The following is a 70,586-nucleotide window of genomic DNA, read 5'->3' as shown; positions in this document are numbered from 1 at the left end:
AAGTAGAGATTATTTTAAAATAGAGTTTAGTGAAACAAGAAATTCAATGGCGTCAAGAGGACCTGCCGTTCTGATTGCAATACAAATGGGTGCAATAGGCGATCGTATGACTAGTGTTGACCCACTACCTACTTTTCGGGGATTTTTGGGTGTAGTTCCCGATCAACATTTATCTTAGTTTCTTATAGCATGTATAGCTAATAATGGCAAAACTAAAGATATTTGGTTGCAATGGCTGCCAGTGACCTTAAAAGATACGACGTTTGAATGGTACAACCGCCAACCTGTGGATCAATTTCTGAATTGGGAAGCATTGAAGAATGCATTTTTATCTCATTTTCGGCCAATTGGTTTTGAGGACCGCCTTTGAGAGAGGTTAATGAACAACAAAATGATCCTAGGAGAGGCGGTGGAATTGTACTATGGCTAAGTGGCTGATATACTCAGTAAGTGGCCGAATCACCAAATGTCGGAGGTATTTATCTTATCCATATTAATCAATGGTTTGCACCCACCAAAGCTAAAAATGTTTGTAAAAGAAGCTCCAATCGTTACGATGGCTGCGTCCCTTAATAGAGCCAAGGTTTGAAAGGAATGCCATTATGATCAATTTTTAACTACGGGAGCCACCATGATTCCACTTCAAGGTAGATATCAAAATTCGACTTAGAACGAATCAGTGGATAGTTATCCAAGGATGTTAGAAACAGGGGCCAATTCCAATACCAATATTCAGGGGCCAGTTAATGTTACCCCATTGCAAACTATACCACCAAACCTGACAACAGCATATACTCTATATTTTTTGTATCAACAACAAGCGTTAACTATGGGCGAGATACCAATAATGTCAGCCCTAAAAGATTCTAATGAAACCTTGTTATTGAATTTGATGAAGATAATAGAAGAAATGGCCGTCAATATGGCCAAAGATAAAGAGAAGAGGCAAAAGCCTACCAATACTAGAACCAATGTATGGTGAAGTAATTGTAAGGGCCATGGTAATTCTGTAATAGAATGCCCCTCACCCTCACAAATGATGGATCAATATACATTTTGCGGAGGAAAGCACCTAACAGCAAATTGTTGGAATTAACAAAGACAACAACAACAATTTAGTAATCAGATCATGATCCCACCAACCCAGTGGGATGTCAATCAAGTACAAATGGGAAATATGTTTGGATGGAATAGAAATCGATTTAATCGACAAAGTCGAGCATTCAATAACTTTCAAAGTTCCAATTTCAATTAGGGGTCTGCATCGAATCCCCAGAACTACGATAAGGAGCAGCAGAGGTATCAGCAATATGCTCCACTGACATCATCAAACCAAGTTCCCTCAGTACCAATGGGACAACCAAGATCATTTTCTAATCCTACATGGAACAAGCCTAGTAGGTATATATTGGTGGAGATACCTAATATGCCTGATGGGGGTGGAAGAAGACCACTTCGTTGTTTCCGTTGCAAACAGATTGGTCATTATGCCAATGAATGTCCCAATTCTAGAGCAAGTGACGATTATGCACCAATTTGTGGGAATTGCAAGCAGTTGGAGCATACGTATTAGCAATGTAATGCTCCGTTCAATATCAATAATTGGGATCAACAGATCTAAAGTCAAGAAAAATTTGAGGAGATAAATCGAGGTCCTCAAGATTCTCTGGTAAATCGGATCGAATGTATCCAAGTCGTTCTTACGCAGAGTCAGCAAAAGAGAAAAGGACCAATTCAATATTTGGATAATTCCGATGCGAAAGACCAATTTAATCCAATTAAGGGACCATCCAATCCAGGTCTTGTTACAAGCTTCATATTCAGTATGAGACCTGACTCGATAGCACAACCCAATGAGGTCTCAATTACGGAGGTTTCGGTTTTGTTCCAAGCAATTCTGATTTCTACACAGTTTTGAGAAACGTCCTATCTATTGAAAGATCCTCTTGGGGGCGGGATTTCCAAGGAAGCCCTGGCTACTGTTTCAATTCCGAGTCCAGGGCGGAAGAATATCTTACCTCACAGAGTTAAACTCAAACCAATGAAAAGAAAGAGGGCATTGGAAATTATCCTAAATATGGAACCCTATGACATTCTGAAGGATTTGGATATTATTCAGCCTTTAATTACAATGAAGCAACTTTTGGCTGTAGCACCGGAATGTCGATCTGCATTGAATTCAGTGCTAATATGACGAAGATCTCGCACTAAAGAAATACATGAAGTTAGCTTAAATCCAGATCCGGGAGCACCAACAATCGATGTATCAATTGATGGCGTTTTAATTCCAGGGGTACAAGTCGATGGTGGCTCTAGTGTGAATTTAATGAACGCGGATACAATGGAGGACTTGGATCTAAAGTAATTGCTACCTACGACATTGGTCTTGCGAATGGCAGATCATAGTCGGGTAAAGCCAATGGAAATCTTACAAAATATTGCCACTGTAATCGTCGAATTGACATACAAAATTGATTATATTGTATTTCGATTACAGAGTTCTACATTATCGTATCCCATTTTATTGGGCAGACCTTGGCTTTATCAAGCCAAAGCTAAGAACAATTGGGGTACATTGACAATTGGAAAAGGCCATGACCAGATTATTTTACAGATATACCCGGTACAATATCATGGAGAATTTCAATTGCCAGAATCAGAATTTACATCGGATAACGAGAGTCAATCGATTGAGGCAGATGACGATGCTATAGGTTCACCGTAATTTGGGGTAGGACAAAACACTTCAACAGCAAAAGCAAGAGTTTATCAATGTAGAAGTCTTAGTGAATATTTACTACATTAAGAGGATGCGACTAATTTGGATCATGCTATTACCGAATGGATGAACAATCCCGCAGTCAATAGAGTCAGCACAATGGAACCAGATTTGGGTGGTTCCCATATGTCGAATAATACAAGATATTCAGATTAGGAGAAGACAATTAAATCAGAGGTTGTTGAAGACCCTGTGTGTCAATATATTAACTTAGGCACCAACGAAACACCACAACTAATTAAAATATATGCCGGTATTATCGGTACAGAATTGGATGCTTGGAAACAGTTTTTTGTCTGTCACAAATCTGCCTTTGCGTGATCGTATGCGGATTTGAAAGAGATTCCAGTTGACGTGTATGAGCATCAGATTAGTTTAGAGGAGGGTGTTATGCCAGTTCATCAAAGACAACACCAGCTTAACCCAAAATATTCTCTTTTAGTAAAAGAGAAATTGGATAAACTTCTTGATGTGGGTTTTATTTATCCTGTTCCACATAGTGCATAGGTATCGCCAATCCTGATGGTACCGAAGAAGAATGGAAAAATTAAGATATGTCAAGATTTTCGAAAGTTAAATGCAGCCACCAAGAAAGATTACTTCTCATTACCTTTCACAGACAGTATGGATAATAAGTTGTCATTATCACCAAGTAGTAAAAGAATAGGAGTGAGGCACCAATTAAAGTCATTCTGTGGTGTTGTTTTGAGTTGGGTGGAGTACCATTTTCTTGTATTTCTTGTATTTTCGGGAGTAGTAGTTTCAGTTAAGAGTTAACAGTGAGGAGCCGGTCTTAAGTATCGATTGAAGATATTCCAGAATGGATGAGTCAGCAGCAACAACAATTAGAACTTTGGGATGTCCAGATCTTGAAACTGGATGCTCAAGTCCGTGTACTGGGTAAGTATAATGAAGATCTATCAAACCAGTTGAGGCAAGAGCTGATTGAAGGATTGGAGGAGGAAGAAGATTTGCAATTGGAACCGGAATCGATGGAACTAATAACAAAGACTGCGGCAATTGATTAATTAGATAGGCCAGAGGGATCGCAATATTTGTGGAGATTTGTGAGATAATTTTTAGATAGGTATCAATTGAGTGTTTAAGAGGACGTTGCACAGATAGGAGTGGGGCTATGTAGAATAAATATTAATTTGTTTTTGAAAGATATTGATAAAATATATTAATAGTCCATATAATAAGAAATTCAAGAGGACGGATGAGTGATTTAGTTCTTAAGAGCGATTAATTATAGAATTATGATTAGAATCTGGAGAATCAGGAAAAAGTATATAGGAGTTGTAGAAGTTAATTAAGGTGCTAGACTGTGATAGTCATGAGCCGATGGCCATCGCTGTGATAGTTGTGAGCCGGGGTAAGCTTGGTGCTACCTCTTTTCTTTTGTTTGTTATTTTCTTTGAGTAGGAGGATCGAGAGTTTCTGAATATTGTGAAGTGAATTATGGAATGGAAATATGATTGGTATTATTTGAAAAGAAGAAAGATTGAATGGTGAAATCTGATTGTAGTTCAGTAGAGAGAATGAGTCTGTGTTTGTGTGAAACACCATAATGTGAATGGCAGTTGTGTGTGAAGAATTCTAGTGATTGGAATGAGGGTAATTGTGTACTGAAAGCTATGAGAGTGTAGTATTATAGTTGGAGATTATGAGGGTGAATATATTGGTGGAAATAGCAGTTATTGGTATGACTGAATTGCTGTAAGGAAGAGACCGATAAGGTGAAGGAAGAGATTATAGTTTCTTTGTGTGTTCAGATATTGGAAATAGAGATGATACATTCAGGAGATAATTGATTGTGTGACCCTAACGTGAATGCTTAAGCAACTAGTCATTTCCCGTGTTCAAATCCTCCTATACGGGTTTATTCTCATTAGATTAATTTGGAATAAGTAAAACAAGCAATCACACTTTGCTATAATAACACTTAGAAAAATATCTAATACTGCTCAAGATAAGTAATAGAAAGGACTTAAATACAGAAAAAATACTAAGAATAATATCAATTTAGAAGAGGGTAATCTACAACTTCTAATATACTTATGTCTTATCATGAGAAAGGAGTACTCCATTCTTAATCAAGACAAGACAAAGCTCTGATATTATAAGTGTACTCTTATCAATCTATGAAGAATATGAACTAAAAGATGATGCATAAATCAAAGAAAAAAGTGACAAAATAGAGATGAAAAAGTACGTACATTAAAAAGAAATTGGAATGGCTTATTGCCAAAAGACAAGAAAACTAGACACTCTTAAAACTAGAGTAGAAGCAAGAAAGAAATTCACAAGAGTGAAGAGGGCTTTATTCTTACTTCTATATATATTTTCTAATTAGGAGCTATGTGGCAAAGTTCTATAAGACTTCTAATATGTATTGACTTTACAAGTTACATACTTTAGCTTATAAGACAAGTTTTTTACGTGTAGGCCTCATAGTTAATTTGTTCTTCAAGCTATCAACATGTGTGGTACATGGCCAACTTGTTGACTATGTTTTAAACCTAAAAAATCAATTATAGATATCTATAAAGCCAAAACAGCATCTATGAAGCTTCTAGGAAGCTTATGTAGAAGATATTATGGAATTAACCTACTTTTACTTACTATTATCTAAATCATATAAATAATTTTTGGTTTACATGTGTATGTTCATGACATTTGCTAAATTTTTTTTTGTAGGATTATTAACTTTTGAAAAGTCAAAAGTATCAAATTATAGATAATAACTATAATTGGCAAAAAAAAATATTTATTGAATAGAAAATTGTATCAAATTATTATATGCAAACTCTGCTAATGGCAAAAGAGTTGTGCAATTATTTTGATGATAGTTGATGGTACACCTCAAATACTACTCTAAAACTTGATTTATTTGTTCTGTTTGCCTATCTATTTGAGAATGAAAAGCTCAAGACAGCTTTATATCCAACTTTTGAATCTTGAATAGGATTTTTTAAAATCTTGTTACAAATTTAGCCCTCTTATCTAATATAATATCTTTTGGCAATCCATGATAGCAATAGATATTATCAATGAAAAGCTTAGCCATTTCTTCACCTAAAATAGATTTTATATGTAATACAAAATATTCTATTTTGATGAACTGATCTATGATTATAAATATAGAATCATATTAACTTGAACTTATAAGATCCATAATAAAATCCATAGAAATAGAAGACCATCGTTGTTAAGGTATGAACAATGGTTAGAGAAGTCCATAGGATCAATGTCAAAGAGTTTTTAATCTTGAAAAAACATCACATAACTATATAAAGTCTTTTACTGCCTTTTACATTTGTAGCCACCAAAAATCTTTGGATATAAGTTCTAAAGTCTTGTTATATCCAAAATATCCTACAGTTTGAAAGTCATGATGTACTTAAAGAACAAATCATTGTGCTTCTTCTTCTATAACATATAGGCATCCTTCGAAGTAAAGTAGGTTGTTCTTGAACTCAAACTTTGAAACATCATGAGACTTAAAAGAAAGATTCTTAATATCATGAACAAGAAGATCACAAGACATACTTCATTGAATTTGTTTGACAAAGGTCAAATCAATAATCAATGTTGATTTCATTGTTTGAAGATGAAAATACTTTAGCTTCAAGAAGATTGTTCTTTGTTAATCAAAAGATACGATTGCTTCTTTTAGTATAAGATAAGAGCATTTAAAGAAAACATCTAATAAACCTTGTTGTTTTCTAGGTCGATATGTGATTTTAAATCAAATCTTGATAATGACATGCTCCAACAAGCTTGACAACAATTTAAAATACATATTGATATGAAATATTTGAGCTTCTTGTGATGTGTATATATTGTGATTAGACTTGAAGGGCCTTTTAGATAATGGTGGTATTTTTAAAATGAATTCAAAATTATAAGAAGTTCTTTGTCTTAGATTTCATAGTTAATCTTGACCAATTTCATAGAAAATTCTTGGAATAGAATGCTACTAGATGGAATTTATCATATGTTCTGATTTATAACATTAATGCACCTAAGACAAAGTTTAATGCATCTATTTCCTTAAAGAATGCTTTAAAAAAGTCAATACGATATAAAGTTGGTGCAAAGTAAATTCCTTCTTTAAAACAAAAAATGATGCTTCGACTTCTTTATTCCACTCAAGTTTGTCTTTACAAGTTAAATGTGTAAGTAGAGCTACAACTTGAAAAAAGTTCTTACTAAAGATTTGATAATATTTGATAAAATTCAAAAAGCATTGTACAACTTTTATTGTTCTTAGAATCTTTTAATCTATGATAGTTTGGACTGTCTTTAGATCAATCATAAGGCCTTCATTGAAAATGATGTATCCCAAAAAGTCAACTTAAGTAGTATAGAATACACACTTTTCTATCTTCTCATATAATCTTACATCTCTTAATTTTTGTAACACATGACAAACATGAATTTTATGCTCTTCTAAGTTCTTAGAATAGATTAAAATGTCATCTAAATAACAAATAAAAAAACCATCAAGAAACTCACAAAAGACATCATTCATTAGATATTAGAAAACAGCTAGTATATTCGTATATCCAAATGGTATGACATTATATTCAAGATGTCTATACCTAATTCAAAAAGTAGTCTTCTATTCATCTCTTTGTTTGATGCGGACCAACAAACAAGGAGATGAATGTTATATACTCCTCGTAGATCTATTTTGTATAGATCTTTACTTAATTTAGTTGATTAAGAAGTCTTGAAATTAAACATAGATGATACCTATTCTTGATGGTGATCTTATTAAGTCCTCAATAATCCACACACATCTACAGAGATCTATCTTTTTTCTTTACAAATAAAATAGGAGCACCGACTGGAGATTTAAAATGGCATATAAAATTTTTAGCCAAATTCTCATCAATACACTTTTTGAGTGTAGCAAATTCATTTTATGATAGATATAGATTGGTTCAAATGATGGTTGAGTTCTTTCTTGAAGATCAATGGTATAATCATAAGGATGATGCTATAGAAGAATATCTATATTTTTTTTTTCAAAAACATCCTAGAAATCATGATATTGGCTAGAAATACCACTTGATATCTTCTCACCATCAACAATAGTCATAGTATATATAGCAAAAGATGACACTTAATTTGTAGCATGCATAAAAGCTTTTACACCTATCAATAAGTGTTTGGATATACTACACTTATAGATTTCTACATGCCTAACAAGACCTTGAGCTAAACTATAGAAAAAATATATATTACAAGAAATCTAATCTATATAAGGATTATATCTTTCTAACCATGATAATCCTTAAATGATTAAATTAGAAGGAGACTTAATCGGATTAAATATTACTAAACTATTATAACTACTAGTTGTTATTTCTACAAAAATAGTTTCATTTGTAACATCTCCAAAAGATAATAAACGTCCATCTATTATTTCTACATGCATAGATTTAATTTTCTTAATTAAGGATATATCATATTTTTTGACAAAAACTTCATCTATAAAACAAGCAAAAGCTCCTGAATCCAACAAGGCTAAGACTTTGTAATTTTTTGGTACTAAATAGACTTCAATTGTAAAATAAGATGAGAGATAAGAAGAAAAAATAGGACCTTTACTAGATGCCACACAGTTCCTATTGTAGTTAGAATAATTTTTTTTTTCCAACAAATTATCTTTTTTGGCAATTGTACTTCTCATTTTATAATTATGTTGTTTTTTTGGACAATATTGAGCAGTGTATTTAGCTTCTTTATAATATAAGTATAAGCCCTCTTAATATCATTGACTCTTTTCTTGCTTTGTGAGGGATTTAGTACATATTGTATTAATTTGCATTGATTCTAGCTTTGATATATAAGTTTGTGAAAACTTAGAAGCTGCCGTCTTTATTTAATTTATTCTTCTTCAAGCATATCTTTTTAAGAATGGTGTCACTTGTAGAAAGGTGCTATACATTGTCTGATTATATATACAAATCACAAAAATTTAAAATATTTTATTTGAGCTCTGATTTTGAATTGTAACCAAACTCATTGAAATTTCATTATCTTTTTTTTTTTTTATTAATTAAAAATTAATAAAAAAATAATAAAGACTATTAGATGTCTTATCAAAAAGATCATATCTTACTCTAAAGGTTGGAAAAGAAAAAATTGGTAAGTAATATACCAATCTCTTGAAGCAAAAATAATTTTGTCTTTATGGTAATTCTATGATTATATCTATTAATTTAAGTTTTCATGAGAAAATTTGTGTAGCATCAACTAAAGACTCATTAGGTTGTGATATCAAATAGTGTCCTAATAACAATAAATTTTAGTTCATGAAAGATCTTTTGTATTTTAAAGATCATTTATATATTCTAAAAGAACTAAGAAGATTTTGTATTCTTTAATCTTGTCATGGTTTTTTAGTTATAAGACATTTTGGATTTAACAAAACATTGGAGTTTATCTCTCAAAATTTCTAGTTACCTCAAATGTAAAAGATCGTGAAGGACTTGTCTTCTCATATAACATCTCTTCAAGATCTAAGAATTCTTGACATCATCTATATGGACTTTTATAGCTACTATCAATTTTGTAGTGACCGTGGTCTTCAATATTAATCGATTTTATTATTGATATGCCACCATCAATTACATTTGATGATATCTACAATGTTGAAGATGGACTTATAAAGATGGCATATTTTGTCTTATGGAAAAAAATAATTTCCAAAGAAGAAATGATAAGGTTCTTTTTAGATAATATATATTAATATTATAGCCTACCTGATGATATCATTTTTGATCAAAGACCTTAATTTATATCAAAGTTTTGAATTTTTTTTTTTTGAGATATTAAAGGTGGATATCAAATCTTCTTCTATCATTTACCATCAAACCAATGGTCAAACAAAATAAGTCAATGAAGTCTTGGAGAAATATTTATAATGTATTATCAAGTATCAATAAGATGATTAGATCTCATATTTACCTTTGGTAGAGTTTGCTTATAATAATATTTTTCATGCTTTGACTTAGCAAAAACCATTTTATATCAATTATGGTTACTAACTGAAGCTTGATTTGTTAAATTGATCTAAGGATGAAAATCTAAGAGCTAAAGATCTTGCAAAAAAATTATCATAGCTCAAAACAACTTTGAAGCTCTATTTATAAGCAGTCCAAGATTCTTACAACTTATCTTCAAATGAATTTAAAAAAGAATCTTCTAATTTTTAAGTTGAAGATAAAGCATGTTTTCTTTGAAAAAATATCAAGAATAATTATAAAGAATAAGAATCTCAAAAAATAAAATATAAAATATAAAATATAAAAAATAAATCTCAATACATTCTTATGTTATTCAAAAAGACTAAAAAATCACTCAAATATGGTAATATATTGAAATAAATTGACTATTGTCAAAGACAAGAAGACTAAAAAGTCTTGAAATAAGATGAAGGACTAAAAAAATATTGATAACAGTGAAGAAGGCTTCATTCTTGCCTCCATATTTACTTTCTAATTAAGAGCTATATGACAATATTCTATAGGATCTCCAATACATTTTAACTTTGATAGACACATGACTTAAATTGCAAGATAAGTTATCTATATGTGTACCTTATAATAACCTTATTGCACAAGCTACTAATACATGTGTTACATGGTTAATTTGTTCACTAAGTTTTTAGTCTATTAATTAATTATAAATACATGTAAAGTCAAAGCAAAGTTTTAAAAACTTTTTTAGAAGATTTTATGAAATTAATTTAATTTTACTTACTTCTACCTAATCATATAGGTAATTATTGGAATAAATATGTATATATGTTGTCAAGAGGACAAATCTCCTCAAGAAAACATAGGGTCCTTGATCACAAGTAGGTTACAAGAAGGCACAATGTTGATCCAAATGAAATCAAATATAAAAGGTAGTTCAAAGGCTAGGTACAATCTATAGATTAATTTCTTTCTTGTACTAGGATACATCCAATTCCTAACTCTAATATCAAATCCAAATTCCATTTCATTAAAATATCTATAATTCACGTATTATTAATTTAATTTAAACAAATTTTATTTTATTGAGAATAATGATTAAAAAAATAGTTTAAAAAATAAAAATAAAATCTAATAAATAGCATAAAAATTTTCAAATTAGTCTTGAAATTTGATGTCAAAAAACTCTAGCAACCACCTCCTACAAATTTGTTTGGATCTTCTTCTTTAAAACTCTATTTTTTTCATGCTATAGCTTGTTAGAAAGCTTACAACTAGATTTAGCCTTCTTTAAAATATCAACACAATAAAATAAAAATACAAGAAGTGGCATAAAAAAATCCAAACCAATATTGAATCTCTCCTTCCAAAAACTCTAACAATTCTCTTCCTACAAATTTACTTGGATCTCCCTCTTCACAACTCTATTTCTTGCATACCTTAGTATGTTAAAAGCTCACAACAAGATCTAATTTTTCCTTAAAGATCAGCACAAAAAGATAAAAACACAAGAAGTGGAGTAGAAAAATCCAAACCAGTATTGAATCTCTCCTCCCAAAATTTCTAGGAAGAAAACATATATATATATATATATATATTTGATTTCAAAACCTCTACCCTAACTTTCTTCCAATACACTCCTTGAACTACTACATAATTGGATGTCTATCCTAAAAGAAAATATCTTCAAGCTCAAATAATCTATTCAAGCTAACAACTTCTCATTCTAAATTCCATTCAAATTTATAAATATATTAGCATTATGTTCTTCCTCTCCCACCAATAAAATTTATTACCCTCCAAATAAATTTTGATGCACACTTACATTAAGTGCATCATGACACCATGATATTATCTTCCTTTTAAAGGACAAGTTCGATAATAAATTGTTATTATATATTAAAAAAATCTAAATGTGGTAAATTATGTTTGTCATATATCATGATCTTTATTTACGTAATAGCTCTTACGTTGAATCTGTTAGTTGTTGTTACTCCATCTCCTAAGTCCCAAAAATACACAAAAGCTACAAACAAAGATAAAAAGATAGAATGCTACTTTTGTTGTATCTTATTTCTTTTAAAGCAATGATTTACTATTCTTCAACTTTTTTTTGATCGGTGTCATTGATCAAAAATTTCAACCTTCTTTGTTGCATTTGTAAGATTCTTTATTGGCTTCTATGTGTATTTACTAATATTATATTTGCACCAATGAAAAAATATATTTTAATCTATTTCAACATCACCTTAAATCTAATACTTCTTCTATCTCAAATTCTTGATTATTATCTACTTCTATAGAAAGAGGTGGTATTTGTCTTCTTCTCAAAATATTCATTGTCTTATATGGCTCAAGAAGAGATATGTGGAATATGGAATGGATCTTCAAAGATTTCAATAGATGTAATTGATAAGCAACAAGATTAATTTATTCACAAAATAAATTTAAAAAAAAAAAAAAAAAAAAAAAAATCTAAGCCTATGATAGTCCAACTTGTCAAAAGAACAAGTAGTCTTAATATTGTAACAAAATAATCATATCTTGTCATCCACATTGAATTGTAATTATTCCTTACGATAGACATTCACATTGATCTTTTGTTGTTTTTGAGCTTCATTTAATTGCATCTTGTCATGTGACATGGCATTGGGTGCCAAATCCCATTAGATGTATGTAATTTAGCTTAGTTAGTGGTTTTTCATCCATTGATAGTTTTTTTGTTAGTTGACTTATTCATGTCTATTAGGATTTGAGTACTTAAGTGGAAAAAAACCCTTGACTTGACATCCTTGTCAAATCAAGTCTTGTGAGTGATTTTGATAGTCAAAGCACTTATTATAAGGGTTTGCTTTGCTATGGTGTTTTTAGCCATTTTAGTAAAGCTTTAGGATTTCTCTTATTTTGATACTTACACTTTTGGATTCCTCTTTTGTTGTATGAGAGATAGTTTGACTTAATTTTGTGTAGATTTCTAATCTTTCACTTGACAAGAATCTCTCTTTTTCTTCAATTTGTGGTATAAGTTAGAATGAAGAAATAAATAAATAAATAAATAATTGCAATTTGGGTTTGTTTTGTTTCTGGGCACTTACTGTGCTAGGCGCCGGAACCCAGCTGGGTTGTACTGCCGCATTGCTGTGTACAACCATATTAGTTGTGACGGATACTGGGCAGTACGGAGCACAGGAGTATTGGATGCTGCAAGAGGGAGGGACCGCAGCGGGTGAGGCTCGAGAGGGTTTGGCGGTGAGCTCGGCAGTGAGCTCGGCGGCGAGGCGAAGCTGCAAGGAGGGCTTAGGCGCGCAGCTCTTTGTTGCTGCTGCTACGACGGAGCTGGGCCAGCTGGAGCTCATCGGGGCAGGTTACGGTGCGGGAGCTTGTCGGCGCAAAAGAGGCGCGGTTGCTAAAGCTTGTTGAGGGTTGCGGCAGGAGAACGGGCTGCAGCGGTGTGGAGTGGGGCACCAGGCTGCGGTTATTTCTTTTTATTGTTTTGAGTGTTGTACAAGGTGCGGTGCGGCACAAGGCATTGTTCACATGACGTCCAATTTTTTTTGTGCGCTACGATTGCATTGCGATGCAGATCAGCCTCTGATTGAGTGCACGATTGAGATCAGTTACAACTGCGTGCACAATTGCGTGAGACAAACCAAAGTGGATCCGTGACGATGAGCAGCAACTAGCGACGACGGATGGTGGTGCGCGGCGTCCCCCTCTGCGGTTGTCCGTCAATCCACAGTAATAGATTCCACGACTATAGGAGGTTATGAAATCCATGGTGATAAGGCCTCAAGGGTGAAGGGACCATCACGTTCATACGCACTTGTACAATAATAATACCACGGTTATAGGTTCGAGGTCATATAACTCATTGCACGGCTATAGGCATAAATAAAAAACGAATCAAATTATAAAAAAAAAAAAAACACATTATCTAGAACTCTTGAGTCAAGATTGGAAGGCCACTCTAAGTGCATATGGAGTCCAAATTTGATTATTTTTGAGTCAATTTTATGTGGGAGAGGTCCATGGAGTTCATTGGCATGCTCACTTTTTGGAGCAGAGGTCATTTGAGCATTGAAGTGGCATTACTAAATAATAAAAATTATAATTATAATAATACATGAATTTTAAATGAATTAAGATTCAAAACTTAAGTATTTGGTGGTGTCTTGGATGTTTTTTGAAATTCTAAATTTTTTGCAATTAATAAAATTACTTTTATCTACAAAGAGAATCATCAGAAAATCTAAGTAATATAAAATATAGAATTTACATACAATATACTTTTTTGGTGCACTATATATTGACAAGTTCTAAAAGCATCTCTACTTCATCATAACAAATGGTCAAATCCTAAACTACAATGTGGTCAAATAACAAATGAACTCACATCTATAGCTTTCTATTATTATATTAAATATAAAGGCTATCAAAATTTATTTTAATTATTTTAAAATTTTAAATATCAAAAAATATATTTAAAATTGATATTTTTAATTTTTTAATATTTATAAAATTATTAAAAATTAATTACTTTTAATATATCGATAAAAAAAATTAAAAATTTAAGATTGTCGAAATAGCACAACTAATAATTGATAAAAAAATTAAAAAAATTAAAAAAATTAAAGTTTAAGATTGTCGAAATATATAAAATCAATAAAAAAAACTATTTAAATAAAATTGATAGATAATTGTAATTCTAACATATTATTTTAAAATTTACATAAAATATTTTTTTTATTAGTTAATGAAAAATAATTCATTATGTATATTGAACATACATCAGTATATATATTACTAATAAATTTAAGATTTAAAAAGTAATAAAATCAATTTATTTAAGCCAAATATATTTCTAATATTAAAATTATATATAACTAATAAAAATTATAGATATTTGTTTCTACTAGCTACCTTATACCTATCATTTATAATACTTTCTTATTAATAATAAATAATTTGTACTTAGATTTTTAAAAATATTTTAATGATATTTTTTAATTTTTTAATTTTAAATATAAATTATTTTATTAGTATTTATATTAATATTATATATATGGATAGTTAAAGAATTATAAAATATAATAAAAACTAAAATACATAATAAAAATAGAAAAAGTAAACAATAAAAAAATAATAATAATGTTGTGGTGGGTTTTTTTTTAAAAGGTCAAAAATAGATTCTCTATCATTAAAAAGTGGATGTTGTCTATTGTTGAAAGTCATCTTAGATTTGGGGCTTGAGGTGGCCCACTACCTCCAATTGGTAATTTTAGGTGTCCAACTTGCAACTTACAATTAGAGGTTAGCTTTCTAGATTTGCTGCCTATTACTACAAAGCTCAGAATTAGAAAGCTTAGAATTAGATTGCAGATCCCTTCTTTTGACAACCATACACTTTCAAAAATATTTCATGATGTACAAGTAAACTTTGTTGCTTGCCATGCCCTACCAAATATACTAGATTTTATCAATAATGTGCTCAAGGAATAATATAGTAGGTTCTTGCCATGAACAAACCATAAATATAAAAAAATCTTTTTTTTGTCAAATCACTCCAAAATCTTGCTAAGACTTCTTAAAATATATATATGCACACACACACACATATATATATATATATATGTATATATATACATGAAAATTTTAGTGACTAATGTGAATATCTATCCTTCAACATCCCAATATTTTCATAACATAACACTGCATATAACCTCAAGATTTGATCATTTGAGTGCGTGAACCCACATTATGAGCCTGCCCCAAATGATTCAAGCCACAGGTCAGCCATAGAGACCTTGTTTTCATGCTGGCTGTTGAATCTCGTTAGATACAAGTACCTTGGGCCAAAGGATAATTTAGAGTGGTTCAGGAATTTGACAAAAAAGTATACAAAGGATTATCATCTACAGCCGCCGTCTCAACTCCTACAATGCGGTACTGACGACAATTCTCATTGCCCACTTTCGTCCGAAACTGATTCCTTCCAAAATTCCACATGCAGATTGCAGAGCTGTACTAGAGCAATCTGGTTGCGCAGCCTGCCACCTTCTCCTCCCCCGAAGCCAATTCTACGTTTCTGTTGGAATTTGAGAGGACTTCACAATGCATACTCAAGGCTGTGCTCTACATGAAAAGGTTTCAACTTCGGGCTGCATCTGAGGAAACACGATATAGAACTTTATTTTGACGGTTATAGTTTCCTTCAATGGGATCGTTACACATGAGTCTGTGGTAACCAACAAAACCTCCTCTATGGCCGAATTAGGAGCCCTGTCTCTCACGCTTCAGGATGAATTAACGACTGTTGAAGGTTAATGTAGCTAAGGAAACAAATGTGAAAGTCTGAGTGTGAAACGGATTCACAGCGATGTAACACGAGATTACTGTTCTGTAACTTACATGCATGTAGAAGAACCACATTGTTTGCATTTTTCAAGTAGCTTTTAATCTGGATGAGTACAGACCATCGTACTGGAATTCCACGAGTCTATTAAAAAAACAAAAATTAGCACTTGAGAGTGAGGTACATCTTTGAAATGAATATGAATCCACATTTATGAATGTCCTGGTCATCGAGGCGCAACCCTTCCTGGATTTCAAGGATGAAAAGAAATCCACGTTAGCACGTAAAGATCCCCCAGTGTGCCAAATCTATGCACCAAATGTCGATCCACGGCTGCGGTCCTTCCACATCCAGATGTTGCTGTAACCTTCCATTTCCCATGTACCCGCTTCCAGCTCGAAACGCATGATTTTTCAGAAAATCATTGCATAATGCTCGTGCCCCAGTTGGATTCCACCATATCCAGGCAGCTTGCTTGTCAGTATGAGAGGGAATTTGTCTAGACTACTGCTGGTGACGCCACCTTTGTCACAACCTCTTCACCAAATGATAGCTACCGGCAAATAGAGTTTCACTCTCAAGCACAAAGCTCGGTGCTGTGTCAAGCAACAAAGACCCTGGTTTACTGGCGTACAAACTGATCCATAGTGATTAATGTGTTTCATTATGGCCAAAACGACTGGCGCATGAATCTGATGATCGGAGCTGTACCTGAAATGCAGGTACTCGATGAATGCTGGCCCACTTTTTGGGTGGCACTAGGGAAGTATAATGGAGTCCACTGTATCCAAGTCATCCACTGGGCTGCATTCCCTCAACTTTTCATGCTCTACAAGGTGATAAGGAGCCTGACCAACTGGTTGTTAGATTAGCAGCCATGCTCTCAGAATTGAGGCTTGGATAGTTCAGTAGTATCAGCCGAGCTCCAATGGCTGGATACTGGACCTCCTTCTTGGTGTATTATCTCGGAGTCTTGGTGAGAACCGAACTTTTTATGTTGTGTTCGAAGCTCTGATGATCCCTTTCTTGAATTCGGTGACCTGAAATTTTAGCACATCTACGTTGACCACGCATTACAATTGTAGAACGTATAGTCATTGTCATTGCAATATCTCATCGAAAGCTATAACCATGGGTCATTGGAATCACTTGAAACAAGTCCTGACTGTGTTTTGTATTTGCTCTTGGCAGGTTTTAACTGAGGCTGCAATCAAAGCTTCAAACCCTCCTGCTTTCAGACACTGGGAAGAGAATTCGCCTACGGTTAACATACCAAATCATTTTCGTGGTTCTGTATCTCCACTTCGCCGAAGCGTTGAAGAGAAACGCTTCATCTCAACTGTTACTCGCGGTGCGATATTTCCACCTAGCACAGCATCTTTCTGTAGAGCCGCAGGATTCATTTGTGTGGAGGACGTAAACATTACACCCTACAATAGTGAACCAGTTGGCACTCTAAATGTTGTACCCTTGGCACGAGGAAGTCCAGGTCGCACCATGGGCATTAAAACTATCAACGACTTTCAGTTTGATTTCTTTTTGGAAGAGAACCTTGCGAAGGGAGCGTCAATGAACCTCGCCGAAAATCTTCATGATCCTATTCCAAAAAGATCGTTTCTTCCGAAGGCGGTGGCAGACACACTTACCCCTGTTACCACATCCAACTTGCCGAAGCTAAGGCAGACTTTCAATATTGGTGAGAACACCAAGATGGCTACCATCATGGGCACAGCCGCATACCTCTGCGAGAATCCTCCTCTTCCGGGTGAAGAAAGAGCGTGCCCAGCCTCAGTAGAGAGCATGGCCAAGTTCGTTTCTTCTCAGTTGGGAAGGAATGCGACGATGCTTAAAACTAGGGGAGCTCCAGGGAATGCACCGGCGCAGAAGAAACCACTAATAGTGAAAGACTTCACGAAGCACTCAGTTGAAGAGGGAAAGAAAATAGTCGTGTGCCACAATTTGATGTTCCCTTCTCAATTGTACTACTGCCACCACGTCACAGGTACGAAAGTAGTGGAAGCATCTCTAGCAGCTGCTGATGGTTACATCATTCGTGGTGTAGCTGTGTGCCATTTGAATACAACCATGTGGGGCTCGGAGCATCCTGCGTTTGCAGCTCTCAAAATACCCCGTGGCGCTGAAGCTTGTCATTGGACTTCCCAGAACGACTTAATTTGGGTACCCGTTCAGCAGTAAAGTTGTTGCCAAGCTTTCAAGGATCAAGGTATCAGGGCTTTTCCGGTTTTCATATGGCGGCTAACAAACAATATCTAGGCATAGCTCATCAGTTTGTTAGAGTCACAGGATCTCTAGTATCTTGACTTAGCTTTCTTTTAGTCACAGGATTTCAGTGTTTTGACAACCCAGTTTTTCTACCATGCTTGTCGTAGTCTCAGTAATGCTTCGAGTCAGGGTTGATACTGTTCACGATATTTTTCCAGCACCCCATGCGGATTTGCTTCAGACGCACTGTACGTGAGCCAGTGCATTACAAAGACATAAATGTAGTTTACACGAGGTTTTCAAGGATCCTCACCAACAACTCTTGAGATGGCTTTGTTGTAACACACATTGTGTATGTGCTACTTCCCTTTCAAAGATGTGAAATGCGCTCTTGAATGCAGCTGAGAACTGCCCCACCTGAATCTGCAAGCAAATGGAAGTGGGCCAACCTATGGGCCTCCCACGTAGTGAGCTGATGTAAGTGTATTTGCTCTCTAATTTTAACTATAGGGGCTCTTACATTCCATACAAAGAACGAGTCTCTCTTGTCGATATTTCAACTGTACCCAATATTCATATCATCTCTTCATGTTGCTGGGAAAGTACTTTGAAATGAGAGGATTTCCCCACACCTTCCAAAAAGATGACTTTTTAGAATCCAAAAGAGATATTCGAGAGATACAAAAGAGACATACAAACAATGATTCTCTGAAATAATAACTGGATAGGTATACCCTACAGCTAGAATACTGAACCAATCAATGCTAAAGCATGTAAGTACCAAGAGAATGAATCTTGCATGGCTAACTACTGCATGCTGCTCGAGGGAAGAGCTTCGGTGATGTGCACGAGGAAGAGAAAAACCACGCGGAAAAAATATTAAAGAAATCAGAGGCACGCGTAGTAGAAAGTAGTTAGTAAGCACTGGATATCTATGAAGCACAAATAGGATACCAACCTCAACATCACCCTTTAAGACATTCTCTAAGGAAAGCACTGTGCATCACAATTCGAAGACGGATATAAACTAGTCAGGTTTCGTTTCAATATATGGTTGCACGTGTTAAATTCTGAACACCTGGCTCTAGTATATGAGGTGGTACTACAGCATGTACTACACTTCGTCGCAAGTACATAATGGAATTTCATCTGAAATGTAAATCATCTTCGTACCCCCGGTTCTAGTGGTAGAATATGTGTCTGTTCATACACATTTCTGCTTGTTATAAATGACCAACACAACGTAATGTTGAAAACTGGGACAGCTGCTCAAGAGATCCATCTTTGAAAATGCTATCAGACAATGCAATTTACAGAGGAAAGTCCACAATTCAGGCGAATTGACAGTCAGTAACAGCTACCGCTTAGCTTTAGTAGCGGAGTAACACTGCCAGAGCCAATTTTAAGTTGTCACCACACAAACAACTTAATAGCAAAAGGTGAACGACCTCCAGCAAGTATACACGACTGACCTGCTGAACGACACACTAGAAGTACAAAAAAAATCTCTACATTACATGCATCTTACAACGGAAGTCTCTCAATACAAATGAGAGAACCACTGTATTCATCATTAACAGCAACAAGATCAAGATGAATTGTGACTAAGAAATCTTACAGCCCATTTAGAGCACACACGTAAAACTCTGAAAAACTTAGTTCTGTCCAAAAAAAACTTCTTTTCTTCAAAGCACTTAAACTGTTTCCACCCTTATTGACAACAAACGTAAATTCTTTTGGCTAGAATTTTTTCCGACTCATCAGCTTGCTTCACCTGAATTCATGAGCATACATACAAATTTCCGTAAGAAAGCACTTCAAATTAAAAAATTGCAAAAAGCTCAACGGTGGAATCAGAAATAGGAAAAACAAATGGCTTCATTTTCTCAAAACGTTCACACGAAAACAGTAATCATTCATGGAACGTTCAGTGCAGATCTCAGAAACCTTCATACTAATGCATAAGGAGTTCATAGATCATTTTATCACGCACTTTTCCAACTCATTTCGAACCTGCCGCGAGGCAAGAATCCTCTGTCACATGTTTCAGATTAATTAAACAAAACAATGAACTGAAATAAAAATTAAGAAGAGAGAAGGGTCAAACAACATCACCAACTCACCTGAATTCAACTTCAGGATTTTATGTCATTCCACTCCATAACAAGGAAAGTTCTGCACATGAAAGACATCACTACAAAAGCTTAGAAACAGTACAACCTACAGCACTAACCTCGGCTCGAACGACAGACTGAAAATCCAAGTTTGAATATAAATCTTCATATCCATTTCGTCATCCTACCAGCTACAACAACCGAAGTAATAATTTGACAAACGGATATGCCCTGCCTGCAATTATCCACTTTATGACTCACCACAAATGACAATCTGATTTACCTGCACTACAGCTAACAAATCGAATAGCAATGAGTGATTCTGGCTTCGATGACCAGTCAGGAACCTACCGCAACTAGTGATCGGATTCGGTTTACCAGAAACATCTGACGTTTTCCAAAGCAGGCCAGGGGGATGGAATTATGCTAAAAGAACAGAGTGAACATGCAATATCAATGATGCGTAAAGCAATGTGGAGATTCGCGCACACATTTGCAGCGACGGAGGTGCAATATCACAGCATATCGGAGTCTTAAACAAACAAGAACCTCATGGGACTCGTTGTTCGAAATCAAGCCTAAACGCAATAACAGTATAATTTTAACAGATGTAAGAGAAGCGCTAACCAAATTTCACATCCAATAGCTCATTCGATTCCACATTTCGTTTCCCTCGTGCCCAAGGGGGCTCCAGACTCGTGATCAGGTCTTCAACAATCCATGAACAGGTTCAAACCCTGACGCATCGGCATTGAATTCAGTGAAAGTGATGGAAGCTTGTGATCGGAGAGCGAATGCACGGAAACCCTAAATTGCTGTTGTGCTTGCTGCATTCCAAGCAAGTCCAAGCAAGTTCTGGAAAACTCCGAAGGACATGGAAATTGTAATTTGAATATGACGGCAGATTCTAGGGTGGAACATGCATTTATTAGATACTTTAATTTTAAAAATGATGACTTTTAATTTTTTAAATATCTCTTTTTTACAAAAAAAAAATAAAAATTATGTGCATTTATTTATTAATAAATTAGAAAGTGGTTAGATAATTATACTCAAGTAAATAATAATAATAATCTATTCAATCTTTAAACGTGCCAGTTCATTTTAATTACTATTTTTTTAAAGTTCATTATTTGTATTATCTTGAAGACTATTTTAAATTTTGTTTTGTTATATTTTTATCTTTTGGAATATGCTAAATATTTTTGGTATGAAACACAAAAAGTTATTTATTTTTTGCAAGAATATTACATTAAGAAAATTTAATATTCTGGAAGTATTCTGCACTTTAAAAGGATATTAAAACTAAGATATAGCATCTGGATAATGTAAAAGGTTTTAAAACTTTAACATTTTTGGTTTTGACATAGATTTGATAATATTGAAACTTTAATTGATGTAACTTACACCTACCATACTATAAAAAATATGGTTGAGTTTTTAGAATGGATACAAGTTCTTGGTCTTAATTTTTAGGATTTTAGACTTACATATTTATATCTTTCTTGTATAAATTTAATTATGTATTGCATTTAGTGACTTGTTTGGCTTTCATAGCTTATTGTACATTAGTTATTTAATTAAGTCTTATTTGTATATATATATATATATATATATATGACCCCAATTAATATGATATCTTTTAAAGATGTGGATGGCAATCCTTTGATTTCATAAGCCATTTCATTTTCTAGCAAAAATTAGCAAGGAAAGCCATTCATCAAAGTACCTTTGTATGATGAAAGCATAATTAAAAATATGCTTAAGAAGAATTGTAGCTCTTCAAAGCTTATCCTTCTATTACCTTTGTCCAACATATAATATAATAAGAAGGTAATATTTATTTAGTGAGTTATTTATTTATTTTTGAATTTCAAATTCTTTACTTTCATCAACGTTACTAATTTTGATGTTATAGTGTAATATGTTTTTCTTTAAGAAAAGTAAACAGCAGTGAGTTAAATTTTCTTTTTTACAAGCAGAATTACTTTTTTTAAACCTCAAAATTTACAAAGGACCACATTGTCAACTGTATGCACAGTTGGGTTTTATTTTCATTTTAATATAATTTATGTTTTCTAAACATTAAATGAAAATGATCAATCCTCAATTTGAAGCAATTACCTATGACCACAATTGTTTCTTGTTGCAATCCCTTTGCTAAAGAAAGGCCATGTCAGTTTTTACTATTTTTTTGTTTCAAAATAACTTGCATAAAAATGTCAAATTTTGCCACATCTATAGCACCAATCACTTTGTTTACCACATCTGCTATTTCTTGTCACAACTTAAATCCAACCATGTTTATTTTTATTAATTTTTATCAAATTTTCTATTTTACATCAGGAGTTGAAAAAAAAAAATTAAATAAGAAACTCGACCTTTCTGCAAATCACTTTGAGATAATATTTGTTTGAATCCATGTTTTAATAGGAGGTGTTTTATTTACTTTTTGATCAAAATATCAATCATTATTAATTTTTTTACCTCCTCTACTTTCAAAGTGCTCCACAATACTAATAAGTATCTTTCACAACTACACAAATGTCAAAATGCTTCAATCACTCAAACTTGAAAGCAATTAAATTTATCAATATATGTATGCTTATATATATAGAGAGAGAGAGAGAGAGAGAGAGAGAGAGAAATTCATGCTTATGCAAGGGACTGAATAAGGAATAGAATCTTTAATGCCGTGCGTCCGATGGAGTGGGATCTGTGGACGAAAATGATGGGGACGAGAACACGAAGGCGAACTGAAGCAAGGGCAAGAGAAGGCAAAAGGCAAACAAAGGAAAAGGAAAAGGGAGCAGTGGTCCAACTGGAGCGAGAGGGAGCGAGAGGGAGGGGGAGGGGCTTTATTGAAATAAGGAGCGAGGCTCCACTGACATTTTTTTTTCTGGTTCTTAGGGGAAGTGCGCACTCTGCCGCGGGGCTTGACGTTCAACCCAACTCACGCTTGTGCCAATACCATGGCCCAAGGGCTTTGAACAGCCCGCTGGCGCTGTTGGCCCTCACCGCTTCTCCTTTACTTGGCCTGTGCGGGACCTGCTGCCGATTGTTTCGTTTCTTCGGAGTGTTTTTTTTCTTCTGTCTTCTTTTTATTACGTGAATATATTTTTTTCGATAGGTTTGTGAGTTTTTGCGAGGATTAGGGTTTTGGGGGTTTGTGGCATTGGTTGTAGCTATGGCGGAGCGAAACGGGGACGGGAAGGGCGGTAGGGTGCAAATCAACTTGGAGCTCTATGGCAAGAGGTTGAAGCTGCTGAACAACAAATGGAAGGAGCACAAGAAAGAGATGTGGGGAGGTGCGGACGCCATCGCCGTGGTCACCCCGCCCGCGTCTGAGGACTTGCGCTACCTCAAGTCCACCGCATTGCATATCTGGTTGTTAGGGTACGAGTTCCCCGAGACTGTGATGGTGTTCATGCCTGGCGCGTTGCACTTCGTGTGCAGCTCCAAGAAAGCCGCACATCTTGAGGAATTGCAGAAATCGTCGAAGATGCTAACAGGTGTGGATATTCATATTCATATGAAGGAGCGCAAACAGGACGGCAGTGTGCAGATGAATAGCGTTTTGGACGCGGTGAAAGGTTTTAGCAAGGGGAAGACACCCACCGTTGGGGTTCTTTCGCGTGAGGCCACGGAGGGCTCGGTCATGGAGAAGTGGGCCGAGTGTCTGGAAGCCTCAGGTGCTGCCACTGTAGACGTTTCTGGTGGATTTTCGGAGATTTTTGCTGTTAAGGATGAGGTACGGGAGGTTGCTCTAGGACGCTATTACATTTAGGTTAAGGTTTTACGGGATTCTGAGCAGATAGAAAAGAAAAAGAAAAAAATATATAAGCAGGTTTTAGGTTCGTGGTGTTGACAGTGCTATGCACGCCTTTTTCATCACGGGTGCTGTCTGCATGTGGAGCTGAGACAAGCCATGCTTGTTTGTCACGATCTTGTCTTTTCGAATGTTTGAAACTTTCATTGTTTTTTCTATGTTAGGAAGAATTAAGTGATTTCTAAGGCATTTGGAATGAATTTGTTAACTGCAACGGAACACCCGGGTCTCTCTTTGGGTGAATTGCCTCTAGCATTGATTTGAGGTGGATGTGTCGCAGGAAGAGATTTCCAACATCAAAAATGCATCTCATTTGAGTGCGGCTATCTTAAAAAGCTTCGTGGTGCCGAAACTGGAAGTGATCATCGACGAAGAGAAAAAAGTGACTCACTTTGAGCTGATGGAGCAAACTGAAAACGTGATTACGAATCCTGGTAAATACGTTAAATTGAAGGCAGAGGATGTGGACATCTGCTATCCTCCTGTTTTTCAAAGTGGCGGAGTGTTCGATCTGAAGCCGAGTGCAGTGAGCAACGAGGAACCTCTGTATTATGATACGCTTGGTGTGATATTGTGTGCGATTGGTGCACGGTTCAGGTCGTACTGTTCGAACGTTGCAAGGTCGATCATGATAGATGCAGACAAAACGCAGGAGAAAGCGTACAAGATTCTTTTGAAAGCTCATGAAGCAGCCATAGCTGCACTTAGACCAGGGAACGCCATGTCAGTTGCGTACAAGGCTGCTTACGCTGTGGTGGAGTCTGGAGGGCCAGAGTTTTTACCCTACTTTACGAAGAACGCAGGAACTGGAATAGGCATCGAGTTTCGGGAGTCGGGTTTGACCCTGAACGCCAAGAACGAGCGTGTGATTCGCCCTGGGATGGCGTTCAATGTGTCGCTTGGCTTTCACAATCTGACTACAGAGTCGAGCAATCCAAAATCCAAAACGTTTTCCCTTCTTCTGGCGGACACAGCGATCGTTGTGGAGAAAGGCCCACCTGAGGTGCCAACACTGAAATGTTCCAAGACGTATACTGACATAGCGTACTCGTTTAAAGACGACGAGGAAGACGAAGAGGTGAAAGTGGAGGCGAAACCTAAAGTGAAATCAGAGAGTAATGGGTCCAATGAACCTGCCGTTCGAATGGCGACTCTGCGATCCGACAATCAGGAGATGACCAAAGAGGAGGTGTTTTTCTTGCTCTGATCTTCTCTCAGCGGTGGATGAGTCATGATTGGTGAATGCCCTTATTTGCGTGTTAATCTGTTAACTGTCGATGTGTTTATAAGTGTGAACGGTATTCGTTTATCATGTTTAATTCATATCTTTAAAACTGTGTTTGTCTTGCTTACTTTATCTTCTACCAGACTGCGTGCTTTTTTATTTTCTATTTAACTATGGTCATTCAATCCTTTGAGTTTGTGTGTATGTAATTGGGTGTTTTTATTTTTTGGTTTGGTGTTCTCTTGTTTTCTTGCTATAATTTGACGTAATACCCATCAAGCTGTTTACTGGACGTTATTAATGTGCAACAGCAACGACGGCAGCACCAAGCTGAATTAGCAAGACAGAAGAACGAAGAGACAGCCAGGAGGTTAGCGTCTGGAGGCTTGGGATCTGGAGATGGTCAGGGGCCAAACAAGACGACAGGAGACATCATAGCATACAGAAATGTGGATGACATTCCTGCTCGAGAGTTGAAGATTCACGTAAGTAGTATTGGCTTAAATAGGACCATTTTATTCATGTACGGTTTATGTTTCTCGATGATTAGACGGCAACAGAGTTGGAATCCGATTCAGCAGATATATCTGCGGAGCTCGATGCGAAACTTCTTGTGCGTGGTGAAGAGGTAGGACAATGTGGTAGACTGTCAAGAAATATCTTTCGGTTTTCCTATCCGAGATTGAATTATGGCATGGGTGCTTTTCTTCTGCAGGTGGATCAAAAAAATGAAGCGGTATTGTTACCTGTCTATGGTTTGCTGGTACCTTTCCACATAGCCACGGTTAAGAGTGTTTCAAGTCAACAGGATGGCGGGCATTCGTACATCAGAATCATATTTAATGTCCCAGGAGCAGGTTTTGGGCCGAATGATGTACCCACTCAAAAATTCCCCAGGTCGATATATGTGAAAGAGGTTTCATTCAGGTCAAACGATACACGGCATTCGTACCAAGTTGTGCAGCTGATAAAGACTCTTCGGCGACAAGTGGCTCAACGGGAGTCGGAACGTGCGGAAAGAGCCACATTGGTGACTCAAGAGAGGTTGCAGATCGGGAAAGGTAGACCCATCAGGTATTTTGGACATGGGACCCTTGTCAATGTCATTATTTCTCTGAGCTAATGATTTTTGTCACTTAGCGCAGATGACTTCAAAGCTGAAGGTGGAGTCATCTGTGCTGACTCGAAGTTCTCCTTTGAACTTTCTTCCCTTGGTGCGGAAGTTTCTTACCGTGGAAGTCCTAGTTCTCTGCTGGGCTCTTGTATAGGCGAAATGCATGTCCATGTGCTGTTGGCTGTCTATGGAAGCAAGTTTTGTAATCCACTTGCTGTCCTTTCTAAGCAGTGCGGTTTGTCAAATTATGGAAGGGGCTGTATCTTTTCTAGCATGAGTATGTCACCTAGCCGTTGGTCGAGAAGGGTCGTTATTGAGACTTTCGTGGCTCTTGGTACATTTTTCCACACTTTGTTTAGTGCAACCGATTCGCATGGGTTTTCCCAGGTTATCAGATCTCTGGATTCGGCCAGCGTTTGGGGGTAGAGGGCGGAAAATGAGCGGTACATTGGAGGCACATACAAATGGATTCCGGTACTCAACCATGCGGCAGGAAGAGAAAGTGGACATCATGTACCGAAACATTAAACATGCCTTCTTTCAGCCAGCAGAGAAGGAAATGATTACTCTTGTTCACTTCCACTTACATAATTATATTATGGTCGGAACCAAGAAGACGAAAGACGTGCAATTCTATGTCGAGGTATGTCCGTCAATGTCACTTCATGACGAAGTCATTTTATGCTTGAGCGAGAGATAGGATGGAGGCGGTGGCAGTCCTCTTGCAACGTGCATGAGAGCTCGTACTTGCTAATCCTTTTTTTTTCCCGCTATTTGTGCATTATATTGCGTATTTTTGTTTTGCACCCAATGCAGTGAAGTAAATATCTCTCAGTTTTAGCTCTGTGTTGTTCCTGGATTTTACTTGTATGCAGTGATGTTTCTAGCTTATGTTTCGAAGGTGTGAGGTTTGCTGATGCGTGGATGGTATTGTTTATAGGTGATGGAAGTTGTACAGACGCTAGGGGGCAGCAGGCGGTCAATGATGGACCCAGATGAAATTGAGGAAGAACAACAGGAGCGAGATAGGCGCAACAAGATTAACAAAGAGTTCGAAGCGTTTGTGAAGCGAATGGCAGAACTGTGGGACCAGCCACCATGGCGGGAGCTAGACCTAGAATTTGACATTCCTTTCAGAGAGCTTGGGTTCCACGGAGTGCCTAATAAGTCATCTGCTTTCATCGTGCCAACGGTGAACTGTTTGGTTGAGCTAATAGAGACCCCGTTTCTGGTTGTGAGCCTGAATGACATCGAGATTGTGAACCTGGAAAGAGTGGGTTTAGGGCAAAAAGCATTTGATATGGCGATAGTGTTCAAGGATTTCAAGCGAGAAGTTTTGCGAATTGATGCCATTCCTTCAACATCGCTGGACGGAATCAAGGAATGGCTCAACTCGATGAACATCAAATATTACGAGAGCAGGATGAATCTGAACTGGCGACCAATCCTGAAGACGATACTGGAGGTTAGTTGATGATTTTGTTCTTTTGTAGATGTCAGCCTTCTTAGCATATTGTTGAACATATGCAGCAGACTGGTTTTTCTTGTACTTGTCTCTGCAAGATGCTCTTTCAGCAAGAAGGATACGTCAGATAAGGCTTGCAGTGAGAACAGAAACTCAGTTTATATGGAGATTCATTATTGGGCATTTACGTGTGTTCATTGTCTGTTCACACTGTTGCACATATGTATGTCTGCTGATCATACTTGAATATATTAGATGTGTTCGGAAGTAGATGAGGACACTGTAATATGGTGCTGATTGCAATTTTGTGGTTTTTTGACGTGATAGGACCCTGACAAGTTCATTGAGGACGGTGGGTGGGAGTTCCTGAACATGGAGGCTAGCGATTCTGAGTCCGACAAGTCGGAAGAGTCAGATGAAGGATATGAACCATCTGACGTGGAAGTTGTGTCTGAGTCGGAAGATGACGACTCTGATGATGAATCAGTTGTTGAGTCCGATGACGATGAGGTACGTCCTTGTATAGATACTTGGTTTGAATGGTGTTCGAGTTTCTGATTGAAGGCGTTTCTGTTTTGGTACTGTGTCGCGTGTTGTTTGATGAATGGCGTACTTGGCATTGTATTATTTTAGGCCGAGGAAGAAGAGGACAGCGAAGAGGAAGAAGGTTTGACTTGGGACCAACTAGAAGAAGCCGCGAAAAGGGATGATAAAATGAAAGGAGACGAAGAGGACAGCGAGGATGAGCGTCATCGGAATCGGAAGAAGGCTGCCGGGAAAGGCAGGATGCCTGATCCCAGGGATGCGAAACGGGGTCAGCCGAATAAAAGGCCCAAAGTAAGGTGATGATCAGTGTGTGGCATGGGTCTCAACCATGTGTTAGATTTCTCTCATGTAAAATCTTTATCACTTTCTCTGTCGCTGTGGGTCAAATTTTGAGAACTCTCAGCTTGATACCAGTAGGTTCAGAGGGTTCCTTATCTGTACACGATGCTGGATGGAGACGATAAGCCACTCGCTATGTCCAGATTTGGGCATTTTTTAGAGTGAGGATCAGATTTTGATGTTGTGGTGCGCCCAGAACGTGTTGACACTCCCTCGTTATTTTGTTGAATTTGGTGTTGGAGATGGATTTAGTTCTGATAGGAGCGGGCCAGCAGAATTTTCCTGTGACACTACAGAATATCTAGAAAGAGGATTCGACATCTTGTTTCAGTGCGCATAGAGCTTTATTTGTTTCCATCATCGCTGAAACGGCATCATGCGTCTTTTAGTCTATGTACTGGACTCTTATTGAAAAGCAACAATCTTGTACTACGTTATTTCTTTGTGAGCGTTTGCTTTTAAAATTTATCTGCTCTAATATTTATCTTGATCGAAGTTTCATGGCTTTTAATACATTGTTCCATTATGGTTACGGTGGTAGATAAGTGTAGGTCAGTTTCTATTGGTGTGGACCGGATGTTGTGACATGTGTAAGATGACAGCCATCCGTTAATATAATTGTTCACTTCGTATTTTCTTTTAAAGTCATGAAAATTCTCCCCTATCTGTTCAACTGCAGTGGTTACATGAGATAGTTCACCAACAGAAGATAACAAAAGAAGAAAGCTCCATCTTCATATATCAACATATCTAACTGTTGTTATTTATAAAGCACTATCCTAAATAGTGTGTTGACAAAGGTCATCGCATTATCTGCGCGAGATAAAGGCACCAACTACTAGTAAGAATACCTCATGGTACTTATAATATTCATATGTTGCTGAAGGTCAACCATTTGCTTCGGCCACTTTTAAGAGCTACACCGAACACTAGGATATCTTTAGAGACACATTAGATAGGCTTTTTCTGAAGATCTGTTAAGTAAAAAATTTCTCATATTCTTCGTGTTTGAAATGTCCCACATAAAGTCCGTATCAATGGTTGCAATACCATCTCAAAAAGCATTCATTCCACTCTTTTACTTCTGGGATGTTCAAAGTGAACTCACATACTCAAATACAAGAATTCGTTGCGAAGCACATCCAGGCTGCTTTGCCGTGTGAGCGACTGACTGTCAGTGCCTCACCATCAAAGCTACTGCTACCCGACCCAGAACCAGAGAGCTCGACAAATTCGTTCCCTAGTTGGGCCTGGCGACCAAGAACCCGCAGATCTGCACCTGCTTCTTGCTGTCGAAGCCCAGCACGCGGACCCAGCAGCTAGGGTACGACGTCTTGCACTCCTGGATCTCCCGCAGCACCTGCGAAGAGTCGGTGCACCCGAACATGGGCAACTTCCACATGGTCCAGTACCGCCCGTCGTAGTAGCCCGACGAGCCCGACCCCGAGAAGTTGGTGCGGCTCACGGCTCCGACCTGGACAAGTCACCCCAGCGCGTCATCAGACCACATTTGCACCGTGACCTCGATGCCCGCGGAACCCACTCCGGACGACCACATACCAATGCCTCTGCCTTCGACAATACTACTGTCTACTCGTGGGACGCCGGGAAGAACACCGACTTACCGTGTCGAACTCGATGCAGGGAATCAAGTTCTGCTGGATCATGTAATCCACCTGCCTCGCGATCTGGTCATCGCTCAGCGGGGGCAGGTACGAGAAGGTCTCGAACTTGGGCTGCCCGATGGGGTTCCACACCTGCGCAATCACAAAATCGTACAACTCTTAAAATTTCCGGATGTCTAATCATCAGGTCTCATCTCGTGGAAATCGACTAGTACGACCCCGAATATGTTCGATTAAGGGACGACAGAGACTCACTTGCATGCATTGCACGCGGCTGCCGTTCTGGACGGAGCTCAATTGCTGGGATTTTGAAGTGAAAAGGGTCGCTGACTTCAGTCCAGAAAAAGCCTTGACGGAGGAAGACTCGCGAGAGGCGGCCACAGATGATGACGCCACAGTCACAGAGACAGGAGCCACAACGGTTGAAGCCACAGCGGAGGCCATTGCTAAAATCTCTCCACACTCGAATCGCAAGGGCAATGCAGCCAACAGCTTGGGCACAGGGGACACCGAGCAAGACCTGGTGGGTACAAATTCCACCCGGTATGTTTATATGCTAGGGAGTGCCGGGGCATGCCCCGAGCTGAGCTCTGGAACGCTCCTTGTCACCCTATCTTTACGACGTCGCTGCATGCAATCCTCACCACAATTAAACATTTTCAGTCAACAGATAAGTCCTTTTTTGGGATGAAATTTTTTCGACCAGAAGCGGAGCCGTCCAGAGGATAATCCAGACCCCATTATTCTGGACTTCAACAGCACCTTATCGAAAAAGAGCTCAGAACATGACGCCGCCTCTCCGGAGAGTCTGAACACCAGTGCAGAGAATCGTCAGTTTCCCGATGCGTACCTTGAAACGGATGTCGTCGAGAAAAGTGTGTGTATGCGGAAGTTGGAGAAAACCCAGACTTCATTGCTCGATGAAGCATGTAGCTTCGCAGTCGTACTTCTTGCACTCCTCCATCTCTCGCATCTCTTGCGCATTGTGGTTCCCCAACACCTGCACAGCGGCGGTCATGTCCGGATTAGGGATCGTCTACACCAGATAAGCCACGGCGTTTTTCTCGGAGAAAAATACCATCCTTTGGTTCAACAACGGTTGCTGCGTTTTCCACGTTCGGATACAACCCTGCCCAGTTGCTGTGAGAGATTGACGAGTGCAAGAAGACCCTCTTCCCATGTTCCAGACACAGGCCTTCGCCGAACTGAGATACATCGCAATCGACACACCGGCCGCTTCAGAATCAGTGACTAGCATACCCAGCTGCTATTGGCTTCGTCGGCTACACGTCTGAGCTTGGTACTAGAGATTAGCTAGAACAGAAGAGCTTTCTAATCTGAAAATGTTTTTCTGTGCATGTAGGAAAGTTACTTCCTCCAGCGCGTGGATACAACCCACCACAGCATGTGCAGACAGTTGTTAGATTTCGGCCATGTCTTGCTGATGCACACTTGTATTTTATATTATTTTATTTCTTTATCTCTTCTCACTGTGTATTCCATGAACTCGTGCGCCCTCTCCAATGACATAGCTTTCGGTTGTTTCCATCAGCGGTTGTATTGCTAGTTTTAGAAATACCATTCTTCCTCGACGAGATGGTAGCTTTGACGGATGGTGGTGGCGCCGTAGACAATACCTGTGGATCTGTGTGTTTTTGTGTGCACATACTCGATCTCTTTCTCTGGTTTATCACATACTAACAATGCTTTGTATTGCGTGATCGGCGTCGTAGTCGCCGTTGCTTGAATCTCGCTTGTCAAGTTTTCTGCACACCCGAGTGGCTGGAAGCATGTCCCCATTCATATTCTATGTGCATGGTTGGATTGCACCAGACTAACTGTGAGGAGATATACAAAGTACATCACCAAGCCTGTATGTGGTCAAAGTTCCACTTTCATCAACAAGTAGAGTATTAACGTTTGTTCAGATAAGTTTTCTTCAAGAAAGAAAGAAAGAAAGCATGCTTGTGTATGCACATGAAGCTCATTGGAAATTGGAGGGTTAAGTAGATTTAAAAGAATGGTTTTTGTGCTAAATGGCACAACTTTGAGGTAGTCTAATTAGAAGGATTTAAGGTTGTAAGAAGGGTTATGTTTTTTTAATCTTGTTATTTTTTAGCACTATTTCATTAGTATAGTTTTTATTATGAAAACAAATTGCAATGTATCTTTTCACTAAACAAAATAAAAGAAATCCTACTCATAGTGCAAAGAGGACAAACATTAGTTTAGATACTCCAAAATCTTGCAAATATTTCTTTTTGTCTTGACACATCTAAAAGTGCATATTTGGTCAAATGTTTTGATGGTGTTAGCTATTTATGGGATATTTTTCATGTTATGTATCTATTTTTAAAAAGAAATTTTATTGCAAGATGTCTAATTTTTATCATTATTTATTAGAATAATTGTTTCTACTTAATATATGGATTTAACTTAGAGGATATTAAAATAATAATATTTTGGTACTTTGTTTTTAAAAAATTATAATAAGAAATTTATAGATTCTAATTGGAATTATCTTACATGCATATTTTTTTAGTTTAATAATGTCATCTTGTAAGTATAGTTTTAATGTAAATGTTTAAGGACTTGTATTGGACATGGATTAAAAGGTGTTACTACTAAATCATGTTACTATGAATATCAAATTATTAAACATCGATTTAAAAGAATAAAATTTTTACTCCAAAGTTTATTACATCTATAAGATTTTATATATGTTTCGAAAATATCTAATTCATTAGCTACATTTTCAATAGTAGTTTGGTGAAGAAATTAGAGATATGGATAAATTTATTTAAGTTGGTTAAATGAAAAAAGTAGCAATCATTTGACCAATTATTTTTAAATAAAGGTTAGCCAACCTCCATATATGTAAGATGGTCTTTGTTATCACCACATGGTTACTAAGCAAAGAAGTAAGAAATGACAACCATTCTTATTCTATTGCACAATGTAATTAGGCTTTTAAGTCTCAAGGCTTATCTATATGTTTCAAATTTCACTCTTTTTAATGGTTTAGTAAGAACTTTTGTTGGTTGTATATTGGTGTTAATATAATATAATTTGATTTTTTTTTTTCTAAGTATACTTTTACAAATATGATGGTAGAGAATTCTATCTACTTAGTTTTCACTATTAGTTGATTTTGTAATTGTCAACTTGTCACGGACATATATTTATTGTAATTGTTATTCAAGTAATATGAATAGGTAAAAGTAGATAAAAGTAGATTAATTTCATAATAACTTTTAAAGAAGCTTCCTAGAAGCTTTATAGATGTTGCTTTGACTTTACATGTATTTGTTGTTGATTGGTAGGTTAGATACTTGGTCAGCAAGTTAAGCATGTGCCACACATGTTGGTAGCTTGCGAAAAAAGCTAACTATATGGCACCCATATTAAAAACTTGCCTTATAAGTCAAGATACGTGTTGTGCAAAGTCAACACGTTTTGGAGGTCTTATGGAATGTTGCCATGTAGCTCCTAGATAGATAATATATATAGAGGTAAGTATGAAGCCTTCTTCATTCTTGTCAATTCCTTTCTTGCTTCTAGTTTAGTTTTAAGAAGTCTCTAGTTCTCTTGTATTTTGGCAATAGTAATTCTAGTTTCTTTTTAATATACATATTTTTTTTTATATATATATATTTGTTATACTTCTTTGAAAAAGTCTCACTTGTATATTTGTTTTCTTTGAGTTCTTATCTTTGAGAGATTGACAAGAATACACTTACAATATCAAAGCTTTGTCTTTTCTTGATTAAGAATGGATTATCTTTTTTTCTTGATAAGACATAAGCATATTAGATGTTGTGGATTATCCTCTTTTAAATTTGATATTATTCTTTTTGTTCTCAAGTTCTTTCTTTTACTTAACTTTAGCAATATTAGACATCTCTTTTCTTCTAAGTGTTATTATAATAGAGCTTGTCAAAATGAATAGTGCAATGGTACAAATTCTAGTATATTTGAGGGAGTTAATCAATCTATAATATTGTATATTTCACAATTTTGACAACTTGTGATTGATATCAAGTGGAATGATACTACACTCATTAGCCAATTTCTTTATGGATTATAATATGAGGTAAAGAAATTGATGGTCAATTTACTTAATCCTCAAACATTGAGTCAAGTAATTGATTTTGCTTTAAAGAATGACAATCGACTTTTTAAATTTTTATTCGAAAATTGCATAAGTAGGCCTCAATGTTGTTGTATTGTAATTATTCATAGTATGTAAAAATTGACTAAAACACATGATATATTTATAAGTATTGATGTGTATTAGAGTGATTAATAGGTTAATTTAAAGAGAGTTGATGAAAGAAAATTTATTTTGAGGTTTACTTATTTTGATTGTAGTATCTAAATTATATAAGATTTAAATATTTAATACAAAATTTAAAGAAAAGATTGGAACTCAAAGATGAAGATACAAACCTCTAAGAAGCTTATTTGGAAGGATGAAAGCAAAGTATGGATGGATGAAGATAAGGAATGAGGATCTTCATCTCTATTGATTGAAAGCCATGCCCTATAGGCTCTCAAGAGGCTATCTGCAACCATAATAAGGATTTTGGCAACTTCAAAAAGAACATTTGAGAATTAGAAGCAAGGATTGCATAAAGTTTAGAAGGTTTGGAATTAAGGTGATGAAGTTGTAGCCATTTGAAGTTAATGTGTCTTTTTTAGACATATTGTTGTTCTTTTAAAAATACAAGGAGTTATATAATAGATTTTGAAGATCAAGAGTGCAATCACAAGGCTGATTTCAAAATTTATGTCTTTACAAAAGAATTGTTATATTTGGAGTTTGTATAAAGGAGTTATAAAGCATTGAAGACAATACATGTAATTCAAAGGCAGAACGTGAATCATTTTATTGATATTAATAGTTGGAACTACACCTTGAGTTTTTGAACAAAGTTTTGGCTCAAAATTTCTAAAGATATGTGTTATTAGGTTGAAAAATTATAAATAAATTATTTTATGATATTTGAATATTTAGTTTGTGAGATATAAAAAAAATTACATATGGATATATTCAAGCAAGGCTATAAAGCTATTGTTAGTATTTAAGCAATATCTCAAGATTTTTAAGAAATTTGCAATTAAAATTTGTTGTAGTATTTTTTTAAAATACATCAATACTTCATGTAAATTTTTAGTTTGTTTGGATACTCCGATTATGAGATATGATCTATTGAAGTTTTGATAAAATTCACCTCATGAATATATAAGGATTTAGAATATTTTTATCATATTTTGGATGTTCTTTAGTACTTAGAACTTATGTATTGATGTTATTACCTCTATAGGAATACTTTTATATATATATATATATATATATATATAGAAAGATAACTTGATGTTTTTTTATCTCAAGACTTGATTGAGTAATTAGTGATAGCCAAAAGCCCAACGCTTTTTTGACACAAATTCTCTCTACCCAAACTTTATTGGTGCTTCCATTGAAAGAGCCTCAAGGCACCAAATTTTTCAACAAGTCAAGATGGAAAATCAAATCCCAAGGTTTTCTTTACGAAGTAGAATAGGTGCCTATGATTTATTCAAGGTATTTGCTCAATTTATAAAAGAGAGGCAATAAGTGCATTGAAAGGATAGAAACACCACCTAAGCTTTACAAGTAGTGATGGATAAGATTGGAAGGTTTGATGAGAGTGACATCACTAAGTTCCTAAGGATTTACACATATATGTGCATATGTGCATCAAGTTTTAGAATTGAAGATGATTACCATCTTTGATTTGGCAATGATACCAAAAATTAGAAAAAAGATGCAGGAGTTGCATACTAAGGCTATGTGAGGGAAGAAATTTGAAGAACTCTTGAAAGATGAATTTTTTGAGGAAGATTTCAAAAGAATGAAAAAAAAAATCTTTTTGGAGTAGATTGAATAAAGGCCAAGAAATCAAATGGCTCCAAATGAACTAATCATGGAATTTGAGACTAAATTTGGACAATTGCCAATACAAGAGAGGCAGCTCTTGGAAACAAAAAAAATTGGATTATTCTTGTAGGCAGCTATTGAATACTTAGAAGACAAGTTGTTCTTTCATTTAACAAACAAGACATTTGAGAGTGGTTTTATCAATAAGGTATTTTAGTAATAAATTATTACTATACTATAATATTTATACTATTGCAATAAAGTATTATTGTAATAAATTATTATTGTATTAAAATATTTATATTATTGCAATAAAGTATTGTTGTACTACAATGTTTTTGTTATTGTGCTATGTTGCTATTGTGCTACAATGCTTTATTGCTTCAATGTATTGCTATGATGAGATATTACTACAATGCAAGGATATTATCTTTGTGATGGATTGTTGGAATATTATGATGTTGCATTCAAATGCTTTTGTTGTTGTAATGTATTGCTAAAATATGTTGTTGCTATGCAATAATATCTTTGCTATTGGACTATGTTGTAATCAAATATTAATACATTGCAACGTTTTTGCTTTGATATTTTGCTATTATTCTTTTTGTTTTATATGTTATTGAGTTGTATTTTTTTCCTACAAAAATATTTAAAAAAATGAATAGTTTTTTATAGGTTATGATAGAAAATAAAAGCATGATACACAAAGACAATTTCTTGCTATTGGAGCTTGAGTTGGAGTTGCAATGATTGATGCATACCTAAGCCTGTGAATAGTCACTTCTATAGTTGCAAGATTTACAAGAACCATCTTTACAAGTTAAAAGAAAAGAATCAAAGTAACATATCCTTCTTTTTCAAGCTCAAGTTAAATAGTGCTTAGTGAACATGTACAAAAGTGGTCAAAGATTGCACCACTAACTTTGTATTGATGTCTAATAGTATTGAAGGTGCATAAATATCATTGTTTCTACAAATTACAATTATGTATTAAATAATATTATTTATGATATTAAAAGATCTCTTAAGGAATTTTTATCCTTGAGGTAGGGATTTGATAATAATTTATTAAATAACTTAACAACAGTTATTAGATGTATTGGTGTTTTGTTTAAATATAAGTAAGATATTTTGTATTGTATTCTTTTTTATACTTAATGGACGTAAAGAGTTGGAGTGTTTTTTTAGCAATCAAACTAAGTTTAATAATTTACAAATCAAAATATTTTATCGAAGTTATTTTTATGTGATATGTAAATCCATTAAAAAAACACCTTCCTTAATTGAATGTTGTCATAATACCTTTTGACATAGTTGGGCTAAATGATTAATGTTATCATTAGTGCATTTATTGTAAGTCACATAATACTCTATAAGATGGCTTTTTAATGTTTTTTTTGGTTTTAAATTGATGTTGTTTGAATTTTTATTGCTTTATAATATTCTTAATTTGTTTGGGGGAGATTGGAAATTAATATTTTATAATACATGTTAATTTGTACTTTTTCTACTTCCAATCTAGTAATAACAAAGAAGTCTAATATTTCTACTAAATTAAAACATAGAAGTAGCTACACTAAGAAAGGTTCAAATCTGTTACTAAACAAATAAGAAAGCTTTGAAAATCTATTGTATTGTATTATTATTTTACAAGGGGTGATTTTATTACATTTAAAAGATGTTGGACTTCTATTTTGTAAGTAAATTTTTCCTTTCAAAGTACCTTTCTAATACATTTTTGGTAATTTTGAAAAAGATTTCTGGTATCTTTTTTTCCTTTTTCTTTTCTTCTATTTTCTTTCATTCAGCCACTCCCTTTCACATTTCACAGTGGAATATGTGTTTCTATTACTTCATGTCTCATGCCTTCCTGGGCACATTATCTCTTTTATCTTCTGATGTAAGAAATTTCTCTAGGTGAGTATCAACTCTTAAAATCATGCTTATCTAATCGATTCGATTTATATTATAAAGTCATTTGATTTAAAATACATGTTTGCTTATGCTGTGATTGTTAATCCTTGTGCAGGAATCAGTAACAAATATGTGTGACTTGACATTCCGAATATTAAGAATATCAAACATTTGTTATTTGACAGATTTTCAGAAAAAGCTTTTCAAGTATGTCATTCCATAAGTTTTATTTTGTTCGGTCTACCTCTGAAAAGTGTGCAAATCACCTGACTGTACACTTTCAGCAACTTATGGGTTTGAACACATTGACAAGTTCCATAAGGGAACTATACCAGTACGTCGTGCCTTTTCCTTGCTCAGGTGGTACAATGACCTGTGTCGACAGACTTATTGGCAATCGCCATGTAAAAACTATTGACATTGACAGACACAAAGTAATGTGTTGCAGTGCGAAGACTCAACCTTCTTCTCGTAATAACTGGTACTGGTTACTTCTCTCAATTCACCACTGCGGTTTTACAGAAAGTCGAGGACTCTTGGTGACTTTCACAAAAATACTCGTCTATTAAAATGAAAATAACTACCAACAAAGAGCCCTCATCATGAAACTTTCATTATGTATCATACAACGCAATTACCAAATTCAAACTACAATCAAACTAGTTACATTACAATCAACCGGGTTTCGTCATAGAAGTTTCATGCTTTCTCACGAAAAGCAACCAAGCTTAATGGGCAACAATCAAGCTAGTTTACGACAAAAGCACCGAAAGAATCTGAGAGGATTGACCTGACGCAATTGCTGCCGTTACAGATGTTCAAGTGGACTTCGCTATTCGTATCGGAGAAACTCAGAATATCAAGCCAAGTGACAGATAGAAGTCGCGGCTCAACACAACTATACAAAATAAACTTCAAACATGAAAAAACCCATTCTTTTGCTTCTGGGATGTTCAAAGTGAACTCACATACTCAAATACAAGAGTTCGTTGCGAAGCACATCCAGGCTACTTTGCCGTGTGAGCGACTGACTGTCAGTGCCTCACCATCAAAGCTACTGCTACCCGACCCAGAACCAGAGAGCTCGACAAATTCGTTCCCTAGTTGGGCCTGGCGACCAAGAACCCGCAGATCTGCACCTGCTTCTTGCTGTCGAAGCCCAGCACGCGGACCCAGCAGCTAGGGTACGACGTCTTGCACTCCTGGATCTCCCGCAGCACCTGCGAAGAGTCGGTGCACCCGAACATGGGCAACTTCCACATGGTCCAGTACCGCCCGTCGTAGTAGCCCGACGAGCCCGACCCCGAGAAGTTGGTGCGGCTCACGGCTCCGACCTGGACAAGTCACCCCAGCGCGTCATCAGACCACATTTGCACCGTGACCTCGATGCCCGCGGAACCCACTCCGGACGACCACATACCAATGCCTCTGCCTTCGACAATACTACTGTCTACTCGTGGGACGCCGGGAAGAACACCGACTTACCGTGTCGAACTCGATGCAGGGAATCAAGTTCTGCTGGATCATGTAATCCACCTGCCTCGCGATCTGGTCATCGCTCAGCGGGGGCAGGTACGAGAAGGTCTCGAACTTGGGCTGCCCGATGGGGTTCCACACCTGCGCAATCACAAAATCGTACAACTCTTAAAATTTCCGGATGTCTAATCATCAGGTCTCATCTCGTGGAAATCGACTAGTACGACCCCGAATATGTTCGATTAAGGGACGACAGAGACTCACTTGCATGCATTGCACGCGGCTGCCGTTCTGGACGGAGCTCAATTGCTGGGATTTTGAAGTGAAAAGGGTCGCTGACTTCAGTCCAGAAAAAGCCTTGACGGAGGAAGACTCGCGAGAGGCGGCCACAGATGATGACGCCACAGTCACAGAGACAGGAGCCACAACGGTTGAAGCCACAGCGGAGGCCATTGCTAAAATCTCTCCACACTCGAATCGCAAGGGCAATGCAGCCAACAGCTTGGGCACAGGGGACACCGAGCAAGACCTGGTGGGTACAAATTCCACCCGGTATGTTTATATGCTAGGGAGTGCCGGGGCATGCCCCGAGCTGAGCTCTGGAACGCTCCTTGTCACCCTATCTTTACGACGTCGCTGCATGCAATCCTCACCACAATTAAACATTTTCAGTCAACAGATAAGTCCTTTTTTGGGATGAAATTTTTTCGACCAGAAGCGGAGCCGTCCAGAGGATAATCCAGACCCCATTATTCTGGACTTCAACAGCACCTTATCGAAAAAGAGCTCAGAACATGACGCCGCCTCTCCGGAGAGTCTGAACACCAGTGCAGAGAATCGTCAGTTTCCCGATGCGTACCTTGAAACGGATGTCGTCGAGAAAAGTGTGTGTATGCGGAAGTTGGAGAAAACCCAGACTTCATTGCTCGATGAAGCATGTAGCTTCGCAGTCGTACTTCTTGCACTCCTCCATCTCTCGCATCTCTTGCGCATTGTGGTTCCCCAACACCTGCACAGCGGCGGTCATGTCCGGATTAGGGATCGTCTACACCAGATAAGCCACGGCGTTTTTCTCGGAGAAAAATACCATCCTTTGGTTCAACAACGGTTGCTGCGTTTTCCACGTTCGGATACAACCCTGCCCAGTTGCTGTGAGAGATTGACGAGTGCAAGAAGACCCTCTTCCCATGTTCCAGACACAGGCCTTCGCCGAACTGAGATACATCGCAATCGACACACCGGCCGCTTCAGAATCAGTGACTAGCATACCCAGCTGCTATTGGCTTCGTCGGCTACACGTCTGAGCTTGGTACTAGAGATTAGCTAGAACAGAAGAGCTTTCTAATCTGAAAATGTTTTTCTGTGCATGTAGGAAAGTTACTTCCTCCAGCGCGTGGATACAACCCACCACAGCATGTGCAGACAGTTGTTAGATTTCGGCCATGTCTTGCTGATGCACACTTGTATTTTATATTATTTTATTTCTTTATCTCTTCTCACTGTGTATTCCATGAACTCGTGCGCCCTCTCCAATGACATAGCTTTCGGTTGTTTCCATCAGCGGTTGTATTGCTAGTTTTAGAAATACCATTCTTCCTCGACGAGATGGTAGCTTTGACGGATGGTGGTGGCGCCGTAGACAATACCTGTGGATCTGTGTGTTTTTGTGTGCACATACTCGATCTCTTTCTCTGGTTTATCACATACTAACAATGCTTTGTATTGCGTGATCGGCGTCGTAGTCGCCGTTGCTTGAATCTCGCTTGTCAAGTTTTCTGCACACCCGAGTGGCTGGAAGCATGTCCCCATTCATATTCTATGTGCATGGTTGGATTGCACCAGACTAACTGTGAGGAGATATACAAAGTACATCACCAAGCCTGTATGTGGTCAAAGTTCCACTTTCATCAACAAGTAGAGTATTAACGTTTGTTCAGATAAGTTTTCTTCAAGAAAGAAAGAAAGAAAGCATGCTTGTGTATGCACATGAAGCTCATTGGAAATTGGAGGGTTAAGTAGATTTAAAAGAATGGTTTTTGTGCTAAATGGCACAACTTTGAGGTAGTCTAATTAGAAGGATTTAAGGTTGTAAGAAGGGTTATGTTTTTTTAATCTTGTTATTTTTTAGCACTATTTCATTAGTATAGTTTTTATTATGAAAACAAATTGCAATGTATCTTTTCACTAAACAAAATAAAAGAAATCCTACTCATAGTGCAAAGAGGACAAACATTAGTTTAGATACTCCAAAATCTTGCAAATATTTCTTTTTGTCTTGACACATCTAAAAGTGCATATTTGGTCAAATGTTTTGATGGTGTTAGCTATTTATGGGATATTTTTCATGTTATGTATCTATTTTTAAAAAGAAATTTTATTGCAAGATGTCTAATTTTTATCATTATTTATTAGAATAATTGTTTCTACTTAATATATGGATTTAACTTAGAGGATATTAAAATAATAATATTTTGGTACTTTGTTTTTAAAAAATTATAATAAGAAATTTATAGATTCTAATTGGAATTATCTTACATGCATATTTTTTTAGTTTAATAATGTCATCTTGTAAGTATAGTTTTAATGTAAATGTTTAAGGACTTGTATTGGACATGGATTAAAAGGTGTTACTACTAAATCATGTTACTATGAATATCAAATTATTAAACATCGATTTAAAAGAATAAAATTTTTACTCCAAAGTTTATTACATCTATAAGATTTTATATATGTTTCGAAAATATCTAATTCATTAGCTACATTTTCAATAGTAGTTTGGTGAAGAAATTAGAGATATGGATAAATTTATTTAAGTTGGTTAAATGAAAAAAGTAGCAATCATTTGACCAATTATTTTTAAATAAAGGTTAGCCAACCTCCATATATGTAAGATGGTCTTTGTTATCACCACATGGTTACTAAGCAAAGAAGTAAGAAATGACAACCATTCTTATTCTATTGCACAATGTAATTAGGCTTTTAAGTCTCAAGGCTTATCTATATGTTTCAAATTTCACTCTTTTTAATGGTTTAGTAAGAACTTTTGTTGGTTGTATATTGGTGTTAATATAATATAATTTGATTTTTTTTTTTCTAAGTATACTTTTACAAATATGATGGTAGAGAATTCTATCTACTTAGTTTTCACTATTAGTTGATTTTGTAATTGTCAACTTGTCACGGACATATATTTATTGTAATTGTTATTCAAGTAATATGAATAGGTAAAAGTAGATAAAAGTAGATTAATTTCATAATAACTTTTAAAGAAGCTTCCTAGAAGCTTTATAGATGTTGCTTTGACTTTACATGTATTTGTTGTTGATTGGTAGGTTAGATACTTGGTCAGCAAGTTAAGCATGTGCCACACATGTTGGTAGCTTGCGAAAAAAGCTAACTATATGGCACCCATATTAAAAACTTGCCTTATAAGTCAAGATACGTGTTGTGCAAAGTCAACACGTTTTGGAGGTCTTATGGAATGTTGCCATGTAGCTCCTAGATAGATAATATATATAGAGGTAAGTATGAAGCCTTCTTCATTCTTGTCAATTCCTTTCTTGCTTCTAGTTTAGTTTTAAGAAGTCTCTAGTTCTCTTGTATTTTGGCAATAGTAATTCTAGTTTCTTTTTAATATACATATTTTTTTATATATATATATATTTGTTATACTTCTTTGAAAAAGTCTCACTTGTATATTTGTTTTCTTTGAGTTCTTATCTTTGAGAGATTGACAAGAATACACTTACAATATCAAAGCTTTGTCTTTTCTTGATTAAGAATGGATTATCTTTTTTTCTTGATAAGACATAAGCATATTAGATGTTGTGGATTATCCTCTTTTAAATTTGATATTATTCTTTTTGTTCTCAAGTTCTTTCTTTTACTTAACTTTAGCAATATTAGACATCTCTTTTCTTCTAAGTGTTATTATAATAGAGCTTGTCAAAATGAATAGTGCAATGGTACAAATTCTAGTATATTTGAGGGAGTTAATCAATCTATAATATTGTATATTTCACAATTTTGACAACTTGTGATTGATATCAAGTGGAATGATACTACACTCATTAGCCAATTTCTTTATGGATTATAATATGAGGTAAAGAAATTGATGGTCAATTTACTTAATCCTCAAACATTGAGTCAAGTAATTGATTTTGCTTTAAAGAATGACAATCGACTTTTTAAATTTTTATTCGAAAATTGCATAAGTAGGCCTCAATGTTGTTGTATTGTAATTATTCATAGTATGTAAAAATTGACTAAAACACATGATATATTTATAAGTATTGATGTGTATTAGAGTGATTAATAGGTTAATTTAAAGAGAGTTGATGAAAGAAAATTTATTTTGAGGTTTACTTATTTTGATTGTAGTATCTAAATTATATAAGATTTAAATATTTAATACAAAATTTAAAGAAAAGATTGGAACTCAAAGATGAAGATACAAACCTCTAAGAAGCTTATTTGGAAGGATGAAAGCAAAGTATGGATGGATGAAGATAAGGAATGAGGATCTTCATCTCTATTGATTGAAAGCCATGCCCTATAGGCTCTCAAGAGGCTATCTGCAACCATAATAAGGATTTTGGCAACTTCAAAAAGAACATTTGAGAATTAGAAGCAAGGATTGCATAAAGTTTAGAAGGTTTGGAATTAAGGTGATGAAGTTGTAGCCATTTGAAGTTAATGTGTCTTTTTTAGACATATTGTTGTTCTTTTAAAAATACAAGGAGTTATATAATAGATTTTGAAGATCAAGAGTGCAATCACAAGGCTGATTTCAAAATTTATGTCTTTACAAAAGAATTGTTATATTTGGAGTTTGTATAAAGGAGTTATAAAGCATTGAAGACAATACATGTAATTCAAAGGCAGAACGTGAATCATTTTATTGATATTAATAGTTGGAACTACACCTTGAGTTTTTGAACAAAGTTTTGGCTCAAAATTTCTAAAGATATGTGTTATTAGGTTGAAAAATTATAAATAAATTATTTTATGATATTTGAATATTTAGTTTGTGAGATATAAAAAAAATTACATATGGATATATTCAAGCAAGGCTATAAAGCTATTGTTAGTATTTAAGCAATATCTCAAGATTTTTAAGAAATTTGCAATTAAAATTTGTTGTAGTATTTTTTTAAAATACATCAATACTTCATGTAAATTTTTAGTTTGTTTGGATACTCCGATTATGAGATATGATCTATTGAAGTTTTGATAAAATTCACCTCATGAATATATAAGGATTTAGAATATTTTTATCATATTTTGGATGTTCTTTAGTACTTAGAACTTATGTATTGATGTTATTACCTCTATAGGAATACTTTTATATATATATATATATATATATATATAGAAAGATAACTTGATGTTTTTTTATCTCAAGACTTGATTGAGTAATTAGTGATAGCCAAAAGCCCAACGCTTTTTTGACACAAATTCTCTCTACCCAAACTTTATTGGTGCTTCCATTGAAAGAGCCTCAAGGCACCAAATTTTTCAACAAGTCAAGATGGAAAATCAAATCCCAAGGTTTTCTTTACGAAGTAGAATAGGTGCCTATGATTTATTCAAGGTATTTGCTCAATTTATAAAAGAGAGGCAATAAGTGCATTGAAAGGATAGAAACACCACCTAAGCTTTACAAGTAGTGATGGATAAGATTGGAAGGTTTGATGAGAGTGACATCACTAAGTTCCTAAGGATTTACACATATATGTGCATATGTGCATCAAGTTTTAGAATTGAAGATGATTACCATCTTTGATTTGGCAATGATACCAAAAATTAGAAAAAAGATGCAGGAGTTGCATACTAAGGCTATGTGAGGAAGAAATTTGAAGAACTCTTGAAAGATGAATTTTTTGAGGAAGATTTCAAAAGAATGAAAAAAAAATCTTTTGGAGTAGATTGAATAAAGGCCAAGAAATCAAATGGCTCCAAATGAACTAATCATGGAATTTGAGACTAAATTTGGACAATTGCCAATACAAGAGAGGCAAATCTTGGAAACAAAAAAAAATTGGATTATTCTTGTAGGCGCTATTGAATACTTAGAAGACAAGTTGTTCTTTCATTTAACAAACAAGACATTTGAGAGTGGTTTTATCAATAAGGTATTTTAGTAATAAATTATTACTATACTATAATATTTATACTATTGCAATAAAGTATTATTGTAATAAATTATTATTGTATTAAAATATTTATATTATTGCAATAAAGTATTGTTGTACTACAATGTTTTTGTTATTGTGCTATGTTGCTATTGTGCTACAATGCTTTATTGCTTCAATGTATTGCTATGATGAGATATTACTACAATGCAAGGATATTATCTTTGTGATGGATTGTTGGAATATTATGATGTTGCATTCAAATGCTTTTGTTGTTGTAATGTATTGCTAAAATATGTTGTTGCTATGCAATAATATCTTTGCTATTGGACTATGTTGTAATCAAATATTAATACATTGCAACGTTTTTGCTTTGATATTTTGCTATTATTCTTTTTGTTTTATATGTTATTGAGTTGTATTTTTTTCCTACAAAAATATTTAAAAAAATGAATAGTTTTTTATAGGTTATGATAGAAAATAAAAGCATGATACACAAAGACAATTTCTTGCTATTGGAGCTTGAGTTGGAGTTGCAATGATTGATGCATACCTAAGCCTGTGAATAGTCACTTCTATAGTTGCAAGATTTACAAGAACCATCTTTACAAGTTAAAAGAAAAGAATCAAAGTAACATATCCTTCTTTTTCAAGCTCAAGTTAAATAGTGCTTAGTGAACATGTACAAAAGTGGTCAAAGATTGCACCACTAACTTTGTATTGATGTCTAATAGTATTGAAGGTGCATAAATATCATTGTTTCTACAAATTACAATTATGTATTAAATAATATTATTTATGATATTAAAAGATCTCTTAAGGAATTTTTATCCTTGAGGTAGGGATTTGATAATAATTTATTAAATAACTTAACAACAGTTATTAGATGTATTGGTGTTTTGTTTAAATATAAGTAAGATATTTTGTATTGTATTCTTTTTTATACTTAATGGACGTAAAGAGTTGGAGTGTTTTTTTAGCAATCAAACTAAGTTTAATAATTTACAAATCAAAATATTTTATCGAAGTTATTTTTATGTGATATGTAAATCCATTAAAAAAACACCTTCCTTAATTGAATGTTGTCATAATACCTTTTGACATAGTTGGGCTAAATGATTAATGTTATCATTAGTGCATTTATTGTAAGTCACATAATACTCTATAAGATGGCTTTTTAATGTTTTTTTTGGTTTTAAATTGATGTTGTTTGAATTTTTATTGCTTTATAATATTCTTAATTTGTTTGGGGGAGATTGGAAATTAATATTTTATAATACATGTTAATTTGTACTTTTTCTACTTCCAATCTAGTAATAACAAAGAAGTCTAATATTTCTACTAAATTAAAACATAGAAGTAGCTACACTAAGAAAGGTTCAAATCTGTTACTAAACAAATAAGAAAGCTTTGAAAATCTATTGTATTGTATTATTATTTTACAAGGGGTGATTTTATTACATTTAAAAGATGTTGGACTTCTATTTTGTAAGTAAATTTTTCCTTTCAAAGTACCTTTCTAATACATTTTTGGTAATTTTGAAAAAGATTTCTGGTATCTTTTTTTCCTTTTTCTTTTCTTCTATTTTCTTTCATTCAGCCACTCCCTTTCACATTTCACAGTGGAATATGTGTTTCTATTACTTCATGTCTCATGCCTTCCTGGGCACATTATCTCTTTTATCTTCTGATGTAAGAAATTTCTCTAGGTGAGTATCAACTCTTAAAATCATGCTTATCTAATCGATTCGATTTATATTATAAAGTCATTTGATTTAAAATACATGTTTGCTTATGCTGTGATTGTTAATCCTTGTGCAGGAATCAGTAACAAATATGTGTGACTTGACATTCCGAATATTAAGAATATCAAACATTTGTTATTTGACAGATTTTCAGAAAAAGCTTTTCAAGTATGTCATTCCATAAGTTTTATTTTGTTCGGTCTACCTCTGAAAAGTGTGCAAATCACCTGACTGTACACTTTCAGCAACTTATGGGTTTGAACACATTGACAAGTTCCATAAGGGAACTATACCAGTACGTCGTGCCTTTTCCTTGCTCAGGTGGTACAATGACCTGTGTCGACAGACTTATTGGCAATCGCCATGTAAAAACTATTGACATTGACAGACACAAAGTAATGTGTTGCAGTGCGAAGACTCAACCTTCTTCTCGTAATAACTGGTACTGGTTACTTCTCTCAATTCACCACTGCGGTTTTACAGAAAGTCGAGGACTCTTGGTGACTTTCACAAAAATACTCGTCTATTAAAATGAAAATAACTACCAACAAAGAGCCCTCATCATGAAACTTTCATTATGTATCATACAACGCAATTACCAAATTCAAACTACAATCAAACTAGTTACATTACAATCAACCGGGTTTCGTCATAGAAGTTTCATGCTTTCTCACGAAAAGCAACCAAGCTTAATGGGCAACAATCAAGCTAGTTTACGACAAAAGCACCGAAAGAATCTGAGAGGATTGACCTGACGCAATTGCTGCCGTTACAGATGTTCAAGTGGACTTCGCTATTCGTATCGGAGAAACTCAGAATATCAAGCCAAGTGACAGATAGAAGTCGCGGCTCAACACAACTATACAAAATAAACTTCAAACATGAAAAAACCCATTCTTTTGCTTCTGGGATGTTCAAAGTGAACTCACATACTCAAATACAAGAGTTCGTTGCGAAGCACATCCAGGCTACTTTGCCGTGTGAGCGACTGACTGTCAGTGCCTCACCATCAAAGCTACTGCTACCCGACCCAGAACCAGAGAGCTCGACAAATTCGTTCCCTAGTTGGGCCTGGCGACCAAGAACCCGCAGATCTGCACCTGCTTCTTGCTGTCGAAGCCCAGCACGCGGACCCAGCAGCTAGGGTACGACGTCTTGCACTCCTGGATCTCCCGCAGCACCTGCGAAGAGTCGGTGCACCCGAACATGGGCAACTTCCACATGGTCCAGTACCGCCCGTCGTAGTAGCCCGACGAGCCCGACCCCGAGAAGTTGGTGCGGCTCACGGCTCCGACCTGGACAAGTCACCCCAGCGCGTCATCAGACCACATTTGCACCGTGACCTCGATGCCCGCGGAACCCACTCCGGACGACCACATACCAATGCCTCTGCCTTCGACAATACTACTGTCTACTCGTGGGACGCCGGGAAGAACACCGACTTACCGTGTCGAACTCGATGCAGGGAATCAAGTTCTGCTGGATCATGTAATCCACCTGCCTCGCGATCTGGTCATCGCTCAGCGGGGGCAGGTACGAGAAGGTCTCGAACTTGGGCTGCCCGATGGGGTTCCACACCTGCGCAATCACAAAATCGTACAACTCTTAAAATTTCCGGATGTCTAATCATCAGGTCTCATCTCGTGGAAATCGACTAGTACGACCCCGAATATGTTCGATTAAGGGACGACAGAGACTCACTTGCATGCATTGCACGCGGCTGCCGTTCTGGACGGAGCTCAATTGCTGGGATTTTGAAGTGAAAAGGGTCGCTGACTTCAGTCCAGAAAAAGCCTTGACGGAGGAAGACTCGCGAGAGGCGGCCACAGATGATGACGCCACAGTCACAGAGACAGGAGCCACAACGGTTGAAGCCACAGCGGAGGCCATTGCTAAAATCTCTCCACACTCGAATCGCAAGGGCAATGCAGCCAACAGCTTGGGCACAGGGGACACCGAGCAAGACCTGGTGGGTACAAATTCCACCCGGTATGTTTATATGCTAGGGAGTGCCGGGGCATGCCCCGAGCTGAGCTCTGGAACGCTCCTTGTCACCCTATCTTTACGACGTCGCTGCATGCAATCCTCACCACAATTAAACATTTTCAGTCAACAGATAAGTCCTTTTTTGGGATGAAATTTTTTCGACCAGAAGCGGAGCCGTCCAGAGGATAATCCAGACCCCATTATTCTGGACTTCAACAGCACCTTATCGAAAAAGAGCTCAGAACATGACGCCGCCTCTCCGGAGAGTCTGAACACCAGTGCAGAGAATCGTCAGTTTCCCGATGCGTACCTTGAAACGGATGTCGTCGAGAAAAGTGTGTGTATGCGGAAGTTGGAGAAAACCCAGACTTCATTGCTCGATGAAGCATGTAGCTTCGCAGTCGTACTTCTTGCACTCCTCCATCTCTCGCATCTCTTGCGCATTGTGGTTCCCCAACACCTGCACAGCGGCGGTCATGTCCGGATTAGGGATCGTCTACACCAGATAAGCCACGGCGTTTTTCTCGGAGAAAAATACCATCCTTTGGTTCAACAACGGTTGCTGCGTTTTCCACGTTCGGATACAACCCTGCCCAGTTGCTGTGAGAGATTGACGAGTGCAAGAAGACCCTCTTCCCATGTTCCAGACACAGGCCTTCGCCGAACTGAGATACATCGCAATCGACACACCGGCCGCTTCAGAATCAGTGACTAGCATACCCAGCTGCTATTGGCTTCGTCGGCTACACGTCTGAGCTTGGTACTAGAGATTAGCTAGAACAGAAGAGCTTTCTAATCTGAAAATGTTTTTCTGTGCATGTAGGAAAGTTACTTCCTCCAGCGCGTGGATACAACCCACCACAGCATGTGCAGACAGTTGTTAGATTTCGGCCATGTCTTGCTGATGCACACTTGTATTTTATATTATTTTATTTCTTTATCTCTTCTCACTGTGTATTCCATGAACTCGTGCGCCCTCTCCAATGACATAGCTTTCGGTTGTTTCCATCAGCGGTTGTATTGCTAGTTTTAGAAATACCATTCTTCCTCGACGAGATGGTAGCTTTGACGGATGGTGGTGGCGCCGTAGACAATACCTGTGGATCTGTGTGTTTTTGTGTGCACATACTCGATCTCTTTCTCTGGTTTATCACATACTAACAATGCTTTGTATTGCGTGATCGGCGTCGTAGTCGCCGTTGCTTGAATCTCGCTTGTCAAGTTTTCTGCACACCCGAGTGGCTGGAAGCATGTCCCCATTCATATTCTATGTGCATGGTTGGATTGCACCAGACTAACTGTGAGGAGATATACAAAGTACATCACCAAGCCTGTATGTGGTCAAAGTTCCACTTTCATCAACAAGTAGAGTATTAACGTTTGTTCAGATAAGTTTTCTTCAAGAAAGAAAGAAAGAAAGCATGCTTGTGTATGCACATGAAGCTCATTGGAAATTGGAGGGTTAAGTAGATTTAAAAGAATGGTTTTTGTGCTAAATGGCACAACTTTGAGGTAGTCTAATTAGAAGGATTTAAGGTTGTAAGAAGGGTTATGTTTTTAATCTTGTTATTTTTTAGCACTATTTCATTAGTATAGTTTTTATTATGAAAACAAATTGCAATGTATCTTTTCACTAAACAAAATAAAAGAAATCCTACTCATAGTGCAAAGAGGACAAACATTAGTTTAGATACTCCAAAATCTTGCAAATATTTCTTTTTGTCTTGACACATCTAAAAGTGCATATTTGGTCAAATGTTTTGATGGTGTTAGCTATTTATGGGATATTTTTCATGTTATGTATCTATTTTTAAAAAGAAATTTTATTGCAAGATGTCTAATTTTTATCATTATTTATTAGAATAATTGTTTCTACTTAATATATGGATTTAACTTAGAGGATATTAAAATAATAATATTTTGGTACTTTGTTTTTAAAAAATTATAATAAGAAATTTATAGATTCTAATTGGAATTATCTTACATGCATATTTTTTTAGTTTAATAATGTCATCTTGTAAGTATAGTTTTAATGTAAATGTTTAAGGACTTGTATTGGACATGGATTAAAAGGTGTTACTACTAAATCATGTTACTATGAATATCAAATTATTAAACATCGATTTAAAAGAATAAAATTTTTACTCCAAAGTTTATTACATCTATAAGATTTTATATATGTTTCGAAAATATCTAATTCATTAGCTACATTTTCAATAGTAGTTTGGTGAAGAAATTAGAGATATGGATAAATTTATTTAAGTTGGTTAAATGAAAAAGTAGCAATCATTTGACCAATTATTTTTAAATAAAGGTTAGCCAACCTCCATATATGTAAGATGGTCTTTGTTATCACCACATGGTTACTAAGCAAAGAAGTAAGAAATGACAACCATTCTTATTCTATTGCACAATGTAATTAGGCTTTTAAGTCTCAAGGCTTATCTATATGTTTCAAATTTCACTCTTTTTAATGGTTTAGTAAGAACTTTTGTTGGTTGTATATTGGTGTTAATATAATATAATTTGATTTTTTTTTCTAAGTATACTTTTACAAATATGATGGTAGAGAATTCTATCTACTTAGTTTTCACTATTAGTTGATTTTGTAATTGTCAACTTGTCACGGACATATATTTATTGTAATTGTTATTCAAGTAATATGAATAGGTAAAAGTAGATAAAAGTAGATTAATTTCATAATAACTTTTAAAGAAGCTTCCTAGAAGCTTTATAGATGTTGCTTTGACTTTACATGTATTTGTTGTTGATTGGTAGGTTAGATACTTGGTCAGCAAGTTAAGCATGTGCCACACATGTTGGTAGCTTGCGAAAAAAACTAACTATATGGCACCCATATTAAAAACTTGCCTTATAAGTCAAGATACGTGTTGTGCAAAGTCAACACGTTTTGGAGGTCTTATGGAATGTTGCCATGTAGCTCCTAGATAGATAATATATATAGAGGTAAGTATGAAGCCTTCTTCATTCTTGTCAATTCCTTTCTTGCTTCTAGTTTAGTTTTAAGAAGTCTCTAGTTCTCTTGTATTTTGGCAATAGTAATTCTAGTTTCTTTTTAATATACATATTTTTTTATATATATATATATTTGTTATACTTCTTTGAAAAAGTCTCACTTGTATATTTGTTTTCTTTGAGTTCTTATCTTTGAGAGATTGACAAGAATACACTTACAATATCAAAGCTTTGTCTTTTCTTGATTAAGAATGGATTATCTTTTTTTCTTGATAAGACATAAGCATATTAGATGTTGTGGATTATCCTCTTTTAAATTTGATATTATTCTTTTTGTTCTCAAGTTCTTTCTTTTACTTAACTTTAGCAATATTAGACATCTCTTTTCTTCTAAGTGTTATTATAATAGAGCTTGTCAAAATGAATAGTGCAATGGTACAAATTCTAGTATATTTGAGGGAGTTAATCAATCTATAATATTGTATATTTCACAATTTTGACAACTTGTGATTGATATCAAGTGGAATGATACTACACTCATTAGCCAATTTCTTTATGGATTATAATATGAGGTAAAGAAATTGATGGTCAATTTACTTAATCCTCAAACATTGAGTCAAGTAATTGATTTTGCTTTAAAGAATGACAATCGACTTTTTAAATTTTTATTCGAAAATTGCATAAGTAGGCCTCAATGTTGTTGTATTGTAATTATTCATAGTATGTAAAAATTGACTAAAACACATGATATATTTATAAGTATTGATGTGTATTAGAGTGATTAATAGGTTAATTTAAAGAGAGTTGATGAAAGAAAATTTATTTTGAGGTTTACTTATTTTGATTGTAGTATCTAAATTATATAAGATTTAAATATTTAATACAAAATTTAAAGAAAAGATTGGAACTCAAAGATGAAGATACAAACCTCTAAGAAGCTTATTTGGAAGGATGAAAGCAAAGTATGGATGGATGAAGATAAGGAATGAGGATCTTCATCTCTATTGATTGAAAGCCATGCCCTATAGGCTCTCAAGAGGCTATCTGCAACCATAATAAGGATTTTGGCAACTTCAAAAAGAACATTTGAGAATTAGAAGCAAGGATTGCATAAAGTTTAGAAGGTTTGGAATTAAGGTGATGAAGTTGTAGCCATTTGAAGTTAATGTGTCTTTTTAGACATATTGTTGTTCTTTTAAAAATACAAGGAGTTATATAATAGATTTTGAAGATCAAGAGTGCAATCACAAGGCTGATTTCAAAATTTATGTCTTTACAAAAGAATTGTTATATTTGGAGTTTGTATAAAGGAGTTATAAAGCATTGAAGACAATACATGTAATTCAAAGGCAGAACGTGAATCATTTTATTGATAGTAATAGTTGGAACTACACCTTGAGTTTTTGAACAAAGTTTTGGCTCAAAATTTCTAAAGATATGTGTTATTAGGTTGAAAAATTATAAATAAATTATTTTATGATATTTGAATATTTAGTTTGTGAGATATAAAAAAATTACATATGGATATATTCAAGCAAGGCTATAAAGCTATTGTTAGTATTTAAGCAATATCTCAAGATTTTTAAGAAATTTGCAATTAAAATTTGTTGTAGTATTTTTTTAAAATACATCAATACTTCATGTAAATTTTTAGTTTGTTTGGATACTCCGATTATGAGATATGATCTATTGAAGTTTTGATAAAATTCACCTCATGAATATATAAGGATTTAGAATATTTTTATCATATTTTGGATGTTCTTTAGTACTTAGAACTTATGTATTGATGTTATTACCTCTATAGGAATACTTTTATATATATATATATATATATATATATAGAAAGATAACTTGATGTTTTTTTATCTCAAGACTTGATTGAGTAATTAGTGATAGCCAAAAGCCCAACGCTTTTTTGACACAAATTCTCTCTACCCAAACTTTATTGGTGCTTCCATTGAAAGAGCCTCAAGGCACCAAATTTTTCAACAAGTCAAGATGGAAAATCAAATCCCAAGGTTTTCTTTACAAGTAGAATAGGTGCCTATGATTTATTCAAGGTATTTGCTCAATTTATAAAAGAGAGGCAATAAGTGCATTGAAAGGATAGAAACACCACCTAAGCTTTACAAGTAGTGATGGATAAGATTGGAAGGTTTGATGAGAGTGACATCACTAAGTTCCTAAGGATTTACACATATATGTGCATATGTGCATCAAGTTTTAGAATTGAAGATGATTACCATCTTTGATTTGGCAATGATACCAAAAATTAGAAAAAGATGCGGGAGTTGCATACTAAGGCTATGTGAGGAAGAAATTTGAAGAACTCTTGAAAGATGAATTTTTTGAGGAAGATTTCAAAAGAATGAAAAAAAAATCTTTTGGAGTAGATTGAATAAAGGCCAAGAAATCAAATGGCTCCAAATGAACTAATCATGGAATTTGAGACTAAATTTGGACAATTGCCAATACAAGAGAGGCAGCTCTTGGAAACAAAAAAAATTGGATTATTCTTGTAGGCAGCTATTGAATACTTAGAAGACAAGTTGTTCTTTCATTTAACAAACAAGACATTTGAGAGTGGTTTTATCAATAAGGTATTTTAGTAATAAATTATTACTATACTATAATATTTATACTATTGCAATAAAGTATTATTGTAATAAATTATTATTGTATTAAAATATTTATATTATTGCAATAAAGTATTGTTGTACTACAATGTTTTTGTTATTGTGCTATGTTGCTATTGTGCTACAATGCTTTATTGCTTCAATGTATTGCTATGATGAGATATTACTACAATGCAAGGATATTATCTTTGTGATGGATTGTTGGAATATTATGATGTTGCATTCAAATGCTTTTGTTGTTGTAATGTATTGCTAAAATATGTTGTTGCTATGCAATAATATCTTTGCTATTGGACTATGTTGTAATCAAATATTAATACATTGCAACGTTTTTGCTTTGATATTTTGCTATTATTCTTTTTGTTTTATATGTTATTGAGTTGTATTTTTTTCCTACAAAAATATTTAAAAAAATGAATAGTTTTTTATAGGTTATGATAGAAAATAAAAGCATGATACACAAAGACAATTTCTTGCTATTGGAGCTTGAGTTGGAGTTGCAATGATTGATGCATACCTAAGCCTGTGAATAGTCACTTCTATAGTTGCAAGATTTACAAGAACCATCTTTACAAGTTAAAAGAAAAGAATCAAAGTAACATATCCTTCTTTTTCAAGCTCAAGTTAAATAGTGCTTAGTGAACATGTACAAAAGTGGTCAAAGATTGCACCACTAACTTTGTATTGATGTCTAATAGTATTGAAGGTGCATAAATATCATTGTTTCTACAAATTACAATTATGTATTAAATAATATTATTTATGATATTAAAAGATCTCTTAAGGAATTTTTATCCTTGAGGTAGGGATTTGATAATAATTTATTAAATAACTTAACAACAGTTATTAGATGTATTGGTGTTTTGTTTAAATATAAGTAAGATATTTTGTATTGTATTCTTTTTTATACTTAATGGACGTAAAGAGTTGGAGTGTTTTTAGCAATCAAACTAAGTTTAATAATTTACAAATCAAAATATTTTATCGAAGTTATTTTTATGTGATATGTAAATCCATTAAAAAACACCTTCCTTAATTGAATGTTGTCATAATACCTTTTGACATAGTTGGGCTAAATGATTAATGTTATCATTAGTGCATTTATTGTAAGTCACATAATACTCTATAAGATGGCTTTTTAATGTTTTTTTTGGTTTTAAATTGATGTTGTTTGAATTTTTATTGCTTTATAATATTCTTAATTTGTTTGGGGGAGATTGGAAATTAATATTTTATAATACATGTTAATTTGTACTTTTTCTACTTCCAATCTAGTAATAACAAAGAAGTCTAATATTTCTACTAAATTAAAACATAGAAGTAGCTACACTAAGAAAGGTTCAAATCTGTTACTAAACAAATAAGAAAGCTTTGAAAATCTATTGTATTGTATTATTATTTTACAAGGGGTGATTTTATTACATTTAAAAGATGTTGGACTTCTATTTTGTAAGTAAATTTTTCCTTTCAAAGTACCTTTCTAATACATTTTTGGTAATTTTGAAAAAGATTTCTGGTATCTTTTTTTCCTTTTTCTTTTCTTCTATTTTCTTTCATTCAGCCACTCCCTTTCACATTTCACAGTGGAATATGTGTTTCTATTACTTCATGTCTCATGCCTTCCTGGGCACATTATCTCTTTTATCTTCTGATGTAAGAAATTTCTCTAGGTGAGTATCAACTCTTAAAATCATGCTTATCTAATCGATTCGATTTATATTATAAAGTCATTTGATTTAAAATACATGTTTGCTTATGCTGTGATTGTTAATCCTTGTGCAGGAATCAGTAACAAATATGTGTGACTTGACATTCCGAATATTAAGAATATCAAACATTTGTTATTTGACAGATTTTCAGAAAAAGCTTTTCAAGTATGTCATTCCATAAGTTTTATTTTGTTCGGTCTACCTCTGAAAAGTGTGCAAATCACCTGACTGTACACTTTCAGCAACTTATGGGTTTGAACACATTGACAAGTTCCATAAGGGAACTGTACCAGTACGTCGTGCCTTTTCCTTGCTCAGGTGGTACAATGACCTGTGTCGACAGACTTATTGGCAATCGCCATGTAAAAACTATTGACATTGACAGACACAAAGTAATGTGTTGCAGTGCGAAGACTCAACCTTCTTCTCGTAATAACTGGTACTGGTTACTTCTCTCAATTCACCACTGCGGTTTTACAGAAAGTCGAGGACTCTTGGTGACTTTCACAAAAATACTCGTCTATTAAAATGAAAATAACTACCAACAAAGAGCCCTCATCATGAAACTTTCATTATGTATCATACAACGCAATTACCAAATTCAAACTACAATCAAACTAGTTACATTACAATCAACCGGGTTTCGTCATAGAAGTTTCATGCTTTCTCACGAAAAGCAACCAAGCTTAATGGGCAACAATCAAGCTAGTTTACGACAAAAGCACCGAAAGAATCTGAGAGGATTGACCTGACGCAATTGCTGCCGTTACAGATGTTCAAGTGGACTTCGCTATTCGTATCGGAGAAACTCAGAATATCAAGCCAAGTGACAGATAGAAGTCGCGGCTCAACACAACTATACAAAATAAACTTCAAACATGAAAAAACCCATTCTTTTGCTTCTGGGATGTTCAAAGTGAACTCACATACTCAAATACAAGAGTTCGTTGCGAAGCACATCCAGGCTACTTTGCCGTGTGAGCGACTGACTGTCAGTGCCTCACCATCAAAGCTACTGCTACCCGACCCAGAACCAGAGAGCTCGACAAATTCGTTCCCTAGTTGGGCCTGGCGACCAAGAACCCGCAGATCTGCACCTGCTTCTTGCTGTCGAAGCCCAGCACGCGGACCCAGCAGCTAGGGTACGACGTCTTGCACTCCTGGATCTCCCGCAGCACCTGCGAAGAGTCGGTGCACCCGAACATGGGCAACTTCCACATGGTCCAGTACCGCCCGTCGTAGTAGCCCGACGAGCCCGACCCCGAGAAGTTGGTGCGGCTCACGGCTCCGACCTGGACAAGTCACCCCAGCGCGTCATCAGACCACATTTGCACCGTGACCTCGATGCCCGCGGAACCCACTCCGGACGACCACATACCAATGCCTCTGCCTTCGACAATACTACTGTCTACTCGTGGGACGCCGGGAAGAACACCGACTTACCGTGTCGAACTCGATGCAGGGAATCAAGTTCTGCTGGATCATGTAATCCACCTGCCTCGCGATCTGGTCATCGCTCAGCGGGGGCAGGTACGAGAAGGTCTCGAACTTGGGCTGCCCGATGGGGTTCCACACCTGCGCAATCACAAAATCGTACAACTCTTAAAATTTCCGGATGTCTAATCATCAGGTCTCATCTCGTGGAAATCGACTAGTACGACCCCGAATATGTTCGATTAAGGGACGACAGAGACTCACTTGCATGCATTGCACGCGGCTGCCGTTCTGGACGGAGCTCAATTGCTGGGATTTTGAAGTGAAAAGGGTCGCTGACTTCAGTCCAGAAAAAGCCTTGACGGAGGAAGACTCGCGAGAGGCGGCCACAGATGATGACGCCACAGTCACAGAGACAGGAGCCACAACGGTTGAAGCCACAGCGGAGGCCATTGCTAAAATCTCTCCACACTCGAATCGCAAGGGCAATGCAGCCAACAGCTTGGGCACAGGGGACACCGAGCAAGACCTGGTGGGTACAAATTCCACCCGGTATGTTTATATGCTAGGGAGTGCCGGGGCATGCCCCGAGCTGAGCTCTGGAACGCTCCTTGTCACCCTATCTTTACGACGTCGCTGCATGCAATCCTCACCACAATTAAACATTTTCAGTCAACAGATAAGTCCTTTTTGGGATGAAATTTTTTTCGACCAGAAGCGGAGCCGTCCAGAGGATAATCCAGACCCCATTATTCTGGACTTCAACAGCACCTTATCGAAAAAGAGCTCAGAACATGACGCCGCCTCTCCGGAGAGTCTGAACACCAGTGCAGAGAATCGTCAGTTTCCCGATGCGTACCTTGAAACGGATGTCGTCGAGAAAAGTGTGTGTATGCGGAAGTTGGAGAAAACCCAGACTTCATTGCTCGATGAAGCATGTAGCTTCGCAGTCGTACTTCTTGCACTCCTCCATCTCTCGCATCTCTTGCGCATTGTGGTTCCCCAACACCTGCACAGCGGCGGTCATGTCCGGATTAGGGATCGTCTACACCAGATAAGCCACGGCGTTTTTCTCGGAGAAAAATACCATCCTTTGGTTCAACAACGGTTGCTGCGTTTTCCACGTTCGGATACAACCCTGCCCAGTTGCTGTGAGAGATTGACGAGTGCAAGAAGACCCTCTTCCCATGTTCCAGACACAGGCCTTCGCCGAACTGAGATACATCGCAATCGACACACCGGCCGCTTCAGAATCAGTGACTAGCATACCCAGCTGCTATTGGCTTCGTCGGCTACACGTCTGAGCTTGGTACTAGAGATTAGCTAGAACAGAAGAGCTTTCTAATCTGAAAATGTTTTTCTGTGCATGTAGGAAAGTTACTTCCTCCAGCGCGTGGATACAACCCACCACAGCATGTGCAGACAGTTGTTAGATTTCGGCCATGTCTTGCTGATGCACACTTGTATTTTATATTATTTTATTTCTTTATCTCTTCTCACTGTGTATTCCATGAACTCGTGCGCCCTCTCCAATGACATAGCTTTCGGTTGTTTCCATCAGCGGTTGTATTGCTAGTTTTAGAAATACCATTCTTCCTCGACGAGATGGTAGCTTTGACGGATGGTGGTGGCGCCGTAGACAATACCTGTGGATCTGTGTGTTTTTGTGTGCACATACTCGATCTCTTTCTCTGGTTTATCACATACTAACAATGCTTTGTATTGCGTGATCGGCGTCGTAGTCGCCGTTGCTTGAATCTCGCTTGTCAAGTTTTCTGCACACCCGAGTGGCTGGAAGCATGTCCCCATTCATATTCTATGTGCATGGTTGGATTGCACCAGACTAACTGTGAGGAGATATACAAAGTACATCACCAAGCCTGTATGTGGTCAAAGTTCCACTTTCATCAACAAGTAGAGTATTAACGTTTGTTCAGATAAGTTTTCTTCAAGAAAGAAAGAAAGAAAGCATGCTTGTGTATGCACATGAAGCTCATTGGAAATTGGAGGGTTAAGTAGATTTAAAAGAATGGTTTTTGTGCTAAATGGCACAACTTTGAGGTAGTCTAATTAGAAGGATTTAAGGTTGTAAGAAGGGTTATGTTTTTTTAATCTTGTTATTTTTAGCACTATTTCATTAGTATAGTTTTTATTATGAAAACAAATTGCAATGTATCTTTTCACTAAACAAAATAAAAGAAATCCTACTCATAGTGCAAAGAGGACAAACATTAGTTTAGATACTCCAAAATCTTGCAAATATTTCTTTTTGTCTTGACACATCTAAAAGTGCATATTTGGTCAAATGTTTTGATGGTGTTAGCTATTTATGGGATATTTTTCATGTTATGTATCTATTTTTAAAAAGAAATTTTATTGCAAGATGTCTAATTTTTATCATTATTTATTAGAATAATTGTTTCTACTTAATATATGGATTTAACTTAGAGGATATTAAAATAATAATATTTTGGTACTTTGTTTTTAAAAAATTATAATAAGAAATTTATAGATTCTAATTGGAATTATCTTACATGCATATTTTTTTAGTTTAATAATGTCATCTTGTAAGTATAGTTTTAATGTAAATGTTTAAGGACTTGTATTGGACATGGATTAAAAGGTGTTACTACTAAATCATGTTACTATGAATATCAAATTATTAAACATCGATTTAAAAGAATAAAATTTTTACTCCAAAGTTTATTACATCTATAAGATTTTATATATGTTTCGAAAATATCTAATTCATTAGCTACATTTTCAATAGTAGTTTGGTGAAGAAATTAGAGATATGGATAAATTTATTTAAGTTGGTTAAATGAAAAAAGTAGCAATCATTTGACCAATTATTTTTAAATAAAGGTTAGCCAACCTCCATATATGTAAGATGGTCTTTGTTATCACCACATGGTTACTAAGCAAAGAAGTAAGAAATGACAACCATTCTTATTCTATTGCACAATGTAATTAGGCTTTTAAGTCTCAAGGCTTATCTATATGTTTCAAATTTCACTCTTTTTAATGGTTTAGTAAGAACTTTTGTTGGTTGTATATTGGTGTTAATATAATATAATTTGATTTTTTTTTTTCTAAGTATACTTTTACAAATATGATGGTAGAGAATTCTATCTACTTAGTTTTCACTATTAGTTGATTTTGTAATTGTCAACTTGTCACGGACATATATTTATTGTAATTGTTATTCAAGTAATATGAATAGGTAAAAGTAGATAAAAGTAGATTAATTTCATAATAACTTTTAAAGAAGCTTCCTAGAAGCTTTATAGATGTTGCTTTGACTTTACATGTATTTGTTGTTGATTGGTAGGTTAGATACTTGGTCAGCAAGTTAAGCATGTGCCACACATGTTGGTAGCTTGCGAAAAAAACTAACTATATGGCACCCATATTAAAAACTTGCCTTATAAGTCAAGATACGTGTTGTGCAAAGTCAACACGTTTTGGAGGTCTTATGGAATGTTGCCATGTAGCTCCTAGATAGATAATATATATAGAGGTAAGTATGAAGCCTTCTTCATTCTTGTCAATTCCTTTCTTGCTTCTAGTTTAGTTTTAAGAAGTCTCTAGTTCTCTTGTATTTTGGCAATAGTAATTCTAGTTTCTTTTTAATATACATATTTTTTTATATATATATATATTTGTTATACTTCTTTGAAAAAGTCTCACTTGTATATTTGTTTTCTTTGAGTTCTTATCTTTGAGAGATTGACAAGAATACACTTACAATATCAAAGCTTTGTCTTTTCTTGATTAAGAATGGATTATCTTTTTTTCTTGATAAGACATAAGCATATTAGATGTTGTGGATTATCCTCTTTTAAATTTGATATTATTCTTTTGTTCTCAAGTTCTTTCTTTTACTTAACTTTAGCAATATTAGACATCTCTTTTCTTCTAAGTGTTATTATAATAGAGCTTGTCAAAATGAATAGTGCAATGGTACAAATTCTAGTATATTTGAGGGAGTTAATCAATCTATAATATTGTATATTTCACAATTTTGACAACTTGTGATTGATATCAAGTGGAATGATACTACACTCATTAGCCAATTTCTTTATGGATTATAATATGAGGTAAAGAAATTGATGGTCAATTTACTTAATCCTCAAACATTGAGTCAAGTAATTGATTTTGCTTTAAAGAATGACAATCGACTTTTTAAATTTTTATTCGAAAATTGCATAAGTAGGCCTCAATGTTGTTGTATTGTAATTATTCATAGTATGTAAAAATTGACTAAAACACATGATATATTTATAAGTATTGATGTGTATTAGAGTGATTAATAGGTTAATTTAAAGAGAGTTGATGAAAGAAAATTTATTTTGAGGTTTACTTATTTTGATTGTAGTATCTAAATTATATAAGATTTAAATATTTAATACAAAATTTAAAGAAAAGATTGGAACTCAAAGATGAAGATACAAACCTCTAAGAAGCTTATTTGGAAGGATGAAAGCAAAGTATGGATGGATGAAGATAAGGAATGAGGATCTTCATCTCTATTGATTGAAAGCCATGCCCTATAGGCTCTCAAGAGGCTATCTGCAACCATAATAAGGATTTTGGCAACTTCAAAAAGAACATTTGAGAATTAGAAGCAAGGATTGCATAAAGTTTAGAAGGTTTGGAATTAAGGTGATGAAGTTGTAGCCATTTGAAGTTAATGTGTCTTTTTTAGACATATTGTTGTTCTTTTAAAAATACAAGGAGTTATATAATAGATTTTGAAGATCAAGAGTGCAATCACAAGGCTGATTTCAAAATTTATGTCTTTACAAAAGAATTGTTATATTTGGAGTTTGTATAAAGGAGTTATAAAGCATTGAAGACAATACATGTAATTCAAAGGCAGAACGTGAATCATTTTATTGATAGTAATAGTTGGAACTACACCTTGAGTTTTTGAACAAAGTTTTGGCTCAAAATTTCTAAAGATATGTGTTATTAGGTTGAAAAATTATAAATAAATTATTTTATGATATTTGAATATTTAGTTTGTGAGATATAAAAAAAATTACATATGGATATATTCAAGCAAGGCTATAAAGCTATTGTTAGTATTTAAGCAATATCTCAAGATTTTTAAGAAATTTGCAATTAAAATTTGTTGTAGTATTTTTTTAAAATACATCAATACTTCATGTAAATTTTTAGTTTGTTTGGATACTCCGATTATGAGATATGATCTATTGAAGTTTTGATAAAATTCACCTCATGAATATATAAGGATTTAGAATATTTTTATCATATTTTGGATGTTCTTTAGTACTTAGAACTTATGTATTGATGTTATTACCTCTATAGGAATACTTTTATATATATATATATATATATATATATAGAAAGATAACTTGATGTTTTTTATCTCAAGACTTGATTGAGTAATTAGTGATAGCCAAAAGCCCAACGCTTTTTTGACACAAATTCTCTCTACCCAAACTTTATTGGTGCTTCCATTGAAAGAGCCTCAAGGCACCAAATTTTTCAACAAGTCAAGATGGAAAATCAAATCCCAAGGTTTTCTTTACGAAGTAGAATAGGTGCCTATGATTTATTCAAGGTATTTGCTCAATTTATAAAAGAGAGGCAATAAGTGCATTGAAAGGATAGAAACACCACCTAAGCTTTACAAGTAGTGATGGATAAGATTGGAAGGTTTGATGAGAGTGACATCACTAAGTTCCTAAGGATTTACACATATATGTGCATATGTGCATCAAGTTTTAGAATTGAAGATGATTACCATCTTTGATTTGGCAATGATACCAAAAATTAGAAAAAAGATGCAGGAGTTGCATACTAAGGCTATGTGAGGGAAGAAATTTGAAGAACTCTTGAAAGATGAATTTTTTGAGGAAGATTTCAAAAGAATGAAAAAAAAAATCTTTTGGAGTAGATTGAATAAAGGCCAAGAAATCAAATGGCTCCAAATGAACTAATCATGGAATTTGAGACTAAATTTGGACAATTGCCAATACAAGAGAGGCTCTTGGAAACAAAAAAAATTGGATTATTCTTGTAGGCAGCTATTGAATACTTAGAAGACAAGTTGTTCTTTCATTTAACAAACAAGACATTTGAGAGTGGTTTTATCAATAAGGTATTTTAGTAATAAATTATTACTATACTATAATATTTATACTATTGCAATAAAGTATTATTGTAATAAATTATTATTGTATTAAAATATTTATATTATTGCAATAAAGTATTGTTGTACTACAATGTTTTTGTTATTGTGCTATGTTGCTATTGTGCTACAATGCTTTATTGCTTCAATGTATTGCTATGATGAGATATTACTACAATGCAAGGATATTATCTTTGTGATGGATTGTTGGAATATTATGATGTTGCATTCAAATGCTTTTGTTGTTGTAATGTATTGCTAAAATATGTTGTTGCTATGCAATAATATCTTTGCTATTGGACTATGTTGTAATCAAATATTAATACATTGCAACGTTTTTGCTTTGATATTTTGCTATTATTCTTTTTGTTTTATATGTTATTGAGTTGTATTTTTTTCCTACAAAAATATTTAAAAAAATGAATAGTTTTTTATAGGTTATGATAGAAAATAAAAGCATGATACACAAAGACAATTTCTTGCTATTGGAGCTTGAGTTGGAGTTGCAATGATTGATGCATACCTAAGCCTGTGAATAGTCACTTCTATAGTTGCAAGATTTACAAGAACCATCTTTACAAGTTAAAAGAAAAGAATCAAAGTAACATATCCTTCTTTTTCAAGCTCAAGTTAAATAGTGCTTAGTGAACATGTACAAAAGTGGTCAAAGATTGCACCACTAACTTTGTATTGATGTCTAATAGTATTGAAGGTGCATAAATATCATTGTTTCTACAAATTACAATTATGTATTAAATAATATTATTTATGATATTAAAAGATCTCTTAAGGAATTTTTATCCTTGAGGTAGGGATTTGATAATAATTTATTAAATAACTTAACAACAGTTATTAGATGTATTGGTGTTTTGTTTAAATATAAGTAAGATATTTTGTATTGTATTCTTTTTTATACTTAATGGACGTAAAGAGTTGGAGTGTTTTTTTAGCAATCAAACTAAGTTTAATAATTTACAAATCAAAATATTTTATCGAAGTTATTTTTATGTGATATGTAAATCCATTAAAAAAACACCTTCCTTAATTGAATGTTGTCATAATACCTTTTGACATAGTTGGGCTAAATGATTAATGTTATCATTAGTGCATTTATTGTAAGTCACATAATACTCTATAAGATGGCTTTTTAATGTTTTTTTTGGTTTTAAATTGATGTTGTTTGAATTTTTATTGCTTTATAATATTCTTAATTTGTTTGGGGGAGATTGGAAATTAATATTTTATAATACATGTTAATTTGTACTTTTTCTACTTCCAATCTAGTAATAACAAAGAAGTCTAATATTTCTACTAAATTAAAACATAGAAGTAGCTACACTAAGAAAGGTTCAAATCTGTTACTAAACAAATAAGAAAGCTTTGAAAATCTATTGTATTGTATTATTATTTTACAAGGGGTGATTTTATTACATTTAAAAGATGTTGGACTTCTATTTTGTAAGTAAATTTTTCCTTTCAAAGTACCTTTCTAATACATTTTTGGTAATTTTGAAAAAGATTTCTGGTATCTTTTTTTCCTTTTTCTTTTCTTCTATTTTCTTTCATTCAGCCACTCCCTTTCACATTTCACAGTGGAATATGTGTTTCTATTACTTCATGTCTCATGCCTTCCTGGGCACATTATCTCTTTTATCTTCTGATGTAAGAAATTTCTCTAGGTGAGTATCAACTCTTAAAATCATGCTTATCTAATCGATTCGATTTATATTATAAAGTCATTTGATTTAAAATACATGTTTGCTTATGCTGTGATTGTTAATCCTTGTGCAGGAATCAGTAACAAATATGTGTGACTTGACATTCCGAATATTAAGAATATCAAACATTTGTTATTTGACAGATTTTCAGAAAAAGCTTTTCAAGTATGTCATTCCATAAGTTTTATTTTGTTCGGTCTACCTCTGAAAAGTGTGCAAATCACCTGACTGTACACTTTCAGCAACTTATGGGTTTGAACACATTGACAAGTTCCATAAGGGAACTGTACCAGTACGTCGTGCCTTTTCCTTGCTCAGGTGGTACAATGACCTGTGTCGACAGACTTATTGGCAATCGCCATGTAAAAACTATTGACATTGACAGACACAAAGTAATGTGTTGCAGTGCGAAGACTCAACCTTCTTCTCGTAATAACTGGTACTGGTTACTTCTCTCAATTCACCACTGCGGTTTTACAGAAAGTCGAGGACTCTTGGTGACTTTCACAAAAATACTCGTCTATTAAAATGAAAATAACTACCAACAAAGAGCCCTCATCATGAAACTTTCATTATGTATCATACAACGCAATTACCAAATTCAAACTACAATCAAACTAGTTACATTACAATCAACCGGGTTTCGTCATAGAAGTTTCATGCTTTCTCACGAAAAGCAACCAAGCTTAATGGGCAACAATCAAGCTAGTTTACGACAAAAGCACCGAAAGAATCTGAGAGGATTGACCTGACGCAATTGCTGCCGTTACAGATGTTCAAGTGGACTTCGCTATTCGTATCGGAGAAACTCAGAATATCAAGCCAAGTGACAGATAGAAGTCGCGGCTCAACACAACTATACAAAATAAACTTCAAACATGAAAAACCCATTCTTTTGCTTCTGGGATGTTCAAAGTGAACTCACATACTCAAATACAAGAGTTCGTTGCGAAGCACATCCAGGCTACTTTGCCGTGTGAGCGACTGACTGTCAGTGCCTCACCATCAAAGCTACTGCTACCCGACCCAGAACCAGAGAGCTCGACAAATTCGTTCCCTAGTTGGGCCTGGCGACCAAGAACCCGCAGATCTGCACCTGCTTCTTGCTGTCGAAGCCCAGCACGCGGACCCAGCAGCTAGGGTACGACGTCTTGCACTCCTGGATCTCCCGCAGCACCTGCGAAGAGTCGGTGCACCCGAACATGGGCAACTTCCACATGGTCCAGTACCGCCCGTCGTAGTAGCCCGACGAGCCCGACCCCGAGAAGTTGGTGCGGCTCACGGCTCCGACCTGGACAAGTCACCCCAGCGCGTCATCAGACCACATTTGCACCGTGACCTCGATGCCCGCGGAACCCACTCCGGACGACCACATACCAATGCCTCTGCCTTCGACAATACTACTGTCTACTCGTGGGACGCCGGGAAGAACACCGACTTACCGTGTCGAACTCGATGCAGGGAATCAAGTTCTGCTGGATCATGTAATCCACCTGCCTCGCGATCTGGTCATCGCTCAGCGGGGGCAGGTACGAGAAGGTCTCGAACTTGGGCTGCCCGATGGGGTTCCACACCTGCGCAATCACAAAATCGTACAACTCTTAAAATTTCCGGATGTCTAATCATCAGGTCTCATCTCGTGGAAATCGACTAGTACGACCCCGAATATGTTCGATTAAGGGACGACAGAGACTCACTTGCATGCATTGCACGCGGCTGCCGTTCTGGACGGAGCTCAATTGCTGGGATTTTGAAGTGAAAAGGGTCGCTGACTTCAGTCCAGAAAAAGCCTTGACGGAGGAAGACTCGCGAGAGGCGGCCACAGATGATGACGCCACAGTCACAGAGACAGGAGCCACAACGGTTGAAGCCACAGCGGAGGCCATTGCTAAAATCTCTCCACACTCGAATCGCAAGGGCAATGCAGCCAACAGCTTGGGCACAGGGGACACCGAGCAAGACCTGGTGGGTACAAATTCCACCCGGTATGTTTATATGCTAGGGAGTGCCGGGGCATGCCCCGAGCTGAGCTCTGGAACGCTCCTTGTCACCCTATCTTTACGACGTCGCTGCATGCAATCCTCACCACAATTAAACATTTTCAGTCAACAGATAAGTCCTTTTTGGGATGAAATTTTTTCGACCAGAAGCGGAGCCGTCCAGAGGATAATCCAGACCCCATTATTCTGGACTTCAACAGCACCTTATCGAAAAAGAGCTCAGAACATGACGCCGCCTCTCCGGAGAGTCTGAACACCAGTGCAGAGAATCGTCAGTTTCCCGATGCGTACCTTGAAACGGATGTCGTCGAGAAAAGTGTGTGTATGCGGAAGTTGGAGAAAACCCAGACTTCATTGCTCGATGAAGCATGTAGCTTCGCAGTCGTACTTCTTGCACTCCTCCATCTCTCGCATCTCTTGCGCATTGTGGTTCCCCAACACCTGCACAGCGGCGGTCATGTCCGGATTAGGGATCGTCTACACCAGATAAGCCACGGCGTTTTTCTCGGAGAAAAATACCATCCTTTGGTTCAACAACGGTTGCTGCGTTTTCCACGTTCGGATACAACCCTGCCCAGTTGCTGTGAGAGATTGACGAGTGCAAGAAGACCCTCTTCCCATGTTCCAGACACAGGCCTTCGCCGAACTGAGATACATCGCAATCGACACACCGGCCGCTTCAGAATCAGTGACTAGCATACCCAGCTGCTATTGGCTTCGTCGGCTACACGTCTGAGCTTGGTACTAGAGATTAGCTAGAACAGAAGAGCTTTCTAATCTGAAAATGTTTTTCTGTGCATGTAGGAAAGTTACTTCCTCCAGCGCGTGGATACAACCCACCACAGCATGTGCAGACAGTTGTTAGATTTCGGCCATGTCTTGCTGATGCACACTTGTATTTTATATTATTTTATTTCTTTATCTCTTCTCACTGTGTATTCCATGAACTCGTGCGCCCTCTCCAATGACATAGCTTTCGGTTGTTTCCATCAGCGGTTGTATTGCTAGTTTTAGAAATACCATTCTTCCTCGACGAGATGGTAGCTTTGACGGATGGTGGTGGCGCCGTAGACAATACCTGTGGATCTGTGTGTTTTTGTGTGCACATACTCGATCTCTTTCTCTGGTTTATCACATACTAACAATGCTTTGTATTGCGTGATCGGCGTCGTAGTCGCCGTTGCTTGAATCTCGCTTGTCAAGTTTTCTGCACACCCGAGTGGCTGGAAGCATGTCCCCATTCATATTCTATGTGCATGGTTGGATTGCACCAGACTAACTGTGAGGAGATATACAAAGTACATCACCAAGCCTGTATGTGGTCAAAGTTCCACTTTCATCAACAAGTAGAGTATTAACGTTTGTTCAGATAAGTTTTCTTCAAGAAAGAAAGAAAGAAAGCATGCTTGTGTATGCACATGAAGCTCATTGGAAATTGGAGGGTTAAGTAGATTTAAAAGAATGGTTTTTGTGCTAAATGGCACAACTTTGAGGTAGTCTAATTAGAAGGATTTAAGGTTGTAAGAAGGGTTATGTTTTTTTAATCTTGTTATTTTTTAGCACTATTTCATTAGTATAGTTTTTATTATGAAAACAAATTGCAATGTATCTTTTCACTAAACAAAATAAAAGAAATCCTACTCATAGTGCAAAGAGGACAAACATTAGTTTAGATACTCCAAAATCTTGCAAATATTTCTTTTTGTCTTGACACATCTAAAAGTGCATATTTGGTCAAATGTTTTGATGGTGTTAGCTATTTATGGGATATTTTTCATGTTATGTATCTATTTTTAAAAAGAAATTTTATTGCAAGATGTCTAATTTTTATCATTATTTATTAGAATAATTGTTTCTACTTAATATATGGATTTAACTTAGAGGATATTAAAATAATAATATTTTGGTACTTTGTTTTTAAAAAATTATAATAAGAAATTTATAGATTCTAATTGGAATTATCTTACATGCATATTTTTTTAGTTTAATAATGTCATCTTGTAAGTATAGTTTTAATGTAAATGTTTAAGGACTTGTATTGGACATGGATTAAAAGGTGTTACTACTAAATCATGTTACTATGAATATCAAATTATTAAACATCGATTTAAAAGAATAAAATTTTTACTCCAAAGTTTATTACATCTATAAGATTTTATATATGTTTCGAAA

The 70,586-nt window shown here is 35.4% G+C and overlaps 7 protein-coding genes and 1 long non-coding RNA gene across 8 annotated transcripts; 2 read left to right on the top strand and 6 right to left on the bottom strand.

Moving 5' to 3' along the window:
• The first annotated feature begins 16,888 nt into the window (after window positions 1-16,888).
• On the top strand, window positions 16,889-18,693 carry LOC112290242 (polygalacturonase non-catalytic subunit AroGP3). The gene is made up of 2 exons (XM_024536334.3): window positions 16,889-17,102; window positions 17,318-18,693. Exons 1-2 carry the CDS (start codon window positions 17,055-17,057, stop codon window positions 18,320-18,322), a joined length of 1,053 nt encoding a protein of 350 aa, XP_024392102.1. The 5' UTR covers window positions 16,889-17,054; the 3' UTR covers window positions 18,323-18,693.
• Window positions 18,694-19,843: 1,150 nt separating this feature from the next.
• On the bottom strand, window positions 19,844-21,313 carry LOC112290241 (uncharacterized). Its single transcript, XR_002972081.3, has 3 exons — window positions 21,091-21,313; window positions 20,473-20,524; window positions 19,844-20,123 (listed from the first exon to the last, which is right to left on the bottom strand). It is a non-coding gene; the product is annotated as an uncharacterized LOC112290241 (long non-coding RNA).
• A 2,060-nt stretch (window positions 21,314-23,373) lies between these two features.
• Window positions 23,374-29,418, top strand: LOC112290461 (FACT complex subunit SPT16). Its single transcript, XM_024536712.3, has 8 exons — window positions 23,374-24,214; window positions 24,573-25,481; window positions 25,829-26,002; window positions 26,233-26,591; window positions 27,019-27,274; window positions 27,572-28,096; window positions 28,424-28,606; window positions 28,730-29,418. Exons 1-8 carry the CDS (start codon window positions 23,651-23,653, stop codon window positions 28,940-28,942), a joined length of 3,183 nt encoding a protein of 1,060 aa, XP_024392480.1. The 5' UTR covers window positions 23,374-23,650; the 3' UTR covers window positions 28,943-29,418.
• Window positions 29,419-30,035: 617 nt separating this feature from the next.
• Window positions 30,036-31,119, bottom strand: LOC112290463 (ribulose bisphosphate carboxylase small subunit, chloroplastic). The gene is made up of 3 exons (XM_024536715.3): window positions 30,862-31,119; window positions 30,607-30,738; window positions 30,036-30,455 (listed from the first exon to the last, which is right to left on the bottom strand). Exons 1-3 carry the CDS (start codon window positions 31,048-31,050, stop codon window positions 30,222-30,224), a joined length of 555 nt encoding a protein of 184 aa, XP_024392483.1. The 5' UTR covers window positions 31,051-31,119; the 3' UTR covers window positions 30,036-30,221.
• Window positions 31,120-39,353: 8,234 nt separating this feature from the next.
• On the bottom strand, window positions 39,354-40,438 carry LOC112290348 (ribulose bisphosphate carboxylase small subunit, chloroplastic). The gene is made up of 3 exons (XM_024536518.3): window positions 40,181-40,438; window positions 39,926-40,057; window positions 39,354-39,774 (listed from the first exon to the last, which is right to left on the bottom strand). Exons 1-3 carry the CDS (start codon window positions 40,367-40,369, stop codon window positions 39,541-39,543), a joined length of 555 nt encoding a protein of 184 aa, XP_024392286.1. The 5' UTR covers window positions 40,370-40,438; the 3' UTR covers window positions 39,354-39,540.
• Window positions 40,439-48,669: 8,231 nt separating this feature from the next.
• Window positions 48,670-49,754, bottom strand: LOC112290347 (ribulose bisphosphate carboxylase small subunit, chloroplastic). The gene is made up of 3 exons (XM_024536517.3): window positions 49,497-49,754; window positions 49,242-49,373; window positions 48,670-49,090 (listed from the first exon to the last, which is right to left on the bottom strand). The coding sequence occupies exons 1-3, from the start codon at window positions 49,683-49,685 to the stop codon at window positions 48,857-48,859; spliced, it is 555 nt and encodes a 184-aa protein (XP_024392285.1). The 5' UTR covers window positions 49,686-49,754; the 3' UTR covers window positions 48,670-48,856.
• Window positions 49,755-57,973: 8,219 nt separating this feature from the next.
• On the bottom strand, window positions 57,974-59,058 carry LOC149987963 (ribulose bisphosphate carboxylase small subunit, chloroplastic-like). The gene is made up of 3 exons (XM_090255079.1): window positions 58,801-59,058; window positions 58,546-58,677; window positions 57,974-58,394 (listed from the first exon to the last, which is right to left on the bottom strand). The coding sequence occupies exons 1-3, from the start codon at window positions 58,987-58,989 to the stop codon at window positions 58,161-58,163; spliced, it is 555 nt and encodes a 184-aa protein (XP_090111205.1). The 5' UTR covers window positions 58,990-59,058; the 3' UTR covers window positions 57,974-58,160.
• Window positions 59,059-67,185: 8,127 nt separating this feature from the next.
• LOC149987962 (ribulose bisphosphate carboxylase small subunit, chloroplastic-like) lies at window positions 67,186-68,369 on the bottom strand. The gene is made up of 3 exons (XM_090255078.1): window positions 68,112-68,369; window positions 67,857-67,988; window positions 67,186-67,705 (listed from the first exon to the last, which is right to left on the bottom strand). Exons 1-3 carry the CDS (start codon window positions 68,298-68,300, stop codon window positions 67,472-67,474), a joined length of 555 nt encoding a protein of 184 aa, XP_090111204.1. The 5' UTR covers window positions 68,301-68,369; the 3' UTR covers window positions 67,186-67,471.
• Between the last annotated feature and the right edge of the window lie 2,217 nt (window positions 68,370-70,586).

This window comes from Physcomitrium patens, chromosome 13, assembly GCF_059467195.1.
Source record: "Physcomitrium patens ecotype Gransden chromosome 13, ASM5946719v1, whole genome shotgun sequence".
In the NCBI taxonomy this organism is placed as follows: domain Eukaryota; kingdom Viridiplantae; phylum Streptophyta; class Bryopsida; order Funariales; family Funariaceae; genus Physcomitrium; species Physcomitrium patens.
The sequence above is the reverse complement of the archived record's forward strand: the minus strand, read 5'-3'. Positions and strand labels throughout refer to the sequence as shown.

Excerpts from the sequence above, each read along its gene's own strand:
- LOC112290461 (XM_024536712.3), top strand. The coding sequence starts at position 23,651 with ATGGCGGAGCGAAACGGGGACGGGAAGGGCGGTAGGGTGCAAATCAAC. Across the intron at positions 26,592-27,018 it reads GGGAAAGGTAGACCCATCAG|GTTATCAGATCTCTGGATTC; the intron begins GTATTTTGGACA and ends GGGTTTTCCCAG. Across the intron at positions 27,275-27,571 it reads ACGTGCAATTCTATGTCGAG|GTGATGGAAGTTGTACAGAC; the intron begins GTATGTCCGTCA and ends TATTGTTTATAG.
- LOC112290463 (XM_024536715.3), bottom strand. The coding sequence starts at position 31,050 with ATGGCCTCCGCTGTGGCTTCAACCGTTGTGGCTCCTGTCTCTGTGACT. Across the intron at positions 30,739-30,861 it reads GCCGCGTGCAATGCATGCAA|GTGTGGAACCCCATCGGGCA; the intron begins GTGAGTCTCTGT and ends GTGATTGCGCAG. Across the intron at positions 30,456-30,606 it reads CCTGCATCGAGTTCGACACG|GTCGGAGCCGTGAGCCGCAC; the intron begins GTAAGTCGGTGT and ends TGACTTGTCCAG.
- LOC112290242 (XM_024536334.3), top strand. The coding sequence starts at position 17,055 with ATGGCTGGATACTGGACCTCCTTCTTGGTGTATTATCTCGGAGTCTTG. Across the intron at positions 17,103-17,317 it reads TGTATTATCTCGGAGTCTTG|GTTTTAACTGAGGCTGCAAT; the intron begins GTGAGAACCGAA and ends TGCTCTTGGCAG.
- LOC112290347 (XM_024536517.3), bottom strand. The coding sequence starts at position 49,685 with ATGGCCTCCGCTGTGGCTTCAACCGTTGTGGCTCCTGTCTCTGTGACT. Across the intron at positions 49,374-49,496 it reads GCCGCGTGCAATGCATGCAA|GTGTGGAACCCCATCGGGCA; the intron begins GTGAGTCTCTGT and ends GTGATTGCGCAG. Across the intron at positions 49,091-49,241 it reads CCTGCATCGAGTTCGACACG|GTCGGAGCCGTGAGCCGCAC; the intron begins GTAAGTCGGTGT and ends TGACTTGTCCAG.
- LOC149987963 (XM_090255079.1), bottom strand. The coding sequence starts at position 58,989 with ATGGCCTCCGCTGTGGCTTCAACCGTTGTGGCTCCTGTCTCTGTGACT. Across the intron at positions 58,678-58,800 it reads GCCGCGTGCAATGCATGCAA|GTGTGGAACCCCATCGGGCA; the intron begins GTGAGTCTCTGT and ends GTGATTGCGCAG. Across the intron at positions 58,395-58,545 it reads CCTGCATCGAGTTCGACACG|GTCGGAGCCGTGAGCCGCAC; the intron begins GTAAGTCGGTGT and ends TGACTTGTCCAG.
- LOC149987962 (XM_090255078.1), bottom strand. The coding sequence starts at position 68,300 with ATGGCCTCCGCTGTGGCTTCAACCGTTGTGGCTCCTGTCTCTGTGACT. Across the intron at positions 67,989-68,111 it reads GCCGCGTGCAATGCATGCAA|GTGTGGAACCCCATCGGGCA; the intron begins GTGAGTCTCTGT and ends GTGATTGCGCAG. Across the intron at positions 67,706-67,856 it reads CCTGCATCGAGTTCGACACG|GTCGGAGCCGTGAGCCGCAC; the intron begins GTAAGTCGGTGT and ends TGACTTGTCCAG.
- LOC112290348 (XM_024536518.3), bottom strand. The coding sequence starts at position 40,369 with ATGGCCTCCGCTGTGGCTTCAACCGTTGTGGCTCCTGTCTCTGTGACT. Across the intron at positions 40,058-40,180 it reads GCCGCGTGCAATGCATGCAA|GTGTGGAACCCCATCGGGCA; the intron begins GTGAGTCTCTGT and ends GTGATTGCGCAG. Across the intron at positions 39,775-39,925 it reads CCTGCATCGAGTTCGACACG|GTCGGAGCCGTGAGCCGCAC; the intron begins GTAAGTCGGTGT and ends TGACTTGTCCAG.